The 68,718-nt window shown below is 54.9% G+C and overlaps 3 protein-coding genes across 6 annotated transcripts in view; 1 reads left to right on the forward strand and 2 right to left on the reverse strand.

Moving 5' to 3' along the window:
- Positions 1-3,136: 3,136 nt before the first annotated feature.
- On the reverse strand, positions 3,137-25,112 carry PLIN3 (perilipin 3). Of its 4 annotated transcripts, none has more exons than XM_058537361.1 (9): positions 25,063-25,112; positions 21,341-21,406; positions 20,614-20,695; positions 16,534-16,732; positions 16,302-16,384; positions 12,065-12,362; positions 8,191-8,390; positions 6,428-6,553; positions 3,137-3,961 (listed from the first exon to the last, which is right to left on the reverse strand). In XM_058537361.1, exons 3-9 carry the CDS (start codon positions 20,677-20,679, stop codon positions 3,617-3,619), a joined length of 1,317 nt encoding a protein of 438 aa, XP_058393344.1. In that variant the 5' UTR covers positions 20,680-20,695; positions 21,341-21,406; positions 25,063-25,112; the 3' UTR covers positions 3,137-3,616. The 4 variants fall into 4 exon arrangements, with proteins under 4 accessions (XP_058393344.1, XP_058393345.1, XP_058393343.1 ...); XM_058537362.1 differs by lacking the exon at positions 25,063-25,112 and adding an exon at positions 22,810-22,881 and having other exon boundaries at positions 3,137-3,958; XM_058537360.1 differs by lacking the exon at positions 25,063-25,112 and adding an exon at positions 22,810-22,881.
- Positions 25,113-35,774: 10,662 nt separating this feature from the next.
- ARRDC5 (arrestin domain containing 5) lies at positions 35,775-44,898 on the reverse strand. Its single transcript, XM_058537364.1, has 3 exons — positions 44,595-44,898; positions 42,641-42,849; positions 35,775-36,333 (listed from the first exon to the last, which is right to left on the reverse strand). Exons 1-3 carry the CDS (start codon positions 44,845-44,847, stop codon positions 35,806-35,808), a joined length of 990 nt encoding a protein of 329 aa, XP_058393347.1. The 5' UTR covers positions 44,848-44,898; the 3' UTR covers positions 35,775-35,805.
- Positions 44,899-48,155: 3,257 nt separating this feature from the next.
- Positions 48,156-68,718, forward strand: part of UHRF1 (ubiquitin like with PHD and ring finger domains 1) — a 30,370-nt gene continuing 9,807 nt past the window's right edge. The window contains exons 1-11 of the mRNA XM_058537357.1: positions 48,156-48,253; positions 49,488-49,654; positions 58,212-58,469; positions 59,134-59,294; positions 61,283-61,498; positions 65,124-65,224; positions 65,336-65,522; positions 66,466-66,589; positions 66,677-66,784; positions 67,012-67,116; positions 67,903-68,009. Coding sequence (XP_058393340.1) covers positions 49,502-49,654; positions 58,212-58,469; positions 59,134-59,294; positions 61,283-61,498; positions 65,124-65,224; positions 65,336-65,522; positions 66,466-66,589; positions 66,677-66,784; positions 67,012-67,116; positions 67,903-68,009 — 1,520 coding nt within the window. The 5' untranslated portion in view covers positions 48,156-48,253; positions 49,488-49,501. The remainder of the gene's footprint in view (positions 48,254-49,487; positions 49,655-58,211; positions 58,470-59,133; positions 59,295-61,282; positions 61,499-65,123; positions 65,225-65,335; positions 65,523-66,465; positions 66,590-66,676; positions 66,785-67,011; positions 67,117-67,902; positions 68,010-68,718) is intronic.

Below are 68,718 nucleotides of genomic sequence, written 5' to 3' on the forward strand. Positions count from 1 at the left end.
ACCGTGGTTTCAAGCAGGGGCCAGCCGGCTTTTCCTGTGAAGGGTTGGAGGGTCAATTTTTCAGGCGTGGCAGGCCACAGACCGTCTCTGTTGCCTATTTTTCTTTGCTTTCTTTTCTTTTTTTCTTTTTTTTTTGCTGAGGGAGACTGGCCCTGGGCTAACATCCATGCCCATCATCCTGCACTTTATATGGGACGCCGCCACAGCGTGGCTTGATAAGCAATGCATCGGTCTGCGCCCGGGATCCGAACCTGCGAACCCCGGGCCGCCGAAGTGGAGCGGGCGAACTTAACTGCTACGCCACCGGGCTGGCCCCTTTCTTTGCTTTAAAATCCTTTAAAAAGGCAAGCTGTTCTTAGCTCGTGGGCCATGCCGACAAACTGTGGCTGGTGTCGGCCCCCGGGGCAAAGTCTGCAGACTTTTAGTCTAAATCATTTTAGCAAGTTCCCGACACACAGCAAATATTCATTATTAAGCGTCAGGAGGCGGGTTTTCTATTGTGTCTAATTTTGAATTTGTAATTGCATGCCCCAAAATGTTTAATCTTTTTTTTAATTGAGATATAATTGACATATTAGTTTTCAGTGTACAACATAATGATTTGATATTTGTATACAGTGCGAAATGATCACCACAATAAGTTTAATTAACATCCATCATCTCACATAGTTACAAATTTGTTTTTTCTCGTGATGAGGACTTTTAAGATCGACTCTCTTAGCAACTTTCAAATATACAATATTGTTCATTACAGTCATCATGCTGTACATTACATCCCCAGAACTCATTTATCTTAGAATTGGAAGTTTGTACCTTTTGAACCCCTTCACCCATTTCACCCCAGCCGAAATGTTTAATCTTCAGATCCAATGAAAGTGGATACACCCAATTATTCTAATTGTCCACTTTATGGATGTCCAATGTCCTCGAGGCATTAAGAACAGTGAAAGTGGGAGTCTTGAGACTATGCCAAGCTCTTTCTATCCACCAGGCAAAGGAGATGCTATTTGTACCCACTTTACAGATGAGGAAACTGAGGTTCAGAGTGGCGACCTAGCCAAGTCTCGTGGAAAGGGGCAGAGCTGGGATTTTAGCTCAGGGCTGATTTCAGAGCCTGGACCTGGTCTGCTGCCCCCTGTTATCTCCCCGAGCTGGGCTGGGCTCTTCCCATGTGTGTTTTCTGGACACGTTTCTGGAGTGAGCTGAGCAGGTGGGAGGAGCGTTCAAGGGCCCGTCCCAGAGGGTCCAGCCCCTGAGGAAAGGAGACCAACGAGAGCTCAGTGTTAAAAGCCACCAAGTTAGCAGTAACATGTTACACAGCGATAGCTGACCAATACACCCCGTTCTCTGGATGGAGCAATGAAGGGCCAGAGAGGGGAGGCCGGTCAGCCAAGCTCCTCTAGCAAATCTGGGTGCGTGCAGAAAGACAGGAACCCAGACCCGCTTGCCAGGCCCTCTGGGGCTCCGGGGCCAGCCCGCCTGGGTCTGAGGTCCAGTTTCACCACTTACTGGCTGGGAGACTTTGCGCCAACTATTTGATGTCTGCTGCCTCAGTTTCCCCATCTATAAAATGGGAACGTGAGTAGCGCCCACCCCGCAGCGTTGAGATGAGGATGGGGCTAACATCCCCCGAGTGCTTACAACAATGCCCGGCTCACGGCGATGCCCAACGCGGGCTCAGCATCATTACGTGCAAAGAGATCTGCCCCCCGCCAGGCTAACGGGGACCCTCAGCGACTCATTTAAGCCAAAGGCAAGAAAACAAGTGTTTGGGATGGAACCAGCTGACGCGGTGGGCGATTCTGTCCCCCAGGGGACACTTGGGGATGTCCGAGACACTCGTGGTTGTCACAATTGGGAGACTGGGGTGCTCCTGGCATCAGGGGGTGGGGCCCGGCTTGCTGCTCAACCCCCCATCGTGCCCAGGACGGCCCCCCCAAGAGTGAGCCGGCCCCACAGGGCGGAGGGCGAGACCCCCTGAGAGGGGGACGTAGCAGCCTCTCTAAATGCACAGTCCCACGAAATCTTCGCACCAGAACCACTCGGTCCGTGTCTGTGCTGAAGCCACACCTCAGATGAGGACACCGGGGGCTGGAGAAGCAAAGACCCCCGCCCAGGGTCACACGCGGGGGCCCGGGGAGCTGGCCAGCAGACCCACGTCCCATCGCCAAGCTGGGGCCCAGCGTCGCTGTGCCGACGTGGCTGAGGGGAGCCAAGTCCATTCCCGGGTGTGCGTTTCCGTTTCTTCCTCCACGAGGTGGGACCCGACCCGCAGGGTTGAGGTTATCTAAAAGGGTTTGCGTCCGAAGCCAGTGGAACAGCCCTGGGCTAGAGCGCGCGTGCTGAGGATTCGGTTTCGGGGTCTTAAGTAAATACTAGCCCTGCCGTGGGAACACGGCAGGTCACACAAGTGGAGAGAAATTGGGGAAACTTCGAGCTGGGTTCTGTTCGGGGCAATCTGGAATTTCTGGAACCTTCTATGAGCTCCCCACAGCTGCTCGAACAAAGGACCGCAGACTTAGGGGCTGAAACAGCACAAACATCTCTCTCAGTCCCAGAGGTCAGTCTGAAATGGGCCTTCCCGGGCTCAAGTCCCAGTGTGGGCAGGACTGTCCTTCCAGAGGCTCCAGGGAGAAGTGTCTCCCGCCTCTTTCAGCTTCTAGAGGCGCCGCGTCCTGGGCTCGGGGCCCCGTCCTCCGTCTGCACAGCCAGCAGCGCAGCGTCTCCCGTCTCTCTCTGCCTCTGACCCTCCTCCTCCCTCTGATGGGGACCCGGTGGTGACACTGGGCCCCGGGGATCCAGGGTCATCCCCATCTCCAGATCCTTAATTGAATCCACCTGCCAAGTCCTCTTCACCACACAAGGGGGGCTAGACCCCTGCACGCCAGGGTGGGGACCCAAAACCTTCACGCCCTTTCCCCGGCATCACCCAAATTTGAAGCCTCGAGGCCCAGCGAGTGTGGCGAGGGCATCTCTGACCACCACACAGGCCCCGTCCGAGGCACCGGGCACCCAACTTCAAGCCCAGTAGCAGATCCGGCCCTGTCCTGTTTACACTGTTGCAAGCAGAGCAAGGAAGGCGACGAGAAGGCCACCCCGAGACCCCGGGAAAAAACCAGACACACACGGCCTGTGCTCAACTGCAGGTCAAATTTATTAAGGCCACCGAAGCTCCTGGCACCTATGGCTCGCCAGGCAGGCTTGAGCCCCTTTCTGTTCTAGAATGAATCTGGGCACCTCAGCCTCTACCCCGGCCCCGGGAACCCACTCTGCAGACCAGAAGTCCAAGCCTGCTAGCTAAAGGCTGATATCCGGGGGCCTTGATGCAGAAAAGGAACTGGGATATAAGAATTGTACCCCTGATTTTTAAGGAAGGAAAAGAAAATTTTGGGGGAACCTTCTAGAAAAAATTTTTTCCCAGAAACCTCGCCCCAGTGACTGTTCCTCCGAGCCCAGAGAGGCTGAGGGACCGGCTCAGTGTGGAGGACCTCCGCTTCCCAAGGTGGCAGCTGAGATGAGCGGTTAGAAATGCGTGTCCAGTGAGGCGTGGGGGGCAAGGGGTCAGGGCTGCCTGCCGGCCCCCCGGGGAGCCCCCCGAGCCCCCTTCCTGTCTCTCCTACTTCTGCTCTTCCGGGGCCTTCTCGACGATGCCGGGAGCAAAGGGTCCCACCAGCCACATGATGGGCGTGTTCTGCACCACGTACTCCACCATGTGGTCCAGGGCTTCTCGGGCCCTGGCGACCTGCTCGCGGCTCTGCGTCAGGACGCTGGCCGACAGGTCCTGGAAGGAGTGGACGCCGGCGAAGGTGGCCTGGAGGTCCCCCACGTGGCGGCGAGCCTGCTGCACCTGGTCCTTCACGTGGCTGGGCAGCCCTTGGACGCTGGAGCCCAGCGAGGCGCAGGTGGCCTCCAGCTGCTGCGTGACGTCGCGGAACATGGCGAGCGCCCGGGACTCCACCTGCTGCGGGGGAGGCATGGGGACCATCAGCACCATCGGCTCTGGGGCTAACGGGAGCCACAGCCAGGGACGAGGGGGACGGGGGTCCCACCTCCGACCTTCGAGAAAACCTTCCCTAGGAGGGGCCGTCTAGGCGGCGGTTTGGGGTACCAGCTCTGTGAGTTTCGAACCGGGTAGGACATCTATCGGCCAAATTGAAAAACAGGCATAGACGTTTCTCCAGAAGATACACAGATGGGCAAAGAGTGCGTGAAGAGACGTTCAACTTCATCAGCCATCAGGGAAATGAGACCCCACTTCCCCCCACTAGGACGGCTAGAATCAAGGGGACAGACAGTAACAAGTGTGGGCGAGGAAGGAGACACCGGAAGCCTCGGACACTGTCAGTGTCTCTTTGGAAGACAGTCCTGTGGTTCCTCAAAATGTGAAACTATAGTCACGACAGGACCCAGCAATTCTACTCCTAGTACCTACCCAAGAGCAATGAACACTAAGGTCCACACAAAGACGAGGACCCAAACGTTCACAGGGGCAGGATTCACAACGGCCAAGAGTGGAAAGAACCCAAATGCCCATCGATGGATGAATGGATAGCATGATGTGGTCCATCCAAGCACTGGAATATTACGCAGCCGTGAAGAGGAGTGAGGCCCTGACACAGCCACACCGTGGATGGACCCTGAACATACGATGCTCAGTGAGAGAACCAGACACAGAAGGACACACAGTGTGTGATCCCATTGATGTGAAGTGTCCAGAACAGGCAGATCCACAGACAGGAAGTGGGTTCGTGGTTGTCAGGACCTAGAAGGAGGTGGGAATGGGGAGTGGCTGCTAATGGGTACAAGATCTCCTTTTAGGGTGATGAGAATGTTCTCGAGGGATGGTGGTGACAGTCCTACAACCCCGTGAAAATACTAAAAACCACTGAATTCTACTCTTTAAATGGGTAAATTGTACCGTATGTGAGTTACATCGCAATAAAATTGTTTTTTTAAAAAGTACAAGATACTGGATTTTATATCTCAAAAAACCTGTTTAAAAGAAAGTTAGGAAGAACTTTCTAGGCAGAAGCAGTAAGCAGTGGGGGAGACCACAGTTTAGACGGGGTCCTTGTAGATTCCCGGCCGGGGGGGAGATGGGAGCAGGCTGGGAGGAAGGACTGTGTCCCGAGCCCCATCAGTGAGGGCTCTGGACCTGACCCCGGCCGGGAGGTGCTGATGACAGAGTCCACTGCTGCGTCTTCTGGCGGCTGCGTTCAGTGTGGGGGGAGGGAGACGGCTCCAGGGGGGTCTGGATGCTAAACGGTTGTGCGTTTATAGGGATATCTGTGACATCTTCAGAAACATCGCTTTTCTAACACTTACTCTACGCCTCACACATCAACCATTTCATCTTTCTTATATACGTATAACTCGCATACCAGAAAACTTGCCCTTTTCAGTGTATAATTCAGTAATTTCTAGTAGATTCGTGAGGTCATGCAACTACCATCTCTATTTAATTCTGAACTTTCCATCACTCCAAAGAAACCTGTCCCCTTCTGCAGTCACTCCCCGTCCCCTCCCCAGCCCCTGACAACCACGAACCCACTCTCTGGCTGTGGATGTGCCTGTTCTGGACATTTCACATCAAGGGGATCACACACCGTGTGTCCTTCTGTGTCTGGTTCTCTCACTGAGCATCGTGTGTTCAGGGTCCGTCCACGGTGTGGCTGTGTCAGGGCCTCACTCCTTTTCATGGCTGCATCATATTCCAGCGTGTGGGTGGACATACTTTGTTCATGCATTCATCCATCCATGGACACCTGGGCCATTTCCACTTTCTGGCTGTTACGGATCATGCTGCTATGAACATGCGTGGACACGCTGGGCTCACTTCATCTTAACCCTGCAGAAGGTCCCACGTGCAGGTTATAGATGGGGAACCCGAGGGCCAGAGCAGTTAGGCTGAGAAGCCAGTGTTAGTACAGACCTAAGATCGAGAGAGTATCACTCAGGATGGGGCGTGACAACCGTGTAAGGCGTTGATTCCACGAAAGCGTCAATTACTGACGGTACACGTGGCCAAGTCAGGGCACGTACGAGAGGCTGATGCCCCGGACAGACTGGAGGGACTGGAGCACATGAGCTAGAAGTTGTCACTAGGAGCCAGGAGGTGAATATGAAAGATTCGATGGGACGCTGGGAGGGGGGAAAGATGGATTCAAGACTCAAGGTAATGAGACACGGCTTAGAGTTTAGCAGGTTTGAGAACATCACCATCAAGCACCCCATGGTTCAGAAGCAACATCCACACCCAAGAGCGGAAATCAAGGCAGGCTCCCTGGAGGAGGTGTCATCGCGTCCTGAAGCAGTTAAAGGAGGGTGGAGGTGGGGAAAGCGTTCCAGGCAAGTAAGTCCCTCTCGGCAGAGGTGTGGAGAGGGAAGTCGGGGCCCCAACCATGCATGCCCGCACCCCAGCAGGTACCTCTGGCTTGGCTGGGTTCTCCTCCGCATCTGGAAGCTGGTTCTTGTTCCAGTTAAGCCACATCTGGTGTAGTTTCTCCTGCCCCTCCACCAGCTTCTGATCGACTCCCTGCTTGACACTTTCCATCTGGAGCAGGAGAGAGGGAGGCTGCCTCAGCACCCGACCACGGCCAGTGGAGCCCCAGCACATCCCCACGCGCCCCGGGAGAGGCGGGACTCCAGGGGGAGCCCGGGGGTCCTTAGTTATCTGAGATGAGATGGGCTGTAAAGGGAAGGGAGGGAGGCTGTCGTCACACTCGGGTTCCATGGCTGTGGTGACATGGGCTGTGGGCTTCGGTTGAACGGACACACTCACGCCCAAAGAAAGGGGCCACAAATTCTCCGTTTCTCCTGCCCCTGCAACTGGGCCTGGCCACGTGACTGGCTCTGGTCACCAGAACATGAGCAGATGGGACGGAACAGAGGCTTAGAAGGCACTCGGCATGGACTATTACTCAGTCATGAAAAGGAAGGAGATTCTGACACCTGCTCCAACGTGGATGGACCCTGAGGACGTGACTCTCAGTGACATGAGGCAGACACAGAAGGACAGACACTGTGTGACCCCCTCACAGGAGGCCCCTAGAGGAGTCACATCCACAGAGACAGAAAGGAGACGATGGGGCCAGGGGCTGGGGGAGGGGAGGGGAGTCAGTGTTTCATGGGGACAGAGTCTCAGTTTGGGAGGATGGAAAGTTCTGGAGACAGATGGTGGGGATGGCTGCACAACAACGTGCATGTGCTTCATGCCACTGAGCTGTGTGCTTAAAACGCTTAAGATTGTAAATTTCAGGTCATGTGTAATTTTTAATTTTTAAAAATTAAAAAAAAAAAAGAGGAGATAGTACTTAGCAGAGGAAGCTAAGCAAAAAGGAAAAAAACTAGGAATTTAGCTCTTTAGAAAATTTAGCTCTTTAGAGAATAAAATAAACCTCAGTGGGAGGGGATCTGACTGGGAAGCAGCAGGAGGGAACTTTCCGGGTGATGGAAATGCTCAACATCTTGATGGCGGTGTTGGTTACAAGTCTGCTTATATTTGTAAAGTTCCTCAAACTGTGTGCTTTAAAAGGGGTGATTTTTACTGTATGTAAATCATATCTCAATAAAACTGACTTTAAGTGACAAAAAAAGTGCTCGTGCATCGTGGCTCATGTGCTCTGGGTGCACCTGGATCCCTGACACCCCCAGCGCCCAAGCCAGCTTCACGGAGGAGGGGCCCACACCGAGACGCCTGGCTCCCAGCCCACCTGTCACGGGCTGAATTGCGTCCCCCTAAAATTCACGTGTTCGAGCCCCAACCCCAGGACCTTGGAACGTGACTGTATTTGGAGACGGGTCTTTAAAGAGGTGATTATAAAATGAGGGCACTGGGGTGGGCCCTAATTTCATAGGACTGGTGTCCTCATAAAAGATGAGGACACAGACAGGGCAGAGGGGAGACCAGGTGAGGACACAGGGAGGAGGCGGCCGTCTACACACCAAGGAGAGAGGCCTCAGAGGGAACCAGCCCTGCCGCCGCCTCAAGCGTGGACTTCCAGCCTCCAGCCCTGGGAGAGGATATGCATCTGCTCTTTAGGCCCCTGGACTGTGGCACTTCCTATGGCAGCCCCTGCAAACCCACCAGGACTGCAGCCCAGGAGCCAGCCCAGGAAGGGTGAGAGGGAAGCCGCCAGGGTTGGGGGCGGGGGGTGCCTGCGTCCCCGCACGGCCACCGCGGGGCCTCACCAGGCTGAGCGCCTGCGACAGCTGCTGCAGGGCCTCGTGGGCCCTCTGGCGCGTGAGCTGCAGCTTGCCCAGCGAGTGCGCGTAGGCCCGCTGGCGCAGCCTCTCCGACAGGGAGCCCAGACGCACGAAGTAGCTCTGCTCCCGCCGCTGCTGCTGCACCGAGGCGATGTCGAAGCCCTCCAGGGACGTGGCCAGGCGGGCTGCGGGGGGAGAGAGAGACGCACGTGAAGGCCGGGGCGCCAGCAGGCGACACCACAGCGGTGGCCCTCGGGTTCCCAGGCGCGGCCCGAGTTCGTGCCCTGCGAGCCCTCGGAGCCAAGGACTCCCCTGCCTCAGTTTGCCCCATCTGCGAAATGGGTACGATGGGAATCACACTTCCCAGGATTAAGAGGCTTTAGACTAGCATGAGGGTCTGCAAACTGCGGCCCGCGGGCCACACCCGCCCCGCCTCTGGTGAACACGACCACGCACTTCCTTATCTATTGTCTACGCTGCTTTCAACTACAGTGGCAGAGGGTGTGGCTTGGCCTGCGGAGACTGAAATATTCACTATCTGGTTCTTTACAGAAAAAAGTTGGCTGATCCTGTGTGAGCACCTGGCACATGTGCACAGTGGCTGATCTTTCACAATGTTCTAGGCGCTTCGTGTGCAGTCTCGTTAAATCTTAACCAGTCCGTGAGGGAGGCACCGTTATCTTGTCACACGTGAGGAATGTGGGGTTCAGAGAGGTTAAGCGAGTTGCCCAAGGCCACAGCGCGAGGAAGTGGCGGGTCAGGATTTGAAGCCGGGCCGTCTGACCCCGTGTTCTTAACCATGATACCTGATGGGACGAGTCGGACTCACGTGAGAACCGTCTTAACAGCAATGAAAGTCAGGACTGTCTCGTCCAGAAAGTGCTTGTGAAGTTACGAGACAGCAGGATGGAAAACTACCTCTCGTGATGATTTTATCCTATTTTATCCTGCTCCCTTTAAACTTGAACGTGGCAGCTATAAGTCTGAGCTTCCTAAGTAATCCGATCTAGGTTTGAACCCAGACCTACCAACTCACTGGCTATGTACTGCCCTACGGCAGAGGGTCGAAAACTACGGCCCCCGGGCCAAATGCCACCTGCCTTTACAAGTTTTATTAGCACATAGTCACACTCATTCATTTACCCATCGCCTATGCATTCACGCTACACGGCGGAGTTGAGTAGTTGCCACAGAGACCGTATATGGCCCAGAGAGCCAAAAACATTTACTACCTGGCCTGTTAAGAAAACGTTTGCTGTCCACTGGTCTATGGGGAAGTGATTGTGCCTGTAAGCCTCAGTTTCCCCTTCTGTACGGTCACTCAAGGCAGCGGGGTGAAATTGGAATTTCAATCGCCTGAAGGGTGAAATTTGGTCTACCTTGTACTTGAAAAGGCACACAAATGAATGTTTAGCTATTTTTACTGTGTATTTATAGCATACAATACAGCTTTCTGTCCACAGTAATGGATAACGTTTCCTTTCTAGAAGAATCTGGAAAAGTTGAGTTAAGGAAAAATACCAAGTAAACAGTATAGGGGGTATGAACACACGACCAAGATAACTCGAGAGGTGTGCTCTGGTCAGGGAGGAACAGCAGGGCTGTCCTGATGATTGAGTGAGGTCCCCATTTTAACCATCTCTTTCCGCATCTCCTCTGGGTCAGGCACTGGTTCCAGAAACGCCAGACAGTGGAAAATAAAGCAACAAAATCCCAGGTGCAGCCAGCCGTCAACCCGTTGCTCAGCCAGGGTAAGCCTTCGATCCGGGGAATTCAATTGTCTCTATAAACCTAACGAAATTCTGGAAGAACACCCTGTAATTCACAGGGGATGGCAAACTTTTTCTGTACGGGGCCAGGTCATCAATGTTTTGGGCTTTGCAGGCTATATCGTGCCTCAATTATGCAAAATCAGCCAGAGCCAAATGTAAAGTGGCCGTGGCCGTGTGCCAATAAAACTTTATTTACAAAAGCAAGTGGAGGGCCGCATGTGGCCCACACGGCTCTGCAACAGCTCAGCACACCCTCAGCCCCAAAACACCCCAGGACCATAAGCAGCGCGGTGCACACTGATTCCATCCTCGGTGGGTGGACAGAAAGGACAAAGGCAGAAACTCGGCTGGCCAGATGGCTGTTCTCTGCAGTGGCTGCCAGGCCTGGCTCAAGACCCCCCTCCCTTCAAACCTGTAAGGTAAAAACTCACTGTGGGCCGGGGAGGGTGCTGGTGAACCAGCCAGGATGCTGTTAAATTCAAAAACCAACAGAAAGTGACCCTGAGAGTGCCCTGGACAGAACCCGTTCTGTCCACACACAGAGTTTAACTTAGCTTATTTTGCAAGACTCACTTGACCTGGGTCGTTTCTTGCTCAGGCTTCTGAAAATCACGAGCAGAACGTGGACTGACTCCCGAGGATGCTAAGAGGTAACCACTGATTGTCACACGGGGGGCTCCTGGCATCGCGTGGGTGGGGCCAGGGATGCTGCTCGACCCCCACCCCGCGCCCGGGACGGCCCCCCCACAGAGGGTGAGCCAGGCCTGATGTCCGCAGAGCCAGAGTTGGGAAACCCTGATCTGTTCAAATTCAGCTTTTTTCAGTTGTCCCATGTTTGGTTTGTCATTCACACAAACCAGCTGCGGCCAACGTCATCAAGAGGCCGCTGCCCCCTGGACGGAGCACAGTGTCTCGTTACACGCAACCCTCGTGGGCCGGCCCTGCCGTGGCCACTGGAGTCTGCGACACTGGCAGGTGGGCAAAGGATGGCCGTCTCTAGAAGGCGGGGGCGACAGCCACGGGGCGGGGGGGGGGGACGAGAAGGGACCACAAGGAGGACTGGCGCCCTGGTCCCCAAGCGCTCATCCTCAGTTTGTCTATTTCTCTCCATTCCGGCCATCACCTGGACCTGAGCAGTGGGCTCTGCCCTGGACCCTGGCCCCACCCTCGCCTCCAGTCTGTCCTCCCTGCAGCGGCCACCGGAGGGCGCCTGTGAGCCCCTGAGCCAGGTCCCCTCCTCTGCCCACAGCCCTCCAGGGCTCCCCCTCCCTGGGGGGAGAAGCCCACGTCCTCCCCGCGGCCCCCAGGCCCTGATTTCTGTATCCTTTAAAGTGTGAGCTCCTTGAGAGCAGAATTCTGTTCACTGATGGATCCTTAGGACCCATTAGATGCTTGGCACACAGACGCTGCTGCAGAAACACATAGATGCCCGGGGGGGGGACAGGGGGCAGGGGTCAGATTGGGGGAGACAGAGGAGAGTCTCTGAGTGATTCAGGGATCTGAGCCTCTGCTGAGCGCCAGGCCCCGTTCTAGACACAGGGACACAGCCCTGACCAAGACGGAAGCTTCTGCTCCGTGAAACTGACGAGAGCCAAAGAGAAAAAACGGAGCCAGGTTGTGGCGAGGGTTCAGCACACAATATGGACCAGGGAGACTGCCATTTCAGAGACAAGAGGCCTCACCAGGGAGGTGGCATCTGAGCGCAGAGCTGGAGGTGGAAGGGAGCGAGCTCTCTGGGTGACTAGGGGAGGGAACAGCCAGTGCAAAGGCCCTGGGGTGGGAGCATGGCCAAGTATCTGCAAGGAAGCCAGTGTGGCTGCAGAAGAATGCACCAGGCAGGTGGGCGCCCTGGAGGGCTGTGGGCAGAGGCGGGGGGACCTGACTCAGGGGCTCACAGGCGCCCTCTGGTGGGGGCTGTGGGGAGGACAGGCATGGGGGGCCAGGGTGGGGCGGACTGCACTGGTCCAGGCGATGCTAACAGATGGGAGGAGAGGTGGCAGGGACGAGATGGACAGACTGCAGGTGGCCGAGAGGAGCGCCAGGTCGGGAGGTCCGGGGAGGGCTCCAGGCCCGTGGGCCGCACTCACCCAGCTCGGCGTCCGTCATGGGCAGGTGGTTGTCCACCCACTCCTCCGACCTGCCCAGCACCGCGTCCACCCCGCTCAGCACCATCTGGCCCACGCGGGAGCCCATGACCGACTGGACACCGCTGGTCACCACGGACTTGGTCATGTCCACGCCGCTCTGCACGGCACCCCGGGTCACGTCCACCGCCTCCGTCACCCGGCTGGCCACCGTGTCCCTGGCGCTCGACACCGTGTGGGACACGGCTTCTCGGGCCCCCGCCACCTTGGACGACACGAGCTCCTTGGTGTCCACCAGGACCTACGAGACAGGCTGGCATCAGCATCTCCACCCGCCTCTGTAGCCAGGTACCCCCGCCCCTGCACCCCAACCTCCAGGAAGGCCGACAGAAGGGCTTCCAGCTCCCAGGTGACCCCGAAGGGTCATGGTTAAGACTGCGTGCTCTGGAGCGACACGGCCTGGGTCGAGTCCCTGGCTTGACAGACCCTAGCTGTGCAGCCTCAGGCAAGTCACTGTACCTCTCTGTGATTTTGCTTCTTCATACCTGGCGTTAGGGGCTGAATAGTGTAGAAGCCCTAACCCCAGGACCTCAGAACGTGTCTGTCTTTGGAGATGGGTCTTTAAAGAGGCGATTAAGTTAAAATGAGGTCACCAGAGTGGGTCCTGATCCAAGAGGACTGTGTCCTTCTAAGAAGAGGAAATGAGGACACAGACACACAGAGGGGAACCACTGAGCACACAGAGAGAAGAGGGTCGTCGACAACGGAGATAGAAGCCTCGGGAGAAACCAGCTCTGCCGACACCCTGATCTGGGACTTCCAGCCTCCAGAACCGGGAGAGCGAATTCTGTCGTTTAAGTCGCCCCGCCTGCGGCCCTTCGTTACGGCAGCCCCGGAAGTGACTAATACACCCAGTTAAGACAAATCAGTGTGACCGCAGACACTGACGACGCTCCTGGAAAGCGACCACTCAACCAGGCACTAAGAATCGCCATCCTGGCCAGATAGGTGATCTGCGCGCTAATTAATGATTAAGTCCCTTAGGACAGTGGTTCTCAGCTGGGGGTGATCCTCTTCCCAGGGGACACTGGGCCATGTCTGGGGACATCGGTGGCTGTCACACTGGGGGTGCTGCTGCCATCGAGTGGGTGGGGCCAGGGATGCTGCTCGACCCCCCAAAGCACCCAGGGCGGCCCCCCCAAAAGAGAACAACCCGGCCCCCACGTCAGCAGTGCCGAGGGGGAGACTGCATCAGAGACGCTCAGAGTCAGGCTAAACCAACACAGAGGACTTGGTGCAGGAGTCCAAGTGCCCACACATCTTGTCCCTGTTAAGTCCCAACGTAACACATTCACTACCTCAAGCTCCCCATAGCGACTGGGGGGGGCGTGCCCAAAACATCACAACGTTTGTGGCTCTATTCCTCAAGCTTGTATGGAAACCTTAAGGACCAACCCTTGGCGTGAACCAGGCGCCGTTCTAAGCTTTCAGAGGGTGAACCCACTCCAGCCTCCTGAGTCCCCGAGAGGTAGGAGCAAACCCATTCCGCAGAACAGAAAGTGAGGCCCAGAGAGGCTGAGCAGCTAGTCCAAGGGCTGTCCAGCTGCTAAGGGTAGAATCCGGATTTCAACCTGGTATTTTGTTCTCCTGCCTTTAAGCGTGACTGGTTAACAGGATAGTGGGGTGGGGGTGGGGAGAGATGAACAACTTTCTCTGCGTAAATATTTTCAGCTTTGCAAGCCAGACGGTCTCTTCAAATTCACTTAACTCTGCCATTGTAGCAGGAGAGCAGGCACCACAGACAGTGTGTAAGCAACGGGGTGCGGCTGTGTGCCAATAAAACTTTATTTACAAAAACAAGTGGAGGGCCGGATCTGCCTTGGAGCAAATCCTTGGAGCAGCAGCTCCAGCACACAGAACTGGGTCCCCACGGATCAGTGCTGTTGTTCTTGAAGCTAAACCTTTAAATGGATCTCGATGCATAGAACTCTCTGGAAAGTTAAAAACCACACCCACCGCCATTCCTATCCTTCTAAGTTGGCGCTCCTCCAGACACCTAGATCTCTCACGCTCATGGGACTTAGTCTCTTCGGCAGGGAGAGGGCACGATGGTCAGGTTGGAACACCAGCACTAAGCTAAGTGAGCGCACAGCGGGGCCATCACCTAGCTCGAGCTGACCCAGGTTGAAATCCCAGTTGTGACAACAGCGCTGTCCCATAGAACTGTGGGAGGCTACTTCTTCCTGGAGGGGTGTGGGGAATCTCATAGGGCCCAGAATCAAGAGAGGTCTCAGTGGCTAACCCAAGGGGACTGGAAGAACGACCGGCTCATCCCACCCCACCTCCAGGGAACACCTATTTCTGGGGGCAGAAATCCAGGCACAGGGAGTATCCCCGAGGGAGGCCCTTCTGTCCCACCAGGCAACGTGGAGATGAAGGACGTGAGCTGTTAATAAGCTCCTACCAGGGGCCAGGCCATCGGACGGGCCCTGGACAGAGCAACACAGCAGACGGTCTGTGCCCTCAACCCCAGAGGGGAGGCAAAGCAGCAGTTAAAAAAACAACTCAGCGTGGAACTTAAAAGTTAATACAACTTGCACATCCCTGTTCACAGCAGCATGATTCACAGTAGCCAAAAAGTGGAAGCAACCCAACTGTCCACGCACAGATGATGGATAAACACAGTGTGGTCCATCCATACAGCCGAATATTACTCAGCCATGAAAAGGAAGGAGATCCTGACATCTGCTCCAGTGTGGATGGACCTTGAGGACATGATGCTGAGTGATGTGAACCAGACGCAGAAAGACAGACACTGTGTGATCCCCTCACAGGAGGCCCCTAGAGGAGTCACAGCCACAGAGACACAAAGTAGATGGTGGGACCGGGGGCTGGGGGAGGGGAGGGGGAGTCAGTGTTTCCTGGGGACAGAGTCTCAGTTTGGGAAGATGACAAAGTTCTGGAGACGGATGGTGGGGATGGTTACATAGACAACAGTGTGAATGTGCTTCAAGCCACTGAGCTGTGCACTGGAAAATGGTTAGGATGGTCACTTTTATGTTGCAAGAAAACTAATTTAACTTGTACACAAATGCTCATAGCAGTTATTATTCATAACAGCCCAGAAGTGGAAACAACCTAAATGTCCATCAATGGGTAGTGGATAAACACACAATGCGGTCCCTCCACACACTGGAACATGACGCAGCCATGAAGAGGAGTGAGGCCCTGACACAGCCACACCGTGGATGGACCCTGAACACACGACACTCAGTGAGAGAAGCAGACACAGAAGGACACGTGGTGTGTGATCCCATTGATGTGAAATGTCCAGAACAGGCACATCCACAGACAGAAAGTGGGTTCGTGGTTGTCAGGGGCTGGGGTGTTTGGTGAGGAGGAGAGTAACAGACAAGAGGTATAGGGTTTCTTTTTGGGGTGATAACAGTGTTCTAAAGTGGATGGTGATGGTTCACAACCTGAATGTTAAAACCACTGAGCTGTACGCTTTAAATGGGCCAGTTGTACGGAAGGTGAATTATATCTCAGCGAAGCCCTTAAACCAAAAGGCTGACGTAGTCTGCCAGAACTGTGCTTGCTGCCTAATACAGGAGCCACGACCCACATGGCGCTATTTAATAAACTTCACGTCATTAAAATTAGCTATTTAAAATTTAAAATCATTCAAACTAGTAATTGAGTTCCGCAGTCACACTAGCCACATCCTAAGGGCTCGGTAGCCACACGCGACTGGTGGTTTCCACATTGGATGGTGCAGAGGAAGAACGTGTACATCCGAGAAAGTTCCACTGGACAGAGCGGAGCTAGAAGGACCTTCCTTAAGTGGGAAGGGAAGGCCTCTAAAGAGGTGAGATTAGAGCAGAGACCTAAGCCTGGCCCACAAAGAAGGAACTGCACGTGCAAAGATCCTGGGGTAGGACTGAGATGCGTGTGCTCGCTGTCTCTGCTTCCCCTGCTGCCTGGGAACGAAAGTTCCACGCGGGCAAGGACTCTCTTTCCATGATCGTGTCCAGTACATACAGGCACTGATGTCACTGAACACAGGAGGCCAGCGTGGCCAGAGTGGAGCAAGCGAGGAGGGCAGGGAGGCGGCGGGGCCAGATCAGGTGGGGCCACGTGGGCCGCGCGGAGGGCTTGGCTTTTGCTCTGGGCAAGGTGGGAGACACGCGGGGCCTGGGGGGGAGCCCCCTGCACCCCCCCGCAGGTGGAGGCGGGTTACCTTCTCCGTGTGGTGCTGCAGGACGGGCAGGTTCTCCTCCAGTTTATCCAGTCCCCGGTGGGCGTACTCACTGGCTGACGCGACTGCGGGAGACGGGGAGACAGAAGTGTGAGGGTACCCCACGTGAGCATCCCTCGGGGGCCCGGGAAGGCCAGCCGGTGCTGGTTTGGGGGAGCGGAGCCAGGGCTGGGCAGACCCCCCCCCCCCGGCACGCTCCCCGGGCTTCACTCACGCTGGGGCTCCAGCTTGGAGAGGAGGGGCTGGGCCCCGCTGATGGCAGCCGCCGTGAGGGTCTTCACCCCCTTCTCCGCCGCGTCGCACACGGTCTTGACATGGGGGTGGCTCTCCTTGGTGGAGGCGTAGGCCGCCGACACCATGTCGCAGGTGCAGCTGATGAGGGGCATGCCGGCCACGCGGTCCACCACACTGGGCTACAGGGGAGGCGGCTCAGGCGGGCTGGGATCCTGGCCCGGAACGGGGGGGGGGGGGCAACTCGGGGTGCCCTGTTTCCACCTCACCCCCGGCCAGGCAAACGGCAGCCCACCCTCCCTCCACATCCACGCGGCTGCAGAAACCAGGAACTTCGGGGCTCGGCCCGCACTTCCTTCCTTCAGCCCTGCAGCTCCGTCTGAATGGGCACTCGACACCCACGGGGTGCCAGGCAGTGACAAGGCACAGGGACCCCACTCTGATGGAGCGTGGGGTCTAAAGCTGGGGTCAGCCAACTACGGCCCCCCGCAGGGCAGCCCCCACCTGAGCTGGTTTTCTCCCAACAGCTTTCAAGCATCGTAAATTTCACCACCTTCAAAGTGCACATTTCAGCGGTTTTCAGTGTCTTCACGAGGTTGTGCAACCATCACCGCTATTTCCAGAACTTTTTCATCTCCCCTGAAAGGAGCCCCGTACCTATTAACAGTCTCTCTTCATCCCGCCCTCCCTCCGGCCCGGGGCCACGACTGATCTAGTTCCTGTTTCTGTGGATTTGCCTATTCTGGACCTTTCGTGTCAGTGGAATCATACGCGGACTTGCGCGCCTGGCTTCTTTCACTGAGGAATGTTCTCAAGGTTCATTCACGTTGTAGCGTGTATCAGTGCTTCATTTTTTTTTAATTGTAGCAAAACATACATAAAATTCACCATCTTAACCACTTTAAGGGCACAGCTCAGTAGCATTAAGTACATTCACACTGTCATGCAGCCATCCCCACCATCCGTCTCCAGAACTTTCCATCTTCCCAAACTGAGACTCTGTCCCCATGAAACACTGACTCCCGCTCCCCTCCCCCAGCCCCTGGCCCCACCGTCCACTTTCTGTCTCTGTGGATGTGACTCCTCTAGGGGCTTCCTGTGAGGGGACCACACAGTGTCTGTCCTTCTGTGTCTGCCTCATGTCACTGAGCGTCATGTCCTCAAGGTTCATCTACGCTGGAGCAGGTGCCAGAATCTCCTTCCTTTTTAAGAGTGAATAATATTCTGTTGCTGCCTGGTTTTATAAAGTTTTATTGGCACACGGCCACACCCATCATTTACATATTGAATACGGCTGCTCCCACCCTACAAGAGCAGAATTGAGTAGCCTCGACAGCCCTTCTCAGCCTCATTTTCCCCATCTGTAAAGTGGGTAAGGCATTCTTGTCCCAAAGGAGTTGCAAAGATCACAGGCATGGAGAGAAGACACCGGCCGAACAGTCAACTCTCACATGTGCTGTCTGTAGAACTTTTGTGGTTTAACTCACTTAATCACCAGTCCCGGGAGATGGGAAGTGTTATACCAATTTTACAGAAGGGTAAACTGAGGCATGGAGAGGCTAAATAAGTCGCCCAAGGTCACAAAACCAGCCAGGGGCAGAGCTGGACCTTGGACAAAGGCAGTCTGCCTCCAGAGTTCATCCACGAGGCCTCTTCACAAGTTAATCACACATTTACCATACAATCCAGCAATTCCGCTCCTAGAAATCGACCCTAGAGACTGGAGGACACACGTCCACAAGAGACTTGTACGCAAATGTTCACAGAAGCCTTATTCATAACGGCCGAGCAGTGGAACAATCCAAGTGCCATCAACTGGCAAGCACATCAAGAAAATGTGGTATCAAGTATGTCGTAAAAAATATATGTATTTCACGGCCTATGAGTACGTGAAGAGACGCTCGACATCGCTAATTGTTACAAAAATGCAAATCAAAACCACAATGAGATGCCACCTCACATCCACCAGGATGACAACTACCAAAAAACAGAAATTAAGAAGTTTTGGGGCCAGTCCCATGGCTTAGCGGTTAAGTGCGCGTGCTCCACTGCTGGTGGCCCGGGTTCGGATCCCGGGCGCGCACTGACGCACCACTTCTCCGGCCATGCTGTGGCCGAGTCCCACATACAGCAACTAGAAGGATGTGCAGCTATGACACACAACTATCTACTGGGGCTTTGAGGAGAAAAAATAAATAAATTAAAAAAATTAAAAAAAAAAAAAAAAAGACGTTTTGGAGGCTGTGGAGAAACTGGAACCCTTGGGCACGGCTGGTGGGAACGTAAAAGGTGCAGCCACTGCAGAGAACAGGATGGTGGTTCCTTAAAAAGCTAAAAAGGGAACCACCAGCTGACCCAGCAATTCCACTTCTGGGTATAGACTCAAAAGATTTGAAAACAAAGTCTTGAAGAGATATTTGCCCACGCATGTTCACAGCAGCATTACTCACAACCGCTGAAATGCGGAAGCAAACTGAGTGTCCGTTGATGGATGATGGATAAACACAACGTGTCCACCCAGACAATGGATTATTATTCAGCCTCAAAAAAGAATTCTGACCCAGGGTACCACGTGGATGGACCCCGAGGACATGATGCTCAGCGACATGAGCCAGACACAGAAGGACAGACACTGTGTGATCCCCTCACAGGAGGCCCCTAGAGAAGAAGCTTCCACTTTTATCAAATGATTTCACGAGTCTTATACGAAACGTCCAGAATAGGTAAACCTCTAGGCAGAGGACAGATGAGCGGTGGTCAGGGGCTGGGGGGAGAAGGGGATGGGAGTAACTACGAATGGGGACGGGGTTTCCATTTGGGGTGACGGAAAAGTTCTGGAATTAGATGGTGACACTGGTTGCACAGTGTGAATGTACTTAATGCCACTGAACTGTACACCTCGAAATGGTTAGAACAGTATATTTTTATGTTGTGTGTTTTATCACAATTTTAAAAAAGAAACGAAGCATTGACACATAGTACAACACGGATGAACCTCAAACACGTTACACAGAGTGAAAAAAGCCAGACACAAAAGGGTCTCATATCACACGTTTCCGTTTATATGAAAAAAACAAAACAGGCAAATCCACAGAGACAGAAACTAGACGAGTGGGTGCTGAGGAGCAGGGAGGATGGAGGGTGACTGCTAATGGGGCCTCTTTTGGGGGAGATGAAAAATGTCCTAAAACTGCATAGAGGTAATGGCTGCATAATTTGGTGGCTTACTAAAAGTCATCGAGTAGTACCCTTCGTAAGAGTGCATTTTATGGTATGTGAAAGACACCTCAATAAAGTTGTTTATTAAAAGGGGCCTTTAGGGGCCAGCCTGGTGGCGCAGCGGTTAAGAGCGCGTGCTCCATTTGGTGGCCCCGGGTTCGCAGGTTCGGATCCCGGGCACACACCAATGCACTGCTTGTTAGGCCATGCTGTGGCGGCGTCCCATATAAAGTGGAGGAGGATGGGCACAGATGTTAGCCCAGGGCCAGTCTTCCTCAGCAAAAAGAGGAGGACTGGCCTTGCATGTTAGCTCAGGGCTGATCCTGCTCACATAAAAAAGGGGGGGGGGCTTTATTTAAATTAGGGAGGCGGACGCAGAATACGGACTGAGTTCCTAGAAGAAGGGCCCTAAGAGAACCTCCAGAGACAGTGAAGATTCGGCTGCGGGGAGCCACACAATTTCTTTTCCTACTTTTGGTGAGGAAGATTGGCCCTAGGCTAACATCCGTGCCCATCTTGCTCTATTTTATATGGGACGTCGCCACAGCATGCTTGATAAGTGGTGGGTCTGTCCGGACCTGGGATCCGAACCCTCGAACCCCGGGCTGCTGAAGCGGAGCGTGGGCACTTAACCCCTGCGCCACGGGGCCGGCCCCTGGGCAGTTTCAAACAGAGCTGTGCCCTGAGCAAGAGGCTTTGGGACTCTCAGCCCACCGGCCCCCACCTGTTAGGGGTTTCTAGGATGACTCTCCCCCACCCTCACGGACTGGACCCACACGTGCTGCCAGCAGCCTCCTGCCGCAGTGTGGGCGGCCTCACCCCACAGAACCCAAACCTCCCTCACCTGCTGTGCCGGCTCCTCCGCTGTCACCTGGCCGCGGGCAGTGGCTTCTGTCTCGTCGGCGGACATTTCTCAAAAACAGGCACTGTGGGTGGACGGACAGACGGACTAGTCAGGGCACAGCCTGCTCTGCCCCTCCGTCCAGGGGAAGTTCAGGTTCACATCTAACCTCTGAACAACCCCCCTTTCTTAGAGCCCTACTTCTCAATCATTAACGTGCTCCTGTGGCCTGTTCTACGCAGGTGCTGAATCAGCGGGGCCGAGAGTCTGCGTTTCTAGAAAGATATTGCCTGATGCAGCTGATCCTGGGCCACACCTTGAGAGGCCAGGCATGGGCACAGCCCTGCAAGGGCTCACCTGTACAAATACTTCCAGAAGATACCTACGGTGCCAAAACTCTGTGGATGGCAATTCGCCAAGTGCTACCAGGTTTCAAGAAGGATTTCCCCTTTCACCCTGAAACCTGACTGCAGGGACTGTCCCACACCTGCACTGCCAAGTAGGCAGAGGCGTGTGTCCCTGTGTCGGCCACAAGGCACTGGAAACAACCTATTTGTCCAGCAGAAGGGGACCAGAGAAAAATAAGGGTGGTGGGGGTGCTCAGAAGTGGAAACTGACACATAATTGACACAGATCAAGCTATTAAGACAGGGACGTTGTGAGTGGGGCAACCTTTGGTTGCATTTGCACAGAATCTTCAGAGACACAGCAAACTGTTAATAATGCCCACCTTGCAGGGGGGAAGATCAGGCAGCTGGGGCAGGCCTTGACTTCTGAGCCAAGTAGATGATATTACCTGTTCAAAACAAAGATAAGCTTTCAAAAAACAAAAACAAGTTAGAGAGACCACGCGTGGCGCCACTGCAGACCAATCAGGTCAGACCCGGGCGTGGAGAGGGCAAGAGAGGCCCCCAGGGCAGTCTAATGCACATGTTTGCAGGCGTGATGGGAGCCACAGGTGTGCTCCATTTTCCTGGCCAGGTGTGACGAGATGGGTCGAGCGTGGCCAGACTCTATTCCAGGAGGCCCGGCTCTGCCCACGTGGTGCTATGTTGAGCAAGGAGCTTCCTATCCCCTGGCCTCTGTCCTCTCGTCTATGAAACGGGGACGACCATTCCCAGCTCTGCGGATTGGAGGAGAGGCAACATATGCGGCGCTAGGCTCCCTCCCCGGCACACAGTAGGTGCTCAATAAACAGACCCACTTCACACCCCTCTGGCTGCCTTGGACAAACGGGTGAAGGCAGCCAGGAGGACCGTGCTTCCTGCTTGTTACAAAGGTCCCCCACTGGGATGTGGGGCGAGGAGGGACCCGCCCCCATGAGCATCAGCTGAGTCCTGGCCGTCCCTGGAGCCTGAGCTCACCTGGGCGGCTTCCAGACTCTCCCTCCCAGCCCCTTGGCCCACCAGCCCCTCCTGGACCCGGTTTAACCAAGGGCGGCCGTTGGGGTTGCCAGCACCCCATTCAAGTTCCTGGGGTCAGCCGCCTGCCTGCAGCTGGCCCCACGCAGCCGTCCAGCCGCAGCCAGGAAAGCTCCCAGAGACGGAGGTGCCAGGCCGGGCCCCTCCTCTCAGTCCCAAGGACCCAGCCCAGGGGCAGGCCGTCCCGGCGCCGCCGTGCGCCACCCACTGGGCACACCCACCCCGGGGCGGGGTTAGCCGCGACCTCCCCGGAGGCAGCTGCGGGGCCAGGGGCGGGGGCAGGGGAGGGGCCGAGCCCCCCCCGCGGGGGGGACAACCGTCCACAGGGGCGGGGGCTTTGCTGGGCAGAAGGACTGGCCCCCGGTGCGATGGGGGGGCTCTGAGGACGCCCCCAGGGAGGGCGGGATTCCTGTGCAGGACAGGCGACCGCAGCGAAGAAGCCAGAAGCGAGCGAGCCCACTTTTTAAATCTAGAGATGACGCGGTTTGGGACGGGGGATCTGCCCCCCCCCCAAAATACTGCCACTTTTAGGGGGTCTTTCGCTGCCCAGCCCCCGAGAGCCCCAGGCATTGAAAGGAGAGCGCGTGAAAGTCTCAGCCTGTTGCACAAGTTGCATGTGGGGGAGTGGGCGGGGGAAGGGGTGCTGGGCCCGGGCTGGAGACCCCTCCCCAGGCCGCAGAGCCCCCCGGGAAGGCCCTCCCCGGCCCCTGCTCCCCCGCGGCGCCCCAGGACTCGGCGGACCCCGCCCTCATGTCAACCGGGCCCCCCCGCCTCTCACCGCGCTCAGCGGGCCGTCCGGGAGCAGCGACCGCGACCTGCAGGCCAGGTCCGAAACCGTCGTGGGCACCCCGGGGGCGGCCTTTATACTTCAGGGGGCGGGCGCTCGGGAGTGACGGGCCGGAGGACCAATCAGACTGCGGGGTGCCCGTCGCCAGGCCACGCCCCTCGCCCGGCCCGGGACGTTGGAGCCACAAGTGAAGTGCGGGGAGGGCGGGACGTGGAGGGCAGCGCGCGCCCCCCCGCGCCGTGCGCCGGGTGAGGAGACCCCTGTAAGACGCCAGATCCAGCCAACGGCCCCCTTTGCCTACCTAGGGACCCTATGAGGTCGGCCCTGGGAGGTGAGTGAGATCCGGGTTCTGGGGTCCCCCAGACCCCCTTTCTCTAGCGGCCAAAAGGAGGCTGTGAGAACTCCAAGATTGCTGCCTGATGCCCCCAGCGCCCCCCACCGTGCGCGCGAGAGTGATGGACCCAAGCCCGACCCAGCATTCAACCACAGCAGTGAACAGATATTGAGCACCTTCTGTCTGCCCAGACCTGCATGGTGCCACTTAATCGTCCCAACGCTGTGTGCCCCTTTATCCTCCCCATTGTACAGATGAGAAAACTGAGGCCCAGAGACGGTCAGCCACGGGCAAGGCAGGGATCAACTCCTGGATCTTTGACTCCTGGATCTATCCATTCCTGAAGCAGCAACCCCCCCTTGGATTTCCCACCCCACCCCACCCCCGCAAAAAATATCCTTTATTCTCTTAGTCTATAAACCAAAATCTCAAACTCAGATGGCCTCAGGGGCCAGGCAGGACACAAATGCCTCTGCTAAAGGGGTGGCAGCATACTCCACCTATAGGGGCAGAGTGTTGCTTTGTGGGAGACCCACCCCGGGATTCCCAGGTCCACGAGAATCCCAGACTGTAGAAGTGTCCTGCCTCTTAGAAAAGTATTGGACCAAATAAAGCCCAACTGGGGCTGTATCCAGCCCGGGGGCCACCAGTGAGTCACCTCTGCTAAATTACGTGGGTTAGGGTGAGACTTCTGGAAGTTCCAGAAAGAACATGGAAAAAATTGAGTGTCTGTGACTAAGTGCACTTTTTTGAGCACCGCTGGGCGCTGGGGACACAGCAGTGAGTGTAACACACCCCAGCCTTGTGGTGCTCACCTCCCAGTGGGAAGGAAGGACAATAAACAAGAGAAGTGAGTGAAATGCATAAAGGGTCCAGCCACTAGTGGTAAATGCTCCTGAGAAAAGGGAAGGACTGGGCTTATCGAGAAGGTGGGGCTGCGACTTTTATAGGGTGGTCAGAGGAGGCCTTTCTGAGGGCCATTTGAACACAGAAATGAGGGAGGGAAGAAGGGAGCCCAGTAGAGATCTGGGGAAGAGTGCTCCTGATGAAGGGAGCAGCATGTGCAAAGGTCCAGAGGCTGGACGGTGCCTGGTGAGGGGAGAGCTGGAGAGAAGGGGTTAGGGATGTGTAGAGCTGAGAGAGGAGAAGTGACTTGTCCAAGGTCACACAGCTGGAAGGTCACTGACAGATATGCTGGTAGCCTTCAGCTTCTGGGTGACCTTCAGTGCGGGGACATGGCTGAAGTATCCCTGGTCAAGGGGATGTAACCCAATTCCGATTTGGAAAATAAAATCCTGGTGATTTTGCTCCACGTCTTCCAAACAAAAGGAGAGCAGCCAGGCTCCCCTTCTTCCCTGGTGTGGGGATCAGCCCCCACCCCCAGTCCCCTGGGAGCGCTGTCGCGGGCATTTGCCACTGCGCATGTGCACATGTGGGTGGGGGAGGGGAAGGAACCAGCCGCCACACTGCTCCCTCTCCAGCGCCACTGCCTCCTCCTCCTGGAAGCCTTCCGGCCTACCTCCCCAGGCAGAGGCCGCCAGATAAAATCCAGGACGCCCAGGTACATTTGAATTTCAGGTCGACCACGGAAGACATTTGGGGGCGTAAGTCTATCTCATGCAATATTTGGGATATACTCAAAAATTATTCACTGTTGAGCTGAAATTCAAGACAAGCTGGGCGTCCTTTTTATTTTGTTGTTTTTGCTCAATCTGACCACCCTACACCCACACCCACGTCCCTTTCTCTGCCCCAGCCGTGTCCTCATGGAGACTCTGTCACCTCCCAGCCCTGGGGGGGGCCCTCGAGGGCGACACCTGGCCAGGAGCCCCCGGGCGGGAGGTGGGAAAGAGCTGCTATTTTCCCAGCCGTTTCATTAAGTTATTCAGAGGTCCGAATTTGATTCTTACCCCATTTTCTGGATGAGGGAGCTGAGGTTCAGAGAGGCAGTGACATTGGCCCGGGGTCGCGCAGCCTGAAATGGGCAGCTGAGCGATTGGCCCCTGGGTGATCTGTCTTCAAGGTCTGTGGGTCTGAGATGGGATCCTCCCCTCCTCCCCCTCCCCCTCCCCTCCCCCCTCCTCCTCCTCCCTGCCCCTCCCCCTCCTCCTCTCCCCCCTTCCAGTGGGAGGGCTCTGAATACTCCCAGTTCTTTTCCCCCAGCCTAGGGGAGGGAGAGGCAGGTGACCCTCATGCCACAAGGTGGCGCTGCTGCTCCCGGATTGGCGTCTGCCTGGTCGGGCGTCCCCTCCTCTGCCCTCTGCCCTGCGCTGGGCAGCCCTGGGGACCCAGCCTCCACCTCCACCTTTGTGGCGCTCATAGTTTAGTGGGGGGACACACGTGGGGCCAGCAGGGCCACATTAGGACTTTTGCCATTGTGGGCCCCTCCCTCTGTGAAAAAATACGACAGCCGATCTTTTACGACCGCATTGGTATTCTTTTATTCAGTTTTTCCTCCTGATTTCAAGAGAAATTAAAATGAAACCATTCTGCAGGTCCCTGAAAGTGTTGCGGGCCCTGGGACCCCTGTGTCTGACGGACGAGTTGGCTCTGGTGACCAGGTAGATAACATAGAGGGTGAGCAGGGCTGTGCTGAGGGGGCACAAGCTTGGTGGAGCCCCCTGGAGTTGCTGGACCCAGGAGAGTGGTCCTGGAAGGCTTCCAGGAGGAGGTGATGTCTCGGATGATGCCTGAGAGATGAACAGAGGTCAGGCAGGTGAAAGCACTGGAAAGCTGTTCCAGGCAGAGGGAACAGAGTGTGCAAAGGTGCAGAGGAAGGTTGGAGAGTGGAATGTGGCCAGGGGCTAGGGGAGTGTCCGAGAGGAGAGATGGAGCTAGACAGGCTGACAGAGTCCTGAGGGCGCTAGGGAGCCATAGATGGTTCTGGAGCAAAAGTCAGCAAGAGCATTCAAAGATCTCTTGGGCCGCCCTGCAGATAACGGAAACCTGGGAGATGAAAGCGAACACACCTGCTTCAGGTAAGTCTGGAAGAGAAGGTGGGATGGAGACAGGTGGAAGGGGGGTGCTGGAGGACATACCAGGCACAGTGGTGTCTATTCGCTGAGGAAGGATTTATTAAGCGCCTCTTGTGTGCCCTGCTGGGGATACGGCAGCGAGCCAGATGGAGAAAACCATGTACACAACTCAAAAGAACACGTTAGGTAGGATGTTAGAGGCCGTATGAGCTGTGGGCAAAGAAGGGAGGATGGGGGGTTGGGGTGGTATGCAATTTTACATAAAGTACAATGTACTTATGGGAGGTGACAGTTGAGCTGAGACCTGGAGGGGAGGCCGTTGAACTAATTGTGTGGCTCTCTGGAGAAGGCAGCAGTAACAGCCCGTGCAAAGGCCCTGGGGCAGGACCGGGCCTGGAGTGTTGGAGGAACAGCGAGGAGGAGCCCGTGTGGCTGGAGCAGAGGGAGCGAGGGAGGAGGGAGGGTGGGGAGGGCACAGGACAGGTTATGCAGGGCCTAGTGGGCCGCGGGGAGGACCTGGGCTTCTCCGCCGAGGGAGGGGGGAGCCCTGGAGGGCTGTGAGCAGAGGAGGGGGGACCTGACTCAAGTTGGGGCGACAACTCGTACTGGGGGCCTGAGAGAGCAGGAAGCTTTTGGGAAACCACAGCTCATTGGAGAGGCCAGAGGAGAGGGGGGCAGGGGGTCTGGAGTCGGGGTTGGTGGGAACCCCACTGGGGGAGGAACTTCTGGCCTTTATCGTGGGAGCAGTGGGGAGCAACTGTCAGATTCAGAACAGGGGAGGGCCCCTTTCAGGTCTCTGGAGAAGGAGCGGTGGAACCTTCTAGAAGCAAGGAAGGGCAGTAGTTGGGGGGCAGGCGGGAGTTGATGGGTCTGCAGGGAGAGACTGCGGAGGGAGAGTGGACAGGCCATGGTTCAGGGGTGAGGCTAACGCGGGCCTGTGGCTGAGGCCCCAGCAGGGCAGTCCCTGAGGCTGTGACCAGCAGAGGAACAAGTTTGGGGGGCACATTGGCGAGCCCGGTTTAGCTCCCCCAGCGCCCCTGACAAGAGTTCCAGATTTTTCAAACAAAAATACAGAACCCGCAGTTAATTGTGAATTTCAGGTACAGAATGATCACTTTCATGTCCATTTGTCCCAATATTGCAAGGGACCTACTTATGCTAAGAAAGTACCCGTTTACCTGCGTGGCCTGTGTTTTTCTGGCAGCCGACCCCCACCCGGGACAGGCCATGTGTCTCCCCGCCCTGCCGCTCCAGCCGGTGGGGGGACAGTCACCAAGGTGGCCCGATGGCCAGAAGGGAAGGTTTTGTCTCCCGGTGCCGGCTCGCCGCGGGAAACCGGGGGTCTTTTAACATGCAGGCCCTGGCCCGTCCCCGCCCCCCGCCCCCCTGGCGCCAGCTGCCCGCTGTCCCCTGCACGATGGTGGCGGGCTGGGGGGAGGGGAGCTGCTCTGAGACCCGCTGTCCCCTGCGCCAGCCCCTTGCAGGCCGGGCACGTCCCACTGGGCACCCCCAGCGCTGAAATGCCAGACCAGGAGTTCAGGCGGCGGGAAGGCCTCCACGTGGCCTTTGTCCCCCGACCCTGGTGGCTCGTCCAGCTCAGAGCCGGACGTCTGGCAATTCCGTGAAGTCCTACAGGCAGAGTGGACAGACTTCCCTGTCCGAGTGTCCCGGAAGGACAGCGGCTCAGGAGCAGCTGACCAGGAACTGGATCCCTCGGGGCTGCAGTCACACTGAGTGGCCTTGTGTGGGTGGCCAGCCCGGAGGGCCCAGGGCATGCCAGGCCCTCCGAATGCCAGCTGCCAGGATGTGCCAGTCACGTTGGCAGGGACAGAACAGGCCGTTCTCGGCTCTCCTGGCTGCCCCTTTGTTCCCAGGCGGAGGTGGGGGGCTGTCGTCCAGGCGACCAGCCTCTTCCCCCCAAAACAGTCACTGGAGGTGAAGATCGGAGGCACCCCGGGGCTGTGGTTCTGGCCAGAGGGGGTCCCCTGTCCCCCAGGGTGGCAGAGGAGCCCCTGGCCTGCAGCCAGCCCGGCCTGCTTGGAGCTCATGTGTCCCGGACCACGGGGGAAGCCGGGTCACCCCCCCTGGCATTGGAATGCGGAGGTGGCCGCGGCGGGGGGGCATTCCCAGCGGGGCAGGCTCCACGGTGGCAGCTGCCGGCCCCCGCCTGTCCTGCGTCCCCAGGGTTGGAGGCTGCAGCTGGCGCGGGTGGCTTGGGTTCCGGGGGGATGTTATTTTGGGGTGGGGGCGAAGGAGCATGAGACACACCTCCCCCCCGGGGCAGGAAGTGGGGCGGCCCCAGCTGCCTGTTCCCGTTGGCGCACCTGGCCCGGTGGGCGCCGCCAGCCACCGCACAGGAAGTGTTCCCAACACCCGCCGGTGTGGTCCCCTGAGTCGGGGGCCCGGAGGGGAGGCAGCCGGCGGGGAGGGGGCAGGGGCCCGCTGGGGCGGGTCAGAATCTTCTAGAAGACCCCAGCGGGAGTGAGCGCTGACTTTGGTTGATGCAGTTTATAGACAGCGGGTCACTTCATCCCGAATCTTCGGGAGGGAGGGACTACGGATGAATCCGGGTCTATAAATGGGGAAACTGAGGCTCAGAGACAGAAGTGACTTGCCCAAGGTTACACAGCAAATAAACAGCAGAGCTGGGAATCTCGTTGGCATTTAAGAGCAGATATGCTAACTCAGCGTAGGCCTCTGACCTTATAATGTGGACGGGGTTCCCCACTAAGGCCATCTTTGGGTTGTCTGCAGGTATTTCGGTTGTCACACTGGGGGTGCTCCTGGCATCGAGAAGGTGGGGGCCAGGGATGCTGCTCAACCCCCCACAGTGCCCAGGATGGGCCCCCCAGAGAATGACCCAGCCCCCGATGTAGAGTCTTGCTGAGATGAAAAAAATAATAATATTAATAATAAGTTATTATTATTGACTATTATCTTCATTTTACAGATGAAGAAACTGAGGCCCAGAGAAGAGCTATAAGTGAAGACTCGAACCCACAACGCCAGCGCAGGCCCCTCTGCCTGCTAGTGTAGAGCCCCCTTTTCACAAATCGAGCCTGCAGGGGCTGTGCAGGCTCAGAGCCCCCTGGGTCCCCATCCTGGCTCGGCCACTCACTGACGCTGAGGGACCCTGGCCAGCGACGTCGCCCACCCCAACTCTGCGTCTCTGTGCTGGGTCCCTTCCTCCTTAGCTGAAGCAGGGATGAGAGGCAGTGGTTCACGGAGAGGCGGTGTAGGTCGGTGGTTAGGGGACCTACTCCTGGCTGTGAGAATGTGGGCAAATCACTGTAGTTCTCTGAGCTTCAGCTGTCTTTTCTGTAAATGGGGGTGATGATCGTTGTCTCAACTCACAGAGGAGAGAGAGGATTAAATGAGGTCATACTTAGAGCGTGGCATGGCGCCTGGGACACAAGTCGCTCCGTGTAAAGGTTGGATATTATTATTATTTAGAAAAATTTTAATTATGGTAAAATGTACATAACATCAAATTCACTTTCTTAACCATTTTTAAGTGGCATGAAGCACATTCACAGTGTCGTGCAACCATCCCCACCATCCGTCTCCAGAACCTTCCATCTTCCCAAACTGAGACTCTGTCCCCATGAAACACTGACTCCCCTCCCCTCCCCCAGCCCCTGGCCCCACCATCCGCTTTCTGTCTGTGTGGGTGTGACTCCTCTAGGGGCCTCCTGTGAGGGGACCACACAGTGTCTGTCCTTCTGTGTCTGGCTCATGTCACTGAGCGTCATGTCCTCAGAGTCCGTCCATGTTGTAGCAGGTGTCAGAATCTCCTTCCTTTTCATGGCTGAGTAATATTCCAGGGTGTGGATGGACCACACTGTGTTTATCCAGCATCCGTTGATGGACACTTGGGTTGCTGGACCAGGGTGGTGATAATGGAAAGGGCACGAGTCTAGAAGGATTTTGAAGGTGGATCCAATAGGATTTGCTGAGGAACCGGTTGGGGGATGTTTTTTAAAATAGGTCCACACATTTTTTGACACTCCTTTGAAAACGTAGAGCCTAAGTCTCTTCCCCGTGTGTGTGGGCTCAATTTAGTGACTTGCTTCTCAGAAACGAAATGTGATGGCTACTGCAAGGGTCCAGGCACGCCTTGAGGGTGTGCTGGATTCTGGTGGCCGCAGGGGAGATGGGTTTAACAGTTATTTAGGAAGTAACACAGATAGGACTTGGGAGAAGAACAGCTCAGGGATGAGCCTCAAGTGGGACCTCATTGCCACGGGGAGGTGAGGGAGAAACAGGTAAAGGTAGGGATGGGAGGAAAATGAGATGGCAGGTTTAACTGTGGCCACCTTGAGTCCACATCCCCAAGATGTCCAAGGGCCTCCATGACTGTAGCTCCTTGTATGATAAGAGTAGACTAGAGACTCCCATCTGGGGTGATTCTGCCCTCTTGGCAATGTCTGGGGACATTTCTGGTTGTCACAACTTGGGGTGGGGGGGCTAGTGCTCTGACAGCTAGTGGGTAAAAGCCGGAGATGGTAGTCAACATCCTACAAGGCACAGGACTGTCCCCATAAAAAGAAGGATCTGACCCCAAATGTCGATAGTGCCGAGGTGGAGAAACCCTAGGGCAGACCCATGGCTGGAGTGAACAATTCCCAATTTCAATAAAGTTTTATTCCTTGTGTATGTGACAATTGAGTGCAGATCGAGTTTCCTGGGCAGCTCTCCTCTCCAAGCAACTGCCAAAAGGGAAAAGAGAAAACAAGACTCCAGGGACGTTTTTAATGGATCTGGCTGGAAGTGACCTATTTCACTTCCTCTTACATCCCATTGGCCAAGTCAGTCACATGGCCACACCTGACTCCCAAGGGATGCTGGGAAATGTAGTCCAGCCACGTGGCCTTCCTTCCTTCTTCCTCCAAAATAGTTTGATGGAAAACGAGCCTGTCCGTACCACAGTGTTACGATTGTCCTAATTATTTCTGTTATTATTCACACCTGGTAGCTTCCTGAACGTATTTCTGCTCCCGCGTTCTTTCTTGGCTTGTTTCCATCCACAGGGTCGGTGGAGTGATTTTCAAACCTATTTTGTCTCTATCCCTTCTCCAAAAAAATACACTCCAAACATTTCCCCATAAGCCATAGAATCGAGCCCAATGCCCTTGGCCTAGCGTTTGCAGAGCTCAAAATGTTGAGCAAGCAGTGGGATGTGGGCATCTGCGGAAATGAACCTTGAAGATCATCCATATTTCAGGACCTGGTGGGGGAGGGTGAGAATGTCTGCCTGGCATGGCTGTAAGGCTTCCTGGAAGAGGAGGCATTGATGCTGTGGCTTTGAAGAAAGCAGATGCCAAAAATCCAAAATCCGAGGAGTAGGAGAAGATGAGGAGGGTATGGCATCAGGAGAGTCAAGAGAATGTTTGAAGAAAGAGGAAACAGTCAGCTCTAAGGAATGCCAGAGAGAGATTATAAAGATAGCAGGGGTGGGGGGTGGAGTGAGGAAAGCTCCTCTTTGCAGAACAACGTGGGTGGCAGATATAGAGGGAACCTACAAGATTAGGGAAGTCATCATTTTTGCAACCACCAGGGAAGTAACTGAGTCAAGGCAGGGGCGTCCATGGATGCAAAAACCACTGGGTGAAAAGTTGTAGGAGACAAGGGGGTCATGCGGGCTTGGAATATCCTTCTCACAGGCTACTTGTCAATTACGAAGGGGAAAAGATATCTGTAATAGATCTGGTCAACGCCACCAGAACCAAGCAATCATGGTTCACATTGTCACCACTAAGGTGACAAACCAGCATCGTGTGCCTCCTGGTACCATGTGCTGAGGAGGACACAGTCTCACCTCTGAAATCTCACTGCTGGAAATGCAGACCCTGAATCTGGTCATGAGGGACGCTCAGAGTGTGGAGATTCTACAAGACAACTGGCCCAGGCCTCTGAAAAATGAGACATGAGACACACAAAAAAGGCAGCGGGTGCTCTGGACTCAAAATGAGAGGGAAGGGCCGGCCCCGTGGCTTAGCGGTTAAGTGCGCGTGCTCCGCTGCTGGCGGCCCAGGTTCGGATCCCGGGCGCGCACCGACGCACCGCTTCTCCGGCCATGCTGAGGCCGTGTCCCACATACAGCAACTAGAAGGATGTGCAGCTATGACATACAACTATCTACTGGGGCTTTGGGGGAAAAATAAATAAATAAAATCTTAAAAAAAAAAACAAAACGAGAGGAAAGAGGTCTGATAAGAAAATGCAACGTGTGATCCCCATCAGAGCCTGGATTTGTCCCCGCCTCCCCCATCCCCCAAAATTCTCAAGTATAAAACATATATTCGGTGAGAATGTAATATGATGCAGCCACTGTAGAAAACAGTGGAGCAATTCCTCAAAAAATTAAACATAGAATTACCATATGATCCAGCATTCCACTTCTGGGTATATACACAAAAGAACTGAAACGGGCTCAAAGGAATATTTATTTGTACACCCATGTTCATAGCAGCAGTTGTCACAATAGCCAAAAGATGGGAACGACTTAATGTCTGTCGATGGATGAATGGATGCACACAATGTGGTCCATCCACACACTGGAATATTACTCAGCCATGAAAAGGAAGGACATTCTGACACCTGCTCCAATATGGATGGACCTTGAGGACATGACACTCAGTGACATGAGCCAGACACAGAAGGACAGACACTATGTGATCCCCTCACAGGAGGCCCCCAGAGGAGTCACATCCACAGAGACAGAAAGTGGATGGTGGGGCCAGGGGTTGGGGGAGGGGACGGGGAGTCAGTGTTTCCTGGGGACAGAGTCGCAGTTTGGGAAGACGGAAAGTTCTGGAGATGGATGGTGGGGATGGTTGCACGACAGTGTGAACGTGCTTCATGCCGCTGAGCTGTGCACTTAAAATGGTTAAAATGGTACAATGTATGTTACGTATATTTTACTATAATAAAAAAGATATAGGAGACAGTGGGACAATTTGAATACGGAGTGTGTATATATGAGATGATGTTATCACATCTGTGTGAAACCTAAGAGTGATAACGGTACTGTGGTTATCTAGAAGCTTCTAATTCTTAGGGTCTGGGGTGAAGTGCAAACTTTAAAACAGTTTGGGAGAGAGAGAAACAGGAACAGAGCAAATCAGGCCAATATCCGTACCGATCGGAGAATCGAGGTCGAAGATCATCTGTTTTTACATCACTCTTTCCACTCTCTTCCCTCGAATTGGAATTTTTCCAAATAAAAAGTCTAAGAATACACAATAAAGACCAGAACGGGGAGGCTACCATAGGCACGGGGACACGGAGGTCCCTGGGACCTTGCTGGTGAGCTGTTGGGGTGGGAGAAGCCAGTAGGAGGGACACAGAGGCTACAACTCGTAATCAGCATCTGGCTGGCACCTGTTGTGTTCCAGTGTTCTAAGCGTGGCGCACGTAGACGCTCTTTTAATTTTCTCCAAACCCTAGAGGTGAATACTGTTGTTATCTCCATTTGACAGATGAGGAAACCGAGGCCCAGAGAGGCAGAATCACTTGTCCCAAAGCAGAAGGAAGTAGGGATGGTATAGCAAGCTAGAATAACCCGGGAATGAGTCTGAGTCCCTGGTTCAAAGGTGCCCCCCCTCCAGCCTCCGACACCCCACCTGGGAGGGGCAATCACCAGCTGGCTTATGACCCACTTCTGGGTTCTTGAAATGCTGCTTCCCACCACCCAAGATGAGCAGAGTCCTGAACGCTGTTGTTATATATTCATTCAACAAACACTTGGGGGCTGGGGCAGTGGTGGGGCCCCATGGAGGACTTTGCAGTGGTTCCCCCACCTTAATTTCCCCCAGGCGTGGAGCAGAGCTGGACACAGTCCTTTGCAGGGCGTGTGGTCAGGACTAGATGGAGGAAAGGACTGGGGCTGGGGAGCCCAGTGGAGGGTGGGAGGCAAGGCTGGAAGGCTTCCTGGAGGAGGCGGCATTGGCTCTGCAGCTTTGAAGAACACAGCGCTTCTGGACCTAGTTCTGGGGATGTGGGATGGCCTCTGGAGCCTCAAGGATGCCCAGGCTGGGGCTGAGGACATTGGGGCATGCAAGACCATCCCCACGTCCCTCCTCCCCGCCAAAAAAAAACTTATTGTTAGTTTCTGGTAAGCGAGGCAGCCAGAGGACGCCAGCCCAGGGCTGGACCCTTTTGCCCCCTGCAGAGGGAAGGTCACATACACAAGCAGCAGGGGCGCATCCCCACCCTGGCCCAGCAGCGACCCCCTCCAGGGAGCCCGGACTCCCACCCTACAAGCTTCTTTGGAGACACCCCAAAAACATAGCTAAAAGTGAGGGGTCTCTCCTATAAAAAAAATAATTGTAATTAGAAAAGAAACAATTAAATCTGTGCATTCTATCCGCCCCGCCTCCCCCCCAAAAAATTGGATCCAAAACAGTGTCTCAGTTGGCACTGTCCGCCTGATCTTCCGGAATCTTCCGGGATGCTGCGGGGCTGCCATTCAAGTGCATATGCCCCCTGTCTGCAGACTAATGGAGGGCCTGCGGCCTGGGTGAGGTAGTGCGGGTATTTTGCAGCCTGCTGGGGCCTGGAGAAATGTTTCCGAGTTATTAGCCCAGGAAGATGCACTGTGGACCCACTCCTTCATTGCTGCCCGCCTGGGGCCTTGTGGGCCACGCGAATGCCGCGGGGACCCCATGGGGATTTTAAGTCGAGGAGCCGGCTGGCCTGATTTGTGCCGAGGGTCTTCCTGTCGCTGGAGAATCGGATTGCCAGATAAAATACAGGACACCCAGTTAAACTGGCACATCACGTAAACGGGGAATGATTTTTTAAAAGCATAAGTATGTCCCAAAGATGGGGTGGGATATACTTATGCTAACAAAGTTACTGGATGAAATTCCTGGATTTTTATTTGCAGGGAGGACAGAATGCGGGGGACGGGGTCAGGGGTCGGGAGACCCGGGTGCAGATGACCACACTGATCCAGTGTCTGAGGATGATGGATGGGACCAGGGTAGAGGCGGAGGAGAGGAGAGAAATGGAGGATTTGGGGTCGATTTTGGAGAAGGAGCCCCTGTGGCTTGTTGATGGAGTGGACGTGGGCGACACATAGGCCCCTCACTAGCAGGATTTTGGCTTTTGCCCTGAGGGAGGCGGGGGAGCCCCGGAGGGCTGTGCGTGCAGGTGGGACCTGCCTGACCTGGGTAAGAGGCTACAGACCCAGCCAGGGACTCAGCCACCACCTGCCCCCCAGGAACTGCCCCAGCCCGGGTCTCTCCCTCGTCGGCACTGCTGACATGGGGGCCAGGTCATTCTCTGTGGGGGGCCGTCCTGGGCACTGTGGGGGCTGAGCAGCATCCCTGGCCCCACCCACTCGATGCCAGGAGCTCCCCCAGTGTGACAACCACAGATATCCCAGACATGGCCCGATGCCCCCCAGAGGACAGAATGACCCCCGACTGAGGACCCCTGGTCTGGACCCTATAAGGTCTCGGCGAGGAGATGGCTCTGGAGCGAGCCAGGGTGGGTCCTGGAAGGGCCTTGTGAGTTCTGTCTTCTGGCCTCCGATGAACTTCCTTGGGATGGGAGAAGCGGATGGCCGGAGTTCGGGAAGGTCCAGACTCATCTGAAGGCCATCTGTACCCGACAAAGAAAGGGCAGCCACTAGAGTCTGATAAAGCCTTTAATATTTAGAAGGTGGGGCATTTAACTCGGGTGCTCCTGGCTCGCGGGGACCAGGCCCCCCTCCGGCAACCGGCAGCTGTCCGAGTCCGCGGGGGCGCTGGCGATGGTGATGGGCACCTTGACCTTCACGCTGCTCAGCGACCAGGGCAGGTGCACGGTGCCTACCAGCTCATAGTGGGCGCTCATGATCTCGCCGTCCCCGGGGCCGCCGCTCACAGATAACACCGGCGGGAGGCCGAAGGCGCTGACGATCGTGGTGGTGTCGAAGGGGGTGATCGGGGTGTTGGCCTCCTGCCGGAGCAGCTCGCTGCTCTCCACCCGCCAGCGCCGCTCGGCCTTGGGCGTGAAGCCCTCGTACCGCACGTGGGCGTAGAGGGCCACGATGACCGTCTTGATGCACTTGCTGGTCTGGTTGTGGACCTCCGTGGTGAAGGCGACCCTCTCCCCCGGCGCGAAGGTGTTCTTTTCCATCTGGATTTGGAGGGAGATGGTCCCCTGGCTGCAACAGTTGTAGGAGACCTTCTTCTCAGCCTCCACGATCAGAGGATTCTAGAAGAAATAGGGGGGACGGACAACTGTGAGCGATCGAGGCCACAAGATGCACTCGCCTGCCTAACCTTCCACCACTGTAACAGCCTTGAGCCTTATGGGATGCTCCTAGTAAGAGGCACTATCATGCAATCTGGAGGCTTGGGGTTTGCAGCCAGAAGCCTGAAGTCATCCATCTCCCGGCTGCCTTTAACCAAAGCCCTGTGCCATTGTGCGTCTCAATTCCTTATCTGGAAAATAGGCCTAAGAAGTCCACAAGACCCTGGCTGCCTCCCCACCTCCGTGACTCAATTGCTGTGCGACCGTGAACAAGTGGCTTGACTTCTCTGAGCCTTGGCTTTCTGGAAGACAGGGAACGTCTTCACAGTCTAAGCGCAAGACCTAGGGCTTCCCCTGGTGGTTCAGACTTCAGGAGAAAATATCACGGGCTCTGAATGAGGAAAAGAAGACTGCAGAGTTGAAATTATGTAACGTGTTTAAGTGAATGCCCCAAAATGCAGCCTTTGTATCAGCTAGCCAGCTTGCTGGATTGCAAATAAAGCCACATACACATTACGTCTAAGGTGTGCCTTGGGTAACATTTTACTTTTTAGGATTTGTGGGTAATATTTTAAAAGATTTGATGTGATGTGGGGTGGGCTGAGAGTGATTTTGCTGCGCCCTGCTTTTGCAGCCTTCTAGTATCTTCTTCCGGAGGAACTTGATACTTTGACAAGAGTGTGTGTGTGTGTTCCCTTTAAGCATACCAGAAAAACAAGAGAGAGAGACAGTATAGTGTAACAAATGTTTCCAAACTTCCCTCCTACTCCCCATTAGTGAAATAGGTTGATAACTTGAAATTGGCCAGGAGGGGAGGGTTGACACCAGGGAAATTGGCAAATTGCACTAGAGCTGGTTGTTAGCATTTCCTAGCACAGCACTGCCCTGTCCTGCTGCCTGCTTTGTCTTGCATTTAGGATGTCTCCCGATTTGCCTCAGATCTCTGCTCATCTAACAAATAACAGCAGTGTTGCAGAACCATGTGAATGTTCTGAACGCCACTGAACTGTACACTTAAAAATGGTTAAGATGGGAAATTTCGTTATGCATGTTTTACCACAATTTAAAACAAAAATAAAACATCAGAGATCTAGTCGAAGGCCCCGTGGACCCTCCCCAATGCCATGCCCTCACCTCCCTCCCTAGAGGTAACTATTATGCTAAATTTTGAGTTTAGCATATCTATGCATTTTTTAATAAACTTAAACGTTATTAGGACTACAACTCAGGTGTAGAAAACCCCACAAAGCAAATGGATAACTTTGTGAATTATTATAATATAGTCAACTCCCTTGTAACTTCCACCCAAGTGAGGAAGTAGAAATTCACCAGTTTCTCCCCCAAAGTCCCTCACATATGTCCAGCCCCCCACTCTGCCCCAAAGTGCAACTATCCTGGATTTTATAGTCATCACTTTCTTGTAGCTTACACGTTTATTCTCTGACTACATACTGGTAGGAAAAAGTGTGTGAAGACTGATAGGACAAGCCCAAATGTATCTTCTCACCAGTTTAAGAAATAAAATATTATCAATTAGACTGAAATCTGTTGGGTTCTGTGTGCTTTGCCTCTTGGGCTCTTTCTGGTTCATTTGTTTTCACGATGGCAACTGAGTGTGTTGCAAAATAATCTATTCACCCATCTCCCCCCATGATGGATATTGACCTTGTTGCCATGGGTTTGGTATCATAAAAGAGCTAGAAGGAGCATCATGAAGACATTTTTCTTGGGCTTACACACAAGAGTTGCTCTAGGGTGCGAGTTGACAAACTTTTTCTGCAAAGGGCCTGATAATAAATAGTTTAGGCTTTGCAGAACCCATGTATTGTCATATATGATTCCTTTTCTTTTCAGCCACAACTCGTAGCTAAAACATAGATTTTAATATTCTGGCGAAGCACACAAATCTATATGTTTAGCTACATCTAGATCTACGAAAGAGAAATAAGTTTCATGAAATAATGCTTATCCTTACAACACACCTGCTGCTAATTCTATTTAGTCTATTCGTTTAGAAAATGTTGGCTGCAACCCTCTGAATTTAGTTTTCTATTTCTAGTTAATTCTATTCTATTATTTAGTTTTGTAACCCACCAAATTCATGTTCTTCTGCTAAATTCTATTCTATTCTATGCATTTAATACTATTCTATTTTGTCCTAAATATTGATTTTATAAAAATAAAGTTTGTGACAACCTACTAAATTTATATTTTCTGACATATTCTGTTCTTTCGTTCTAAAAAGTTGATTGCAATCCACCCAACTGATTTTTTTTTTTTTCTATTCCACTTATTTTATTCTCTGTTCTGGTTTCTTATTTTACAAAAAAAAAATTGCAACCCACAAAACTGATTTTTTCTGATCGTTTCTATTTTGGTCTTGCCTAATCTTTCATTTGATAAAAACACGCCCTGCAACTCGCTAGACTGATTTTTGCAATCAGCTAATGGGTGGTGACCTGAGGTTTGAAAACCACTGCTCCAGGTCGGCTGTCTGTCCTCCTAGAGACCTCAGGCCGACCCCAGACCCCTCCCGACCTCACCTCCTGCCCTCTGCCCCAGGCTCCCTTCAGCCTTTCTGCTTCCCCCGTCTACGGAAGGCTAATTGCCAGCAGTTCCATTCTAAACCCCTCCAGTCTTATTCGAAAATTCATCGCATGCGTTAGGACCCTGCAGGCTATGCAGGAACTCGCTGCTCTAACTCAAGACCAAGCCGGTAGTTCTGTCCCGGTCCTGCAGGAGCTGCCAAAAGGAACCAGCAGTGGCCTAGAGGAGACCCCCCCACACACCAGGCCAGGCGGGGTGGCCAAGGGGCCCTGATTCCTAAGAATGTTGGGGTGCAAACTCAACATTGGATTTCCTAGATCTGGGAGGTTTTTGGAAACCCTTATTCCTTTGGCTTATATGAAACTTTGGAGGGATTCATTCATTCAACTAATGTTGATTTGCATCAACTTGGTGCCAAGTTCAAGGGAAACACACAGCAGTGAAGACCAGCCTCGTCCCTGCTCTGGTAGGGGAGACGGACCTATAAATGGCACATAGAAAATGAACGAGGTCATTTCTGATAGGGACAGCAAGGAGGCTGTGGCGGGACTTGAAACGGGGGGACGAGGGGAGTCGGGGTGGAGGGCAACCTTAGAGTCGAAGGTTAGGAAAGGTCTCTGGGACAAGCTTGTCCCCCAAATGGTACGGACTGTTGGAAGAGGTAATGGGTCACGTCCTTCAAAATTCTAAAGGTAAAAAGAGGGGAGGGGATGTGGAGAAATCGGAATCCCCGAGCATTGCTGGAGGGAATGTAAAATGAGGCAGCCGCTGTGGAAAACTCTGGCATTTCCTCAAAAGGTGAAACAGAGCTGCCATCTGCCCAGCAATTCCTTTCCTAGGTAGCTACCCGAGGGAAATGCAAAACATACGTCCACACAAAATGTTTGTTGCCGGTAAGTGGAAACAACCCAAATGGCCACCAGTGGAAGATGGATGAACACAACGTAGTTCGTCCACACACTGGAATACGATGCAGCCATGAAGAGGAGTGCAGCCCTGACACAGCCACACCGTGGATGGACCCTGAACACACGACGCTCAGTGAGAGAACAAGACATAGAAGGCCACACGGTGTGTGATCCCATTGATGTGAAATGTCCAGAACAGGCACGTCCACAGACAGAAAGTGGGTTCCTGATTGTCAGGGGCTGGAGGAGGGGATGGGGGCTAACTGCTAAGCAGGACAGGGGACGAGGTTTCCTTTTAGGGTGATGGAATGTTCTAGAACTAGAAAGTGGTGATGGCTGCACAACTACGTGAATGCACTAAAAAGCAGAGAATTGCACACTTTAAATGGGTGAATGATAAGGTATGTGAATTATATCTTAGTCAAGCTGTTAAGAAAAAAAAAAGTGGAAGGCAAAAAGCTCCCCTCCCAGGAGAGAGGGTCTGTTGTCAGTTTCTCTGGTCTCTTTCCAGAGACGTTTGTCACACCTGCAAGGAAGTTCATTTCTTGTTTTCAGCACCAACCGCGGGGGGCCAGACCTGCTGTGCTGAACTTTGCTTCACTCACTCAACCTAGTAAGGAGGAGATCCTGACAGGGAGAGCTGCGTCACTCTGTCCGTCTGTCTGTCTCTCTCTCTCTCTCTCTCTAGAATATTCCTTTGACTCTATCCTGCTCCTTTAATTCCCTTAGCAAGGACCATTTAGGCTGAGTCCGATGTTTTGCCACTACAAACGGAGCTGTGAGAGGTCAGGTCACACATGTGAAAGAATATCGGTAGGAGAAACTTCTAGAAGGGAAGTGGCAGGGGCAAAGTGCATGTTCGTTTTAATTTGGGTAGATAGGGCTAAATTGCCTTCTGTGAGGGTTGTGACAGTTTATTCGGCCATCAGCGATGTAGGTGAGTGAAGACGTGGCTTCTGAGTAAAGGGCGGAAGGATCAGGAGGAGGAAGGATAGGAAGGTTGCATCATAGTGTCCTGGGGTAGAGGGCTCAGCCCGTGCAAAGGCCCTGGGGCAGGACTGGGCCTGGCGTGTTGGAGGAAGGGCGAGGAGCCCGTGTGGCTGGAGCAGAGGGAGCGAGGGGGAGAGAGGGAGGAGGGAGGGCAGGGAGGGGACGGGGCAGATTGGGCAGGGTCTTGGGGGCTGCGAGGAGGACATGGGGTTTTACCCTGAATGAGATTGGAAACCAGGAGGGCTGTGCACAGAGGAGAGGGGACCTGACTCCCTCTGGCTACACTAAGGACAGATTGTTAGGGGTCAAGCCTCTGCCTCTCCTTGGACCAGAGCAGTAGCCTCTGCTCTTGTCCCCCAGCTCCTGCCCTCCCCCTGCTCCCTGTGGTCTATCTTTGGCAAAGCAGCCAGAAGGAGTCACCCACGACCTGCCCTGTCCCCTCCCTGCCCTCCCTCCTCCCTCTCTCCCCCTCACTCCCTCTGCTCCAGCCACACGGGCCTCCTCGCTGTTCCTCCCACACCCAGGTTGGGTCCTGGCCCAGGGCCTTTGCACAGGCTGTGCCCTCTGGCTGGAACACTTTACCCCCGATACCCCATGGCTCCTCCTCTCCTCTCTCAACTCTGCTAAAATGTCACCTCCTCAAGAGGGCCTCCTTGCCCAGTCTGGTATGTACCCGATGCCAGCATTCTGTCCCAACTCCTCCCTTGTGTCCTCTGCCCTCCAGCTCTGAAGGGAGAACCAGGGAAGGGGCAGAGCCAGCTCGAGGGCACACAGAGAGCAGGTGGCCAAGCGGCCTTGAGTCTGGTCTGCTCATCTCAGGGCTAGCCCACCCCTCCCAGCATCTACCCTTCCTGGGACCCTCTTGGACCGTCCCATGAGGTTGGCCAGGCCAGCAATGACCCTCGTCACCCAGATAATAACACTGGCGGTGGTGGCAGCAGCCACAGGATTTACGGGCCGTGCCCAGGTGCCGTGCGAAGCGGTGGACTTGCATTAAGTCCCCTCACTGCTCCTTCCACGACCCCAGAGGCTGGCACTGTCTCTATGCCCATTTTACAGACGAGAAAACAGAGGCCCAGAGAGGGAACGCTGCTTGCAGAGGGTCACACAGCAGGTGGGTGGGGGCGCTGGGATTTTCACCTGGACCTCGAAAACGAAAACACCAGCCCCCTCTGCCACCACACTCTGATAACAAACGAGTCCCCAGGGAGGTGAAGTGACTTGGGCCAACGTTGCTCCGCCCGCCCCACTTCCGTCTCTGCACCTGGCCTCCAGAAGCCGTCCAGAGCCTTCTGCTGAGGCGGATCGAGGCCACACGGCCGGCCCTTCCTTCCCCTGGGACTGAGTCCGCCCCTTTCCTTGCTTCTGCGGGGGGGAGGGAGCACCATCTCCACTGTCTGAGGGCTCAAAGGTCCTGGAGAGTCACATAGTGTCCAGGCCTGTCTCTCGCTCAGGGGGTCACAGTGGACCTCTGCTCGGTCTTGATTTACAGTGTCAAGGACATGCAGGGCCAGGTTGTTCTCTGGGGGGGGGGGCGTCCTGGGCACTGTGGGGTGCTGACAAGCATCCCTGGCCCCCACCCCCTCCAAGCCAGCAGCCCCCTCCCCAGTTGTGACAACCACAGATGTCCCCAGACATTGCCCTGGGGGGCGGAATCACCCTGGACGAGAGCCACCGGCTTAGTTCCTGCCCTGGTTTCTGTGAACTCGCCGGGCCTGGGGGGCTGCCAACATCTTGCCTTCTGGGTCCCCTGCCCGCCGCCTCCCCCCTGCCTCCGGGGAGCTCGGGGGACCAGCCCGGCCCCGGCTCCTCCCCCTCCCTACCTGCGACGACGGGCTTTCTCGGTGGAAGTCCGAAGTCCCTTGAACCAACAAGTACATTCTCTTCTTCGCTAGAATGTGCTCCCGGCCCACGCAGGAGGCCTGCACATAGTAGAAGACGTGGCCGAGTTTGCTGGTGAAGGTGGAAGGGAGCCTGGGAGGTAAGTTGAAATGGAAGTCAAAGGTGTGGCTGCCTGCACCTAACCAATTATCTGAAAGCAAAACACACCAACGCCATCAGAAGGTTCTAGAAGGTTTTTTTTTTTTTCTCTCATTTTTTTTCTTCCTCTTTATTTTCTGTTTGGGCAGGAAGGTTGCGCTAGACCTGGCCTGTCTCTCCCTGAGCGAGGCTGAACTACGTGCTTTTAGGGCCCTGCACGGCCCATTAATGTCGGGCTGGAGGGGGATGCTCTGGGTGGGTGACGTGGCAGGACTTGCTCAGCTCTGCTCTGGGCCTAAGAAATTGGAGGTCCGCCCTTGGGAGTCAGTTGCACATCCATTCAACAAACACATCTTGAACACTGACGGTGTGTCAGACACACATTCATTCAACAAACACATCTTGAACACCGATGGTGTGTCAGACGCACAGTCATTCAACAAACACAGCTTGAGCACCGACAGTGTGTCAGACCCTGTTTTAGGCAGCGTTGACAGCAGCCAGCAAGGCAGGCAAAATGCCCCACCCGGCATACACTGGGTGCTTAACATTTGCTGATTGAGTGGCAACTGAGGACCGGGGGGGGGGGACTCCCTCTTCCCCCACTTCTGTGACCTCCCCGTTTTATTATTTTTTTTCTTGCATTTTTCCAAAACCCTCTTGTTACTGTGTTTCCCCCTCCTGCTGGTCAGCCCGAGGACACCAGGGCGTGTGCTTCATTCACCGCTGCGGCCCCAGCCCCTGGCACAGTGTTGTACACAGAAGGTGCTCAATCAACGTTTGTGAAATAAATAAGGAACCTGTCGCAGGCTTGGGCTGACGCTTTTGAGGGGAAATGCTTGGAAATGGGAAACACTCTGCCTCCCCCTGAGGTTGAGGGTGGTACGTGGTGGGGGAGTGTTTTGGTTGCAAGAACCAACACTTATTAAGCACTTACTGTATACCCAGCACTATGCTAACCCCTTGACATGCCATTAAATCACTACGTCATCAAAACAATCTCATGAGGAGGGACTTTCTCCTATTCCCATTATCCCGATGGGTTAACTGAGACACAGACGGGGGACATAATTGCTGGGCATTGAGCCGGGCATGTTGGCATCTGCGTGGCTGGTGTGTCTCCCATCTCTCAGATCTGAGCTTGGCAGTCACCTCTTTGCAGAGACCTCCACGACCACTCTATCTAAAATTTTAAAAATTCAACATTAAACTTTGTTCTGGCCGGCATTGGCCAAGTGTTCTGCGTGACCACGGAACACCCAGGAACGTCCCCATGGACACGTTTTTGGAAAGGACATAGTTCCTGGCCACTCAGGCTCCCTAGTGTCTGTCCGGAGTTTAGATCTGAACCTGGTGGAATTGGGGATTAATTACTCCTTCCCTCAAAGGTCTCCTCTGGTCTTCTGCCTCCAATCTCTGTCCCTGTGACCACTCAACTCCTTATTTTGTCTCCTTGGGTCTCACTGCCAGAGGGAGATTTATCTGTAAAATCACAAGAAAGATGTCTTATGGACCTCCCACAGGTGGTCATTAGCCTAAACATAGCATTTTCCGAGGGGACGACTTTGAACCTTCATTTTGAATATCTGGGATCTGGTCGACCCCTTGTGTCTTGTTATTCTCGTGTTAGGTGTATGTGGTGGTCATTGCTCTGCATGGCTTCCCTTCTCGGGAGGAACCATGCCTCTGCCCGTTTCTGAGATCCCTGGGGAGTTTGTTGATCGACTAACAGATGTGTTTACCTTCCAGACCCAGGTTCCTATCATGGCTAAGGTTGGCTGCCGGCCTCGTCCTTACCCTCCACCGGGAACGTCTTTGTCTTATGCACGTAGTCAGCCTTGTTGTTGCAAATAACATCTCTGCTGTAATCGCGGGTGGCCCCGATTTCTTCCTTCCACGCCACATAACCCCTTCCCACGAGCTCTACCTTTACTATGGGGTCCACCAGGGTGCTGTTCAGGGTGAGTACCATCTGCCCTTTGATACTGGAGCCAGCCAGGTAGACCGCATCCTGGGGCAGCACGAGTTCGATCGACTTCACCACAGACATGGGGGTCGGGGTGGTGGAGAAACATCCTCCCCCTCCCCCACGCACTGAGCTGTCCAGTTCTTCGGCCGCAGTGAGGTCACCCGTCTGTGACATCATCCAGCCGGGGTTCCGGGAAGGGGTCCCCCACGGCCAGGAGGGGAGGCAAGGCTGACGTTTGGGGCTGGGCGGCAGCTCAGGAGTCCCCAACTCCCCACTGGTTCCTGAAATAGTAGCCTGACCACTTTTTCCTAGGAGATAACAAGTAAATAAAAAGACCCCAGGATTTTTGCCGCAGAGGGGACGCCCCTGTCCTCCTGCCCGGGGTTTAGGGGCCTGGGTGGGAAGAATTCTTCCCACCACCCTGGTGAAGTGGGCATGATGAGCTCCATTTACAGATGGAGACGCACGGGGAATGAGCCAGAGGCATTTCCTGCTCTATCAGACGGCTCCCCAACATGGTCTGTGCCCCTCACAGCGTCCACCTATCAGTTTGGGGTCATACACAGACAATCATTGTCATTTTAATGGCTCTATATTTATACCAGTCTGTGTTAGAAAAAACTTAGAGATGTGGCCTGGACCTGAAATCTAGTGTGTTCTGAAGCTGCTCAGAGCATTGTGTTTTCCACCTAAACACGGATGCCATCATGAAGCACCATCTCCCTGCACAATTAACATTTCTCTTACACCCGCGTCTCCTCTTTTGGATGGGAAGTCTCGCTAGGGTGGGACTTTGTCTCAGCAACCTTTGCTTCCGCCAGACTCAGGGCGTGGTTCGGACAAAGGAGGTCTATAAAAGTTTGTTGAATGACTGAATGACCTCTGAGAGGGTGTCATTTTGCAAAAGGGAAACTGAGGCCCTGTGCACCCTAGGGGTTATTCCTGGAGCTTCATTTGCACACGGGCTGGTTCCCAAAGGGTAGGGACACTGAAGCAGAAGAGGGGCTAGGAAGTGTCCATTCTCCGGATTCTGGCAGGCTCATTCGTTGTCTTTGTTGCTTCTTGCTTTAATTTACATGATGTCTTTCGTGGACATGGACATCTTGTCTCCCTAACTGGTTTATAAGCTTCTTTTGGAGATGTCTGCCATGGTCTCTTATTCATGGTTGTTAATTAACCCAAGCAGCCTCACTGACTTTCTCAAAATGACTAGAGAAGTGGGGCCCTGCATGACCACCCCTCAAGGTCTTTTCTGCAAGGAAAGCCGGATCCTCTCTCTGTTACTTAACTTCAGACATCCAAGGAGCCTGGGCGATGCCCTGTAGCTGATGTACGTGAAGAACGTATTCCCTCTTTTGGCCATGTTGAGTTTCTGCAACGGCAGGCACACAGATGCAATGCTTTTACCAGGAATATGCCAGGTTCCTGTGGCCGCTGTTGTGAATTTGGAAGATCTCATTTGCCTCTTAAATTCCTGTAGGCCCGCTTGATACCTGCCCACACCTGTGATGTGGTCTCTAAGTGGCTGATGGCTGAGCATCCAGAAATGCCTTCAGTAGCACAAACGGAATCGGGAAGCTGGAGAAACCTAGCAGCATCCACATCTTTTGTACGTTGGAGTATCTCAGTTTCCTATGGCTGCTATAACAATTCACCACAAATGTAGTGGCTTCAAACAACACAAATTTGTTCTTGTACGCTTCTGGATGTCAGAAGCCCGAAATGGGTTTTAAGGGGCTAAAATCAAGGTGTCGGCATCATGTCTTTTCCAGCTTCTAGCAGTTTCCTATATTCCTTGCCTTTTGGTCTCATCATTTCAACCTCTGCACTGTTGTCAAATCTCCTTCTCTGTCGCTGACTGTCTCTCTTTTCTTATTAGGATCCTAATGATGACACTGGGCCAACGCGGATAATCTAGGATCATCTCCCCATCTCAAGATCTTTAATCCCACCTGCAAAGTCCCTTTTGCCACGGAAGGTACCATATTGACAGGTTCCAGGGATTAGGATGTGGACATCCTTGGGGGGCCCATTCTTCCGTCTACCATCTGGGGAACAAAAGCAGAACTACCGGTGCCAAGACACAAGGGACTCCGTGACAGTGCTAGAAAAACTTTGTGAAAACATAAATTAGAGCTCATCATTTTTCTGCTCACAGCTGTCCCATGCTCCTCGCTGCTCTCAAGAGAAAGACCAAAGTCCTCCTGGTGGCCTGTGAGTTCTTATATGACACCCCTCTGACCTCACCCCCCTCCCCTCCCCTTTGCTGAGTCCGCCTAGCGAGGCTGGCCTCCTGGCTGTGCGCAGTATAGATATATATACTTTTAAACTTTTTCCGGACTTGGAGCTTGCCCGTCCCTCCTGGACCCATCTGTTCTTGGTTTTTGGTCTCAGATCTCAGCTCAAATGTCATCTGCTCAGGGAGGCCCACCTCTCCACCTCCACCGGAATAGCCTCTCTCCCCACCCCCCACATGGCCGCTGGTCACTCTCCAGCTCCTGTCCTGTCTTCATGGCAAGTGATAGTATCTGAAATGATCAGCTTGATTTATTCATTTCTTGCCTGTGGCCCCGGACAAGAATTTACCCTCCCAGAGACCAGGAACGGGGTGGTCTTGCCCACCGTTGGGCCCTCCAGTTTTGAGTACCCTGTCCAGGCGCTCTGTAGGTGCCCAGCATGGGTCACTGTGTGCCCGCCAAGACTGGCCAGAGTGGAGCAGGCAGGGCGGAGGGGGCAGGGCGGCCCTGCCCGCCTGGACAGCCCGGAGAAGGCGGGAAAACGAGGCGGGAAAAATCAGCAAACAAGCTCTGCGGGTGGGCAGGGTGGGGAGCACTGGCGGGCCCTGACGCTAGGAAATGGGGCTGGGGGCGATCAGGCTGGCCATCGGGGTGCAGGCGGTCTCCTAGAGGGTCCCCCATATTCTCCTGCACTGTTTAGCCATTGATTCCGGCCTTCCTTGTCCTACTGGTCAATGCGTGCCCAGGAAGGGGGGCTGCGAGAACGGACTTTAGAAGGTCAAGGAGTCTCTACTCTGGGGGGGGTCCCTGCCCCAGGGGTCCCTAGGGACCCTGGGGGGCACGCACGGTGGGGGCGCCCAGGTCCCGCCACTGGGCCCCGTTGCACGCTGGGCGCGCCCAGCAGACCGCGCAGGCCTGGGCGGGGCCGTGGCCCGCTGGGCGGAGGGGGGGGGTGGACAGAGGCGGGGGCGCCCCCCACCCCCTTTCTAGCTTCCCGCCACTGTGGCGGCCAATCACCAGGCAGGCGCCCGCCCCCGGCGCGGCCTCCCGCGGCCCCGCAACTCCCAAACGCCGAGTTTTCGCGGGAAAAAAATCAGAGCAGCTGGCAGCGCGGCGGGCAGTGGTGGCCGTCCGGGCGCTCCGGGTCGCACGCACGTCCGCGCGGGGTCCGGGCCACGCACGCGGCTCCATCGCCATCCCCAGCCGGGCCAGGCGCGCAGGCAGGCGAGTGCATCGGGGCGGCCGGAGAGGTGAGCGGCCGGGCGGATCGGGCCGGGGGCACCCGGTGCACCGGGCGCGGAGACTTTGCACAACTTTCCGGGGCGGCCCGGGACGCGCGGCCAGCAGGGGCGCACGCGCCCCCCGCCCCGGGGCTGCCCTGCACGCGTCTCGGGTCTGCCCCCGGCCGGCCGGCCCCTGGGAGTCCTCCCCGCGCCCCGGGGCTGGGGCCGCGGAGAGCCGATCGTCGCCGCCGCCCCGCGGGGGTCGCGCCGGCCGGGTGGGGGAGGGCCCGGCGCGCCGCGGGGGAGGATGTCAGGCTCCGCGCCTGCGCGCGGGGCGCCCCGCGATTCAATTGTCGCGCCCGAGCCCGATTTCGCGCGCCCTTCGTTCCCCGGGCGCGTCTGGGCCAATGGGGAGCGAGCGGGGCGGGGCGGCCCGGCGCGGCGCAGCCAATCAGCGAGGCGGCCCAAGTGCAGGGGCGGGACTTGGCGCGCGGGGCCCCGGCCGGTCCCGGCGGAGGGGGTGGGCGTGGGCGCGCCGGCGTGGCCCGCGCGGGCGGGCGGGAGCACAAGAGGGGCGCCGGGCCGGGGTCGGGGGCCGGGGCGGGCGAGCCGGCGTCGGGGCGGCCGCGGGGCCGAGGTGAGTGGGGCGGCGCGCGCGGGGGCGGCCGGGACGGGGCGGCCGGTTGCCATGGCCACCGCGGGGCCGGCCGTGTCGCGCACGCGCGCGGGGGCCCCGGGGGTCGGGGGCTCGCGGGTCCCGGGTGGGGTCCCTCCCGTCCGGGCCCGCTTGATTGAGTTCCCCGGGACTTCTGAAGTTGCAAGCCGCGCGGGACTGTTAGGTTTCCCCCTGGCTTCAGTATTAATCCAGGAGGGAGGGAATGAATGAATGAATGAATGAACAAACAAAGTCGGCCCTTCCTGGTTTGGCTGTGTCCTCCTCGCTCCTCTGGACATTGGGGTTTTTTAAAACCCTGTGAAAGGCGAGGGGGGTTGGACTGAGCGGTCCAAGATGCCTTTCGCTCTCCCCTGATTTCCTCCTGCTCTTTAATACTGCACCGGTGCTCGTCCTTAATGCATTAACTCGTTAATTACTCTGCCAGGCCCTGGGCCAGCTCTGGCAATCGATGAGGAGGAGGGTGCTGGGAGGGCGTTCCCGGAGTTTCCTGGTGTCCCCAGGCTGGACAAAAGCACGAGTGACCTGAGAACGGCACAGCCTGGCAGCGGCAGAACTGACTGAGGGGTCCCCTCTCTCCCCCTCCAGCACCAGCAGGCACCATGTGGATCCAGGTTCGCACCATGGACGGGAAGGTGACCCACACCGTGGACTCGCTGTCCCGGCTGACCAAGGTAGAGGAGCTGAGGAGGAAGATCCAGGAGCTGTTTCACGTGGAGCCCGGCCTGCAGAGGCTGTTCTACAGGGGCAAGCAGGTAAACCCGCCCTGCAGGCCGCCCGCCCGCCCGCCACCTTTGTTCTTGCCTCGTCCAGGCGCCACATGTCCACTGCTCCCCCCTCGTCCTGTCCCGCTGCACGTCTCCACAGAAACCTCCAGTGCTGAGCCAGGAACAAAGGCTCACTCGCAGGCTGACACACCGGGCGGGCAGCCGGCACCCGAGGCACCCACGTCTGTAGCGTTTGGGCTCTGTAACTCCCTTCTTTATGTTTGAAGCTCCCCTCAGAATAATTTCTAGAAAAAGAAGTTGGAGGTGGCGGACAGGGCTGATGCGTTTCAAAGAAGAGCTCAGAATCGGTTATACACTAGGACGCAAGAGACCGGTTTTTCTTTGAAACACACAGCGATGGCCCGCAGCCTGCGCCTAGTTAGCCTTAGCCCCTGCAGGCTCTGGCTTCTAGAAATTTGGATCAGCGTATTCAGAGGCCGGAGATGGTGTTGGCTGATCAGAGATTTCCGCCACTCTGGGCCTGTTCTCCAGCGGGGCTGCCCCGGGAACGGGGGGCTTCGGCTTTCCGCGGGGTCTGCTGGCCCTCTCCTGTCTCCTTTCCTTGCGCTCTCTCCCCGGCCCCTGGTTTGAGCCGTTTAAAATGGCCACCCCTGCTGTCTCAGCTGCCCACGTTTGGGATGCTTTCTTCAGTGGCACGGAGGGGTTTCCATTTTTGTCGGTGTCTTTGGGGGGGACGGTGGGACCTACTGCGAGTGGGATTTCCAAGGTGGGGTACAATGGTAAGGCAGAGAGTGTCGCCCCTGTCTGCTGGGCCCGTCCTGGAGTTGGTGGCCTGTAGGGACAGCGGAGAAGAGACGACTGGATTAAAAAGTCTTCAGTTGGGCTGTGTGTGTGCCCGACTTCGTTGTTGTCGCATTTTGGACTGGAGACTGCCGCCATCTGGTGTCTAGATTGGAAAGTAAACGCCCCGCGCCGGGCCAGGATTTTTGGGGGCTGGGAGGATCCTGTGCGCTTACCCGAAAAGAGAGCTGATGATTAATTTCTCGGGCTCGTGGTGCCCTTGGAGAACTTGAGCCTCTTCCTGTGAGAGCGACGATGACTTGAATGTCTTAAGAATCTGAGTGTCCCCGCCCCGCCTGGGGAGGGGAAGCCAGCCCGCGGACTTGGGGATTTGACTGTGCATTCGCGGGCGAGCTGAGAAAAAGCCGGGGTGCTGTCTTTCTCCCGCCTCCTCCGACGGTGGCTCATTTTCGTGGCATCCAGACTGATGTTGATTTGCCACTCAGTCTGTCTGTTCAGCAGAAGGCCCTTCCGCGGTTTCTGGAAACCTCTGGCGTGTGGCTGCTGAACGGTTTTCGGCATAGTGCAGAGGCGGGTGGGATCAGGTTCAAGGGAGCGATCATTTTTGAGCGCCAGCTATGTGCCAGGCGCTGTGTGTTTTAATTTTTACATTTCAAACGCAGAAAAGTTGCAAGAGCCACGAACACTTTAACGTCACCCCGTAGATTTTTACCAGCAACGTTCTGCGTATTCGCTTTACCACGTAGCATTCTTTTTGTCCTCTGTCCGTCCACCGATCCGTCTTATTTTGGGGATACACTTCAAAGTCAGTTACAGGCACTAGTTCACGTCACCCTAAGACGCCTCAGCGTGCCCGTCCTTAACTAGAGTTCAATATTTGTTTGTGGTTCTTGTTTCTTTTTAGGTAAAACTTGTGTGTAGTGAGAGAGACACAGCTTAAGCGGAGTAGTTGGCATTTTGACAAGCGTCTACACCCGCGTAACCGATCCCTTGTCTTCCTTCATTTGTAGCGTAGTGTTTGGTCCACGTAAAAGTCTTCGTAGCATCTGTGTCAGTTATCAAGCGTGGTGATGACAGGAACACCGATGCGCGTTAGACGCATCCATCGTGCCTTCAGTCGTCAGGATGTTGGTGATCAGAGACAATGTGGCTTTGATAGTTCTCGGAAGGTCCCGTCTTCCCGTGTAACCTCTGTAACTGCCGCGCATTCTCCCTCCCGGTGCTCCTTCCCGCTCGGCGGCTTTGTGAGGGAATGCGGAGTCGTTTCTGTCTTTCTGTCTTCCGGTAAGGAAGCCAGGCCTCAGAGCGTGATGCAATTTCCTCAAGGTTGCTCGGCCGCCCGGGGGTGTGGACAGTGCCGGGAGGGTGGGGGACGAAGGCACACAGCAGCAGCCGCAGCTCCGAGCCAGTCAAGTCTGCAAACAGACCTGGCTCATGGCAGTAGAAAGCAGCGCCGTTTCCAGCGGGTGCAAGAGAGCGGTTGTTTTTCCAGAATGTTCTAGAATGTTCATGATCTTTTTTTTTTTTTTTTTTTCCTCCTCCCTTTTTAAAGAAACGGCATTGCAGTCCCGGGTCTGCAGTGAGGTCGGCTGAGACGCTAAAGCAGAACACAGTTGAGTCTTTCTTCAGGATATGGGAGGGTTTCGTGGCTGGCTTGTTTAGGCTGAATAGGTTGGCGGTTATGTCGCTTGATTGGCGGAAATGCAGAGACGAATGGGGGAAGGGACTTCGGGCGGCAGGCCCAGCCTGGGCAAGGGCGACAGGCATCTGGCGCCTTTTTTTTTTGGCTGCCCATAAAGATAACAATAGCTGTCATTTGTGGTGCCTTTAACACCCAGGTACAATGCTTTGCACTTGACATAGTCTTGTCCAGTGGCCTGGTCCGCTGGCTCTGGCCGGTGACTCTGTCTGTGATTTCACGCCAGCCCCCGCGGGCTAATTGTGGACTCGCCACGTCCTGGCATGGCGAGAATTGGGGGGGGGGGGTGGGTAACGGACGGGAAGGGCTGAGCCCGTGCCTGGCTCAGTGAAGACTCGATAGATCAGCTCGGAGTCTCCCCCTCAGCACGGCTGACATTGGGGCCAGATCATTCGGGGGGGGGGGTGTCCTGGGCACCATGGGGGGTTGAGTAGCATCCCTGGCCCCACCCACTCGATGCCAGGAGCTCCCCCACAGATGTCCTCAAACATCACCAGTGTCCCCTGGGGGGCACAGTCGCTTCTAGTTGAGAACTACTAATTTAGTAGACGGTTTACTTTAGGAAGACAGCTCAAGAGGCTGTGTTGACGTCAGTCGGAAAGATCAGTTGAGATGGTGGCCTTGCGAGGATCGCTCGGGTCACAGTGCCCCCCCCCACAACGTCCCTGCTGCATTGGCCTTTTCTGAACGCCGACCGTGTTGTCCCGAAGGGCAGGGTCGGACGGCAGATACGACGGCCCCCTCTCAGAGTCCCGTCCTTCAGGCTGCATGAGGGAGGGTCCCCTTCCCTGGAGAGCTCCCAGCTGGGGGGCGCGCCCTCCAAGCCAGGGGTCAGCAAACCCTCTCTGCAAAGGGCCTGATAGTAAACAGTTGTCTCCGTGGGGACAGCTCGGCTCTGCCACCAGAGCTGGAGAGCGGCCATAGACGGGGCGCAAATGAATGGGCCTGTCCCACGCGAGTCCCCATAAAACTTTATTTACGGAACAGCTGTAGTCCAGAACCGTCACGCTGGCTGTGGGGTGTGACTTATACCCCGAGCTTCCATCTGGCCTCTTGGGCGTGTGCTTCCAGGTTTTACTGTTAGGAACGGCGTTGCTGTGGAATGTGCTGGAACAGGTCCCCCGGGGCACTGTGTTGCAAGAGTTTTTCCGGGGCAGGAGCGCTCACGCTGGTCTCAGGGCCCCTTTCCACCCTCCAAAGCGGTGGGGGGACCCCGGAGAGCTTTTGTGGCTGTGGATGGTGTTGTTTTTCTTGTATTAGAAATCGAAAGCCGAGGAGATTCCAGCCTGAGGGGACACGTGTGCACGTCCCTTTGGGTGTCAGAACCGTCGTGTCATCTCACGTCATGTAGGATCTGGGGTCTCCTCTGTACCTCCGTGAGCCCGTGAGAGTGAAGATGACAGGTGACATCGTGGTGTCATTGTGACAATAGTTTGAGCCTCGTGGACCCCAAAATGGCACTCCAGGGCGTATTCTTAGCTGTGGCCCTGCAGGGTCAAAGGGCAGAGTTCAGTGGTCACTCTTTGTGTGTGTGTGTGACAGGTTGGGGATGTGAGGGAGGGGTCGTACTGTGCACTCGGCCCCCCCGGAGGGAAGTTGTATCCCCTGTGCCACGTCGGCGATCCTGCTCCGTGCGTTTTCCCCTCGTCTCTCTGTCCGTCTGTCTGGCCGGCCTGCACCTCCGGGTGCTGCAGAGGCTGGAGGCTGAGGCGGGAAGGTGGGGGGCCGGGCCGCACCCCCGGAGAGAGAGCCAGCGTGGTTTTCTCTTCCTTTTTGTCCTGCCCGCCCAGCCCGTCGGGCCCTCATAAGCGCCCCCTTCCCCTCGGCTGTTGGTCCATCGTGGTCCAGGGCGCACACCGCCCTCCCTGAGCCCCCCGTGTCCCCGGTTCCTGTCCCCTCCACCTCTCGCTGAAATTGCTGCCTCTCAGCCGACCCAGGAACCCCACTCGCAAACCCAGTGGCGTTCATTTCCTGCCTCTGCGCCGCGCTGAGCACCCTGAGAAGCTTCCCCTGAGATGTCACAGGAGCAGAGAGCGGCAGAAACAGCGGGCACGGCGGGCTCGTCGTCCCAGTTTCCAAAAGGAGCCGTTGTGCTTGCTTGTCACGTCGTATGTGTGTTGATGTAGCTTTCACACGATGTGCATGGTGCAAAATTCCAGATGTCCAGAAAGCATACTCGGATTCAAAAACAGAAAGAGATGTAATTGCAATGCCGTGGGCACTTGTGCATTTAGGCCTGAATCTGCTGGACGGGGTATCTGCCCCAAACTGTAGGCAATCTAAGGGATTTTCAGCGGAAATTTTGGTTTTGTAGGATTTTAACATCAGGTTTCATTTTAATGTTAGAACCTCTGGCATTAGATGCAGGTCACTGTCATTTAGGTTTTATGTCTTTTATTAATGTTCATAGCCTCTGATGGAATTTTAGGATCTCGATCACGAACCCAGACTTAGAATGTTCCGTCACCACACAGAGAACACATTAGCGTGGGGCAGCCCTGGCCCAGCCTCTCCGCCTGTGGTTCCTGAAGGTTCGTGCACAGCTTTGGGCAAGCGCGATGTGGGGAGAGGGGCCCGCGACACACACCTTCTCGCCGTAGCAAACAGTTGTGCAAGCTGCTCTCTGCTGACCACGGGGCCCTTCTGGAAAGTTCCAGAAGCAGCCAGACCAGCTCGTGAGTTACATTCTGGAGGCGGAGCCCCGGGCCGGCCTGGTCCAGCCTGCATGCCCCTTCCCTGCCCACGGCCTGCCCTGTCTGAGCCTTGTTCTGGGCCCTTCCACCAGGGGGCACACCAGCCTGGCTTTCTGCCCTGCTGTGGACGCCTGGGGCTTGATGGGGGGAGGTGTTGTGGGTAGAAAACACCAGGAGAGAGGAGCATGGGGGGCTGCAGCCCACTCCCCCACTGTTGCATCAGGCTCCACCGGAACCCGCATCAGGATTCCTCCTGCCACGGTCGTCCTGGCCACACCAGCCGTGGCCCCCGGGCCGGTCCCGACCCTCGCTTCCCCTCACCCTCAGCACCCCCAGCTCCGTTCTGGGGCGTCTTGCCTCCTCCCTTAGCTCTGTCCCTCTCCCCAGCCCGGCCTCCACCCCCGTGTCCCTCCCGGCCCCTGCCCCTGCCCTGCCCGTCTGTGGTCCAGGTGGCTCCGTGTCTCCTGTCCCCTGAAACCATCCTCATGTCCCTCGATGTGCTTGGGCGTCTGCTTCAGCTGTCACGCGCAGCTGTGTGACGTTCCTTTGTACGAATAAGCCACAGTTTGCTTGCAAATATGTTGCCGTGAACATAGTGTGAACACCGGTGTGCGTGTCCTTCAGGCGCACGGGTGACAGTCTCTCTGGCTCTGTGGTCCTCTCTGGGGGCAATTCTGCCCCACTGGGGACACTTGGGTGTCTGGGGACATTTGTGGTTGTCACAACTGGGGGTGTTCCTGGCATCCACTGGGTAGAGGCTGGGGGTACTGCCCAGTGCCCCACAGAGCCCAGGACAGTCCCCCACAGAGAGTGACCCGGCCCTGAGTGTCCACAGTGCTGAGGGGGGTCTGCCTGGCCGTGGAGGTGCCGGACCCCAGGGTGCGGGCGTCTTGTTCATCCTTCTTAAGGCCATTTGGCTTGCCCTCCGCTGCCCTCCCTGTCACCGTTACACTGGGGACACTTGTCTCTCTCCATGTTTGTAAATCAGTCAACTTCACTTTTTAGGGCAGTTTTAGGTTCGCAGCAAAATGAAGAGGAAGAGACAGACATTTCCCGTATACCCCCTCCCCCACGTGCTCGGCCGCCCCCATTATCCACTCCCCCCACGGAGGGTGCGTTTATTACCATCGATGAACCTACATGGACACATCATCGTCATCCAGAGCTGACATGAGGGGTCACTCCTGGCGTTGTACGTTCTGTGGGTTTGGACAGACGTAGAATGCCACGGATCCACCATCGTGGGATCACACAGAATAGTGTCACTGCCCTGAAAATCCTCTGTGTTCTGCCTGTTCATCCCGCCCTCCCCCCCGTCGCAACCTCTCATCTACTTACTGTCTCCATAGTTTTGCCTTTTCCAGAATGTCCTAGAGTTGGAATCATATGTGTGGAACCTTTCCAGATTGACTTCTCTCCTTTTTTTTTTTTTAAAAAAAACAGCTTTATTGAGAGATCAGTCACACGCTGTATAATTCACCCATTTAAAGTATGCAATGCAGTGGTTTTCGGTATATTCAGAGATTTGCAACCATTACCGTTGTCTAATTCCAGAACATTCCATCACCCGAAAAGAAACCCATCCCTGTTAGCAGTCACTCCTCAGCTCCCGACAAATGTGAACCCACTTCCTGTCTGTGGATGTGCCTGTTCTGGACATTTCACATCAGTGGACTCACACCACGTGGCCTTTTGTGTCTGGTTCTCTCACTGAGCATCGTGTGTTCAGGGTCCATCCACGGTGTGGGTCTGTCAGTGCTTCACTCTTCTTCATGTCTGCATCGTATTCCAGTGTGTGGATGGACCACATTGTGTGGATCCATCATCCATCACTGGACACTTGGGTTGTTTCCACCCTCAGGCTACTGTGAACATACGTATACAGGTTGGCTTCTCTCTTCCTTCCCATCCGTGTCACCTCGGTGGTATCACGGCTGTCCTGTCTTGGCCCCATGTTGGCGGGCTGGCGCCGTGTCTCATCCTCCCGGGCCTCCCATGGTCCCCAGGCACATCAGGGCCTCTCCTGTTGCTGGGTGAACAGGTGGATTGGCCCTGGATGTCCAGGGCGGGATTCAGAGGGCCCTGGGAGCCCCCGAAGCTGTAGACGAGTGTCGGATGCGTTGTTCTGGGGGTGAGGGGTCATCATCCGCCAGATTCTCAGGTTTGTGATGAGTAGACTGCTGTGAAGGACCTTGGACCCTGGAACCTGCCTTCCCTGTGACCCCGGGGCTGTTTGTGTATTCATGGTAGCCAGCCCTTTGAACCACCCTGTGAACTGCCAATTTTCGTAAAAATTGGGAAGGAGGGAAAGTTGATCTTTTGTGTATCTGTCCCTCTCTCTTCTCCCTGTTCTTCAGGGGGCTGCTTCTGAACCAGGGCGTTCTGCCCCCAGGGGACACGGGGCTGTGTCTGGGGACGTCTGTGGCTGTCACACGGGGGAGCTCCTGGCATCCAGTGGGTGGGGCCAGGGATGCTACTCAGCCCCCCACAGTGCCCAGGACACCTCCCACAGAGAATGACCTGGCCCCCATGTCTGCGGTGCTGAGGGCAAAGACCTGCCTTGGGGGCATCTGGGTAGAACAAAATGCCCTTGAGGGTCCTTGTGGGTGCTGGTGGGGGGCCGTGGCACAGTTTCTAGTAAAAGATGACCCCTCGGCCTTCTGTGCATAGGGATGCGGCTCAGAAGACAGACTCCGCCTACGCCTGCCGGGTCTCACCCGGGGGTGCCGATCGGGGGTGCTGATCGTGACTGTGGGTGGACTCGGGGATAAAGGCGTTGACAGAGAGGGGTGGAGTTAATGGATCAGAGAGGCTGCCTAGGAGATGAGATCAGAGCTGGAGCCTTATGGAGGAAGCTCATGAGCATCGGTGGGGGGATGTCTCCTTGGGTTCCCGTGGACCAGGGGTCTGCCCCCCGGCACTGGGGACATCAGCCCGGGTCACTCTCTGTGGGGCCGTCCTGGGCGCTGTGGGGGGTTGAGCAGCATCCCTGACCCCACCCACTCGATGCCAGGAGCTCCCCCCCCATCGTGACAACCACCAATGTCCCCAGACATGGCCCCGTGTCCCTGGGGGCAGGATCACCCTTGATTGAGCACCAGTGATAAAGGCAACGCACGTTCACATAAAGTATTAAGGAAACCTTCTCTGACCCCCGATGCGTGTCCACCACATGGCGGGGTCATGCTGTGTGCTCACCATGTGACCCCAGGCGTCCTTGTTCAAGAGGGTCTGGGGACACCGTGTGCACCCCCAGGAGTGGACAGGCCGTATCAGCCCACAGTCTGTTCTAGATCGTGCCCTTCGTGAAGGCAGAGGGAGGCCTCTGCTCACGGCGTGTCCCGCACTCAATGTCTGTCCCTGAGTGACCTTTGTCCCGCTGTGTCTGCAGATGGAGGACGGCCACACCCTCTTCGACTACGACGTTCGCCTCAACGACACCATCCAGCTCCTGGTCCGGCAGAGCCTCGTGCTCCCGCCCAGCGGCGGCGGCAGCAAGGAGCGGGACTCCGAGCTCTCCGACACGGACTCCGGCTGCTGCCTGGGCCAGAGCGAATCAGACAAGTCCTCCAACAGCGGCGAGGCGGACGCGAAGGCGAGCTTGGCGGACGAGGACGCGTGGGACGAGACCGAGCTGGGCCTCTACAAGGTGAGGCTCCCGCGGAGGGTTGGGATTGGCCGTGCCCCCCGCCTGGCCGGCCTCTGCACCCCCGGGGAGCACTCCCCACGCCCCTCCATCATCGCTCACCCCCCAGCCGCAAGCTCATGAGGTCAGGCCGGGTCCCCTCCGTCGCTGTGGCTGGGCACCCTGGTCCTGCCGTGAAACTCCCCTGAATGTTCCTTGGCGGGAACACACAGTTCCCCAGAGATTCCTTCCTGATCCCTAAAGCAGAATCCCGTGTCCCGGGCTGCAGTGTCTTCTGTGGCCCTTACAGTGCCTGTAAAAGTTCTGAATTCACTGCCACCCTCTAAGAGCATGAAATTCCACATAAGGAAAGTTTCTCTTGAAAAGTGGTTTGTTCTGGCCTCCCTGGGCCGCATGACAGGCGATTCTGCCCCCAGGGGACATGTGGCAACATCTGGGGACATGTGTGGTTGTCACACTGGGGGTGGTTCTGGCATTGGGTGGGCGGGGGCCAGGGATGTTACTCAGCCCCCCACAGTGCAGAAAGCCTCTCATAGGCACCGTATAGGTGGGTTTGCACCCTAGTCCTAAAGCCCTCAGTGCCCCAGAACCACACCAGGCTCTTGGCAGCTCTGCTGATCACGTGCTCCTTCCCCGGGTCGATGAGAGAGTGTTCCTTTCCCCTCAGGTCAACGAGTACGTCGATGCTCGGGACACCAACATGGGGGCGTGGTTCGAGGCGCAGATTGTCAGGGTGACGAGGAAGGCGCCGTCCCAGGACGAGCCCTGCAGCTCCACCGCCAGCTCGACGCCGGAAGAAGACGTGGTTTATCACGTGAAATACGACGAGTGAGTCATGGTGGGTGGGCAGGTTGGGGGACCTGGGGCGTTGGCTCTGTCTGTCTGGGACCCAGAGTTCGGGACTGCCTTGGGGACAGTGATCAGGATTCGGGGGCCCCCACCCCTATTGTTCGGTTGTATTTTTTTCATACCACACATCACCGTATGAAACCTCGTTATGTGTTTGTAATCTGTCGCCTACTAGAACTCACAAGTATCTATTGAGTGCTTACCGTGTGCCGGGCCTGTGAACGCAGAGGGTGTCTTACTCAGCATCCCATCCTGGGGGGGCTGAAACGTCAGACGTTTATTCTCTCACAGTCCTGGAGGCTGGAAGTCCAAGTTCAAGGTGTCAGCAGGGTTGGTTCCTGGTGAGGGCTCTCTGCCTGGCTTGTAGATGGCCGCCTTCTCACCGTGTCCTCACGTGACCTCTCCTCTGTGTGCACGCAGAAAGAGAGAGGGCTCTGGTGTCTCTTCCTCTTATGGGGACACCAGTCCCATCAGATTAGGGCCCCAGCCTGTGACCTCATTTAACCTTGCTTGCCTCCCTAAAGGCCCTCTCTCCAAATGCAGTCATGTTGGGGGTTAGGGCTTCAATATATGAATTTGAGGGGGGACACAATTCAGTCCGTAGCAGAGGGCAAGCTTGTCCAACCGCAAGGAACTCACATTCTAGGGTGCACAGGCCCTTCATCTGATTCTCTGCTGGGTCCCTCCTGTCTACACCAGTTTCTGGCACATCCTCATGCTTAGCTCTGTAAAAGTGACTGAAGTAATCAGATGAGTGAATCACAGTAAGTGCAAGATTTCCGTCCTTTTCGTTAGGGGTTGCAAACTCGGCCCTCGGGCCAAATCCGGCCCACCGCACGTCTTTGTAAATAAAACTTTATCCAGACACATCAATGTCCACTCGTTTACATATTGTCTGTGACTACTTTCTTGGTAATAGCAGACTTGAGTATTCATACAAAGACCTTCCAGCTCAGAAAGCCGAAAATATTTGCTATCTGGCCCTTTACTGGAAAAGTTTGGCAACCCTTGTTCTTGCTGATTTACTAGCAAAAATAACGAGCGCCAAGCGATACAGCTGGTCTTAATAGATTTAGGATTGTCCCCCTCACAGTTGAGGTTTAACTTTGTTGTTGATAGAATACTTTTAGCCCAATTATTTTATGCCTTTTTTGAGGCTGGTGGAATATTCTTGCGTATCCAGAATAATGACTGTCTATTGTATCCTAATATTCAGTGTATTATATTTACATAAACGAAATAACATACGTCCCTCTACAAAAATCACTTTTTTAATACGTGCATGTGGAAAAAGTTTAAGTTTTTTCCTCCCCAGATTTCCTTCTGGATTAATTTCCTAGGGCGGCCGTAACTAAGTGCCACAGACTGGCTGGCTTATGATGAGAGCTTATGCTCTCACACTTCTGGAGGCCAGGGGTCCAAAGTCGAGGTGTCGGCAGGGCCGTGATCCTTCCGTAGGGGAGCATCCTTCCTGCCTCTTGCAGCCTCTGGTGGTGGCCCACGGTCCGCGGCTCGTGGCGGCATCCCTCCAGTGTCTGTCCCTCTTCACGTGTCTTTGTCCTCTCTGTGTGTGCGTCTCAGTCCGTCTTCTCAGAAGAGCACCTGTCACTGGATTTGGGGCCTACTCTGCTCCAGTGCGACCTCATCTTAACTTGATTACACCTGCAGAGACCCTGTTTCCACATAAGGTCCCCTTCCCAGGTACAGGGGGTTAGGACTCCAGCATATCTTTTTGGGGACACATTCCAAGCCATGACACTGTCCATATTGGAACGTGTCTTCCATACCTGAGTATTTTTGATGCCAGCAAATGAGATAATCAGGGAGGGGACTTGATGAGCAGCTGTGATGGGAGTGACCCAACCCCGGGTCGTGTGCGTCCTTTTCTGCCTCGACTTCCCTCTCCCGTGGAGGGAGTGAAGTCGATGGGACCGCAGGGTCTGAGGATGGGCTTTTCTTTCCTCCAGCTACCCGGAGAACGGAGTGGTCCAGATGAGCCCCCGGGACGTCCGGGCTCGCGCCCGCACCGTCCTCAAGTGGCAGGAGCTGGAGACGGGCCAGGTGGTCATGCTTAACTACAATCCCGACAACCCCAAGGAGCGAGGCTTCTGGTACGACGCGGAGATCGTGCGGAAGCGTGAGACGCGGACGGTGCGGGAGCTGTACGCCAACGTCCGGCTCGGGTGAGTGAGGCGGCGGGCCCTGGCGAGGCCCTGGGCCTCCACCTGGCCTTCCTGCCTCCCCTCTGGGGCTCCACTCCTCCCTGCTGGCCGCTGGTGATCTTTCTGCTCTGACCACGTTATGGTCCTGCCCAGGGAGCCCCAACAGACCGAGATGTCAGGCTTCCTTCTCTTTTATTTGTTGTTTTAGATTTGCCAAATAGGTAATACGTTCAAATGTGTCAAAATCCAGAAAGTACCAAACGCCGCTCAGTGAATATTCTCCGTCCTCCTCTGTCCCCTGGTCACCCAGTTCTCCTTTCCGGAGACATCACTCTTTCCGTCACCTTCCAGGGACGTTGTGTGCATAAACATGCACATAAATAAACACAGCACACACATGGGGTGCGCTCCACATTGGGGATCAGCAGACCGCAGTCCACAGGTCAGATTTGGCCCTCTGCCTGTTTGGGCAAATAGAGTTTTCTTGGCACACAGCCACGCCCATCTGGTTATCAATTGTCTGTGGCTGCTTCAGAGTGACAAGGGCAGAGTTGAGGAGTTGGGAGAGGGACCATGTGGCCTGCAAAGCTGAGAATATTTGTTGTCTGGCCCTTTGCGGAAAATCTTTGCCAAGTGCTGTTCTCCCTTCTGTGTGTATGTGTATTAAAGTGTAAATAATAGAAAACTTACCATCTTAACCATTGCTCAGTGTACAGTTCAGTGGCATTATGTACATTCACACTGTTGTGCAACCATTGCCACTATCCGATTTCCAGAACTTTCTCACCTTCCCAAACAGAAACTCTGTCCCCATTAAACACTGACTCCCCGTCCCCTCCCCCAGCCCCTGGCCCCACCATCCACTTTCTGTCTCTGTGGCTGTGACTCCTCTAGGGGCTTCCTGTGAGGGGACCACACAGTGTCTGTCCTTCTGTGTCTGGCTCACGTCACTGAGCGTCATGTCCTCAAGATTCATCCGTGTTGTAGCAGGTGTCAGAATTTTCTTCCTTTTTGTGGCTGAATAATAATTCTGCTGTACGTATCATGTATATATACACGAATATCTGGGCAACAGTGTTCTAAGCACAGGCCCAGCAAGTGCAGAGGTCCTGGGGCAGGGCCCTGCCTGGTGCATTTGTGGCCTAGCAGGGAGGGTAGTGGGCTGGAGTAGAGGGAGGGAGGAGTTGAGACTGGAAGCCTCCACGCATCTGGGCATTGAGAACAGATGCATGGAGTAACATGCATCTTGAGGTAACAACTTAGACTACTGATGTGAGATTTTCCTCTTTTCTAATGTAAGCATTTAGTGCTATGAATTTCCCTCTCAGCGCCGCCTTACCTGCCTTTCACGTATCTTTGTTGTGCTCTATTTTTCTTTTTATTCAGTTCTGTTTTTTTTTTTTCCTTTGAGACTTCCTCTTTGGCTCCTGGCTTATTTAGGAGCGTTGTGTTTAATTCCCAAGCGTTTAGAGATTTTCACATTGTCTTTCTGTTACTGATTTCTAATTTGACTTTATTATGGTCAAGGAACATAATCTATATATTGATTACGTTCTTTCTAAATTTGTTGAGGTTTGCTCTACGGCCCAGGACAGGGTCTGTCTTGGTGAATATTCCATGGTTGCTTGAAAAAAAAAGGTATATTTTGTTGTTGGGTAGAATGTCCTATTTATATCAGTTAGAGCCTGTTGGTTGATTGTGTTGTTCACATCTTCTGATTGCTGGTTTTCTGTCTAGACTTCTGTCTGTTGCTGAGGAGATATCGCAGTGCCCAGGTGTAACCGTGGATTTGTCTCTTTCTCTCTTCAACTTCATAATTGTGAGGCTCTGTCGTTCGCTGTGTACACATTTAGGAGAGTTCAGTTTTCCTGGTCGAATAATCCTTTTATCATTATAATGTCCCTCTCTGTCTCTAATAATTTTGTCATGACGACTACTTTATCTGAGATGTGGGTCTGTGTGTATTGACAGTCAGCCTTTTTTTTCTTTTGTAAGTCAATATTTACAAGATGTATCTTTTTTTCTCCTTTTACTTCTGACCTATATAGTTGAATTTGAAGTGAGTTTCTTGTAAACAGCATGTAATTGGGTCATTTGTTTTTTTAATCCACTCTGCCAGACTTTGCCTTTTAATTGGCATATTTAGGCCATTTACATTTAAGGTCATTATTGGTATGTTAGGGCTTAAGTCTGCCATTTTATTATTTTTTTTCTATTTGTTTCCTGTTTCTCTTTTTCTGTCTTTCCTGTGGGTTACTTAAACATTTTTTGGGATTCTGTCTTGGTTTATTTATAGCTGTGAGTGTATTGCCCTGTGTAGTTTCTGAGTGGTTTCTCTGGATTTTACCATACAAATGTGTGGCATTCTGGTGTCAGTGTTACCACTTTGAATGAAGTGTGGGAACCTTTCTTCTGTTTAGGTCCCTTAACTCTCACTTATTGAATATCAGATGGCATTATGATTTATTTATTTATTTATTTATTTTTGCTGAGGAAGACTGGCCCTGGGCTGACATCTGCGCCCATCTTCCTCCACTTTATATGGGACGCCGCCACAGCATGGCTTGACAAGTGGTGCGTTGGTGCACGCCCGGGATCCGAACCTGTGAACCCCGGGCCGCCGCAGCGGAGCGCGAGCACTTAACCGCTTGCGCCACCAGGCCAGCCCCTCACTTTTATTTTTTAACCATTTGTTTGAGCAGGATCTAAGTAATGTCCATAGATTTCATTTAGATCGATATATATCTTTGAAACCTCTTTTATCTTTAGGTCTCCTGTCTTTTTCTTTTTTTCTCCTTTTCCTTAACAATGTATTTGTGGAGGAGGCAGATTCTACACAACCAGGCCTCCTCCACAAATAAATTGTTTGCCGTCTGCATCCTCCTGGTGTGATTTCCTGAGTTCCTCTGTCCCCGGGTTTTCTATGAACTGGCAGATGGATCTGCACCTGCACCGTCTTGTTCCACAGCCACCTGTGCTGCTGGGTTCTTGACATGTGCCCAGTACATGTTGAGACGTGCAGGGAAGAATACACACCAGATTTCGAAGACTTAGTGCCGAAAAGGAACGCAAGATAGCTCATTCACAATTCCTTAATATTCATTACATGCTGAAATAATATTTTGGGTACAGTGGGTTACATAAAATATTCAAATCGATTCCGTCTGTTTCTGCTTTTTGAATACGGTTACTAGAGAACATAGAATTACACATGTGGTGCGTGTTTGTGGCTCGCATTCGATTTCCACCAGACGTTGCCGCCGCAGATGTCGGATTGATCCCTGGGCGTCATGTTAACTTAAAGGAGCTTTTGTGTTTTGATGTAGGCAAATTGAATTCACCTTTCTGGTTTCGGCACATGGGGTCTTGTTTTGTCGGCCTTGCTGCCTGAAGGTTAGATCTTATTCTCTCCAATGTGTCGCGTAACGGAACTCTGGTTTATATCCTGTTTTCATCTTGTTTCTGGTTTAGCAGGACTTGAGTTGGCAAAGGGGGTAAAGCACAAGGCCCGGAGAAGCCTCTTATCTGGTGTAATTAGGACCAGAGGTGTTCACGTGCTCTGAGAACGTGTTAGGTGGCAAAGTCCCCTCTGAGACACCGGGTGGGGCCGGCCTTCCGGAACGTTCTAACGGCTTGTCTCTCACAGGGATAATTCTCTCAACGACTGTCGGATCATCTTCGTGGACGAAGTTTTCAAGATCGAGCGCCCGGGCGAGGGGAGCCCCGTGGTCGACAACCCGCTGAGAAGTGAGTTCTGATTCTGCCCGTTGGGGTCCCCCACGTCGGGCGTGGGGGGTCTCCTGCCCTGTCTCTGCTGGGCCGGCCCTGCCTGAGCTGACCCTGGCCCCCCGTGTCCAGGGAAGAGCGGGCCCTCCTGTAAACACTGCAAGGACGATGAGAGCAAGACGTGCCGGGTGTGCGCCTGTCACCTGTGCGGGGGCAAGCAGGACCCCGATAAGCAGCTCCTGTGTGACGAGTGCGACATGGCCTTCCACATATACTGCCTCTGCCCGCCCCTCAGCAGCATCCCCAAGGAGGACGAGTGGTGAGTGGACGCCCCGGAGACGGGCTCGGGTCAGGGGCTGCGTGGCGCCAGGAAAGGAGGCTGACACAAGGGCAGTAACACAAGTGGGACGAGGGAGCCTTCCTGTGCCCACGTGTGGCCCAGGCCTCAGGTGACCACAGGGAAGGGGACTGGGCAGGTCGGAAGGGAGAGCCGGGCATCCCCGCTCCCCAAAGAGCATCCTCTTGGCCACGACACTCTTGGCGCTCGTACCGGTAACCGCCAACGTGGATAGGAAGGTCGTGATGCACTCGGCTCTGGTCTGAGGACCCTGACCTGCTAACAGAGTTGTCACGACAACTCAGAGGTGGCTGTTGTCCACATCTGCCTTGTGGAGATGGGGAAACTGAGTCACGGCAGTGAGAAGGTGCCCACACCCAGCCGGGTTCACCCTCACGGTTGGGAGGCGCCGTGACATTCCCAGTGGGAGACGGGGCAACGTCTGCTGTCCAGTAGACTGTTCAGTGACGGTGGACGTGTTCTCGCTCTGCGCTGTCCACTGTGGTCGCCACTTGCCACACGTCACTACAGGGCACTTGGACGTGGCACGTATGACGAGGAACTGGATTTCTCATTTAATTTTAATGAATTTATGGGGCCGCCCCGGGGGCGTAGCGGTTAAGTGCGCGCTCTCTGCTGTGGCGGCCCGGGGTTTGCAGGTTCGGATCCCTGGGTGTGGACCAATGCACTGCTTATCAAGCCATGCTGCGGCGGCGTCCCATATAAAGTAGAGGAAGATGGGCACAGAAGTTAGCCCAGGGCCAATCTTCCTCAGCATTAAAAAATTAATGAATTTAAGTTTAAATACCCTCCCTGCTTCCCATCTTGGACAGCACAGGATGGCAGGAGCATGAAGGAACCGGAGCGCGGGGCCAGGGGGAGCGGGGTGGGCCAAGGACAGGAGGTGACGTCCCCGTTGTCACAGGTACTGCCCCGAGTGTCGGAATGACGCCAGCGAGGTGGTGCTGGCGGGAGAGAAGCTGAAAGAGAGTAAGAAGAAGGCGAAGATGGCGTCGGCCACATCGTCCTCACAGCGGGACTGGGGCAAGGTGAGGGGGGCCCCGCGCCTGTGCCCCCGGCCTCCTGCCCCCCCGTAAGCGCTGACACCATCCTCTCTCTGTTTCTGGAATGGACAGGGCATGGCGTGCGTGGGGCGCACCAAGGAGTGCACCATCGTCCCGTCCAACCACTACGGACCCATCCCCGGGATCCCTGTGGGCACCATGTGGAGGTTCCGAGTCCAGGTACCTGAAAATGTCCGGGGGCTCCTCCAGAAGCCTCTCCACCCGGGCGAGGGTCGCCCCTCGAGCGGGTGGCAGGGCTGGAATTCACACCAGCTCCTTTTTGTGTGGGGCGAGCGCGTTCGATGAAGTCAGGCCGCCGGCTTGAAGGCGGCAGGGAGGAGGTGGGTTGGGGTTTTCTGTAGCAGCCAGTCCGGAAGGTGCCATTTATCTCTCGGCGGTTTCCGCAGGTCAGCGAGTCGGGGGTCCATCGGCCTCACGTGGCGGGCATCCACGGCCGGAGCAACGACGGGGCGTACTCCCTGGTCCTGGCCGGGGGCTATGAGGACGACGTGGTGAGTGCGGGGCCTGTCTTATTTATTTTTTAATTGTGGTAAATACACGAAATATACAGTTTACTATCTTCACCATTTTAACGGCACAGCTCAGCGACATTAAGCGCATTCACGTTGTTGTGCAGCCATCCCCACCAGCCGTCTCCAGAACCTTCCATCTTTCCAAACTGAGACTCTGTCCCCATGAAGCACTGACTCCCATCCCCTCCCCCAGCCCCTGGCCCCACCATCCACTTTCTGTCTCTGTGGCTGTGACTCCTCTGGGGGCCTCCTGTGAGGGGGTCACACAGTGTCTGTCCTTCTGTGTCTGGCTCATGTCACCGAGCGTCATGTCCTCAAGTCCATCCACGTTGGAGCAGGTGTCAGGATGTCCTTCCTTTTCAAGGCTGAGTAATATTCCAGCGTGTGGATGGACATGTGTTTTTCCATTCATCCATCTGTGGACATTTTGTTTGTTTCCGTGTTTTAGCCATTATGAATCACGTGTGCAAATATCTCTTCAAGATCCTGTTTTCAGTTCTTTTGGGTCTATACCGAGAAGTAGGGTTGCTGGATCTACGGTAGTTCTTTTGAAGTTTTTGAGGAACCTCCCTGTTTCCCACAGCGGCTGCACCATTCTAATTCCCACCCACCGTGCACAGGGCTCCAATTTCTCCCCCGCCTCGCCGTCGCTTGTTACCGTCTGTTTCTTTGACAGCTGACACGCTAATGGGTGTGTGTGGGTTTGTTTTCAGTGGGGTCTCTCTCCCCTGCGTGGAGGCTTCAGCCTGCTCTTCTCTGTTTCAGGACAACGGGAATTCTTTCACCTACACAGGTAGTGGTGGTCGAGATCTTTCCGGCAACAAGCGGACTGCGGAACAGTCTTGTGATCAGAAGCTCACCAACACCAACAGGTTGGCAGAAACTGGCTTTCTTGTTTCTTTACCAGCATGCTTGTGGCTCGTCCTCTGGTGGTTACCCAGCGGGGAGGGGGGTCCTTTCTCTGTCTGCCAAAGGCTTGTGAGTCATTCGGGTGCATTAAGCAGACTTTCTCCCTGAAGGCCCAGGTAATAAATGTCTTCGGCTTTGCGGGCCGCATAGTCTCTGCTGCAGCCTTTTAACTCTGCCGTCATAGCACGGAGGCAGCCACAGAGCGTATGTAAATGAATGAGCATGGCTGTGTGCTAATAAAACTTTATTTGTAAAACCAAGCAGTGGGCCGGAGTTTGCTGACCCCCGATTGCAGGATGGACAAGGGCTTTAAGCATAAAAAGCATCATAAAGCCCAAAGGAAAAGACAGAGATTTGATGACCTACGTATTATAAATCGTGTCAAGAAAACCCGTCAGTAAAATGAGAAGCAGATGGCTGTTTGGGGGAAAAGTCTGCAACGAACATGACACATCATGGTTATGTCCTTATATGTAAAGAGCGGTGGCAAATCAATAAAAACAAATAGAAGCAAAGAACTTGGAAATCACTCGCAAAAGAAAAGGAAATCTCCAAACACCATGAGAAATTGTTTAGTTTTAGTAATCAAAGAAATACAAATTGAAACACTGGTGAGATACTATTCATTTCCCCCGTAAAATTGGCCAAAAATTCTAAAATACGTAGAAATGC

The sequence above is a fragment of the Diceros bicornis genome, unplaced genomic scaffold (genome assembly GCF_020826845.1).
Source record: "Diceros bicornis minor isolate mBicDic1 unplaced genomic scaffold, mDicBic1.mat.cur scaffold_301_multi, whole genome shotgun sequence".
Lineage (NCBI taxonomy): Eukaryota > Metazoa > Chordata > Mammalia > Perissodactyla > Rhinocerotidae > Diceros > Diceros bicornis.

Bases quoted from the DNA above. Each gene is read 5' to 3' on its own strand.
- PLIN3 (XM_058537361.1), bottom strand. From the start codon at position 20,679: ATGTCCGCCGACGAGACAGAAGCCACTGCCCGCGGCCAGGTGACAGCG. The intron at 12,363-16,301 runs GTAACCCGCCTC...CCTGTCTCGTAG, and splicing joins TGCAGCACCACACGGAGAAG to GTCCTGGTGGACACCAAGGA. The intron at 6,554-8,190 runs GTGAGGCCCCGC...CTCCTGCTCCAG, and splicing joins TGTCGCAGGCGCTCAGCCTG to ATGGAAAGTGTCAAGCAGGG.
- ARRDC5 (XM_058537364.1), bottom strand. From the start codon at position 44,847: ATGTCTGTGGTGAAGTCGATCGAACTCGTGCTGCCCCAGGATGCGGTC. The intron at 42,850-44,594 runs GTAAGGACGAGG...TTTTGCTTTCAG, and splicing joins AAAGACGTTCCCGGTGGAGG to ATAATTGGTTAGGTGCAGGC. The intron at 36,334-42,640 runs GTAGGGAGGGGG...TATTTCTTCTAG, and splicing joins GAGAAAGCCCGTCGTCGCAG to AATCCTCTGATCGTGGAGGC.